The 72,089-nt window shown below is 37.6% G+C and overlaps 5 protein-coding genes, 2 long non-coding RNA genes and 1 pseudogene across 7 annotated transcripts; 3 read left to right on the forward strand and 5 right to left on the reverse strand.

Moving 5' to 3' along the window:
• Positions 1-16,937: 16,937 nt before the first annotated feature.
• Positions 16,938-17,798, reverse strand: LOC137711874 (late embryogenesis abundant protein At1g64065). The gene has a single exon (XM_068451031.2). It carries the CDS (start codon positions 17,697-17,699, stop codon positions 17,055-17,057), a length of 645 nt encoding a protein of 214 aa, XP_068307132.1. The 5' UTR covers positions 17,700-17,798; the 3' UTR covers positions 16,938-17,054.
• A 3,813-nt stretch (positions 17,799-21,611) lies between these two features.
• LOC148691210 (uncharacterized) lies at positions 21,612-22,376 on the forward strand. The gene is made up of 2 exons (XR_015955997.1): positions 21,612-21,718; positions 22,130-22,376. It is a non-coding gene; the product is annotated as an uncharacterized LOC148691210 (long non-coding RNA).
• Positions 22,377-24,268: 1,892 nt separating this feature from the next.
• Positions 24,269-25,089, reverse strand: LOC137713822 (late embryogenesis abundant protein At1g64065-like). The gene has a single exon (XM_068453178.2). The coding sequence runs from the start codon at positions 24,969-24,971 to the stop codon at positions 24,339-24,341; it is 633 nt and encodes a 210-aa protein (XP_068309279.2). The 5' UTR covers positions 24,972-25,089; the 3' UTR covers positions 24,269-24,338.
• Positions 25,090-34,627: 9,538 nt separating this feature from the next.
• On the reverse strand, positions 34,628-39,844 carry LOC137713951 (late embryogenesis abundant protein At1g64065-like). The gene has a single exon (XM_088683784.1). The coding sequence runs from the start codon at positions 35,376-35,378 to the stop codon at positions 34,731-34,733; it is 648 nt and encodes a 215-aa protein (XP_088539910.1). The 5' UTR covers positions 35,379-39,844; the 3' UTR covers positions 34,628-34,730.
• On the forward strand, positions 38,737-39,634 carry LOC148691211 (uncharacterized; annotated as a pseudogene).
• Positions 39,845-40,940: 1,096 nt separating the features above from the next.
• LOC148691212 (uncharacterized) lies at positions 40,941-41,282 on the reverse strand. Its single transcript, XM_088683947.1, has one exon. It carries the CDS (start codon positions 41,280-41,282, stop codon positions 40,941-40,943), a length of 342 nt encoding a protein of 113 aa, XP_088540073.1.
• Positions 41,283-46,940: 5,658 nt separating this feature from the next.
• Positions 46,941-48,669, reverse strand: LOC148691213 (uncharacterized). Its single transcript, XR_015955414.1, has 4 exons — positions 48,256-48,669; positions 48,054-48,155; positions 47,702-47,768; positions 46,941-47,232 (listed from the first exon to the last, which is right to left on the reverse strand). It is a non-coding gene; the product is annotated as an uncharacterized LOC148691213 (long non-coding RNA).
• A 16,262-nt stretch (positions 48,670-64,931) lies between these two features.
• On the forward strand, positions 64,932-65,809 carry LOC137713943 (late embryogenesis abundant protein At1g64065-like). The gene has a single exon (XM_068453305.2). The coding sequence runs from the start codon at positions 65,044-65,046 to the stop codon at positions 65,632-65,634; it is 591 nt and encodes a 196-aa protein (XP_068309406.2). The 5' UTR covers positions 64,932-65,043; the 3' UTR covers positions 65,635-65,809.
• The last annotated feature ends 6,280 nt before the right edge of the window (positions 65,810-72,089 follow it).

Consider the following 72,089-nt stretch of genomic DNA (forward strand, 5'->3'; position numbering starts at 1 on the left):
TAGTTGAGATACAAGAATTATATCACATTATAATGATATAAGTAATAAGAAAAAAGTTTCTTATATGGTTATCACTTAAACCACAATAATCAAGGTCACTCTTGATTCAATTAGTAGTTTTGAACAACTAATTGGGCATTCTTAAAATTGTTTTAAAATGTTAAGTGTGTTAGTGATTAAAACCAAGAAAGAAGTGTCTAAATCTATAAAAAGTTTAAAGATTTTAATCACTTAATAACAAGGCATCAACTTAATGAAGGTTGAAACAAATAAGCTTGAAAGGTTTTAAAGCTACTACACAATGTCCTCTACCCGTATATTCCACGTTTATACATTTTTGAATGTATGAAATTATTTCTCATTAAAGTCATGAGAAATAGTGGGAGGTGTAAAAATGGATATAAACTTGAATATGATTGGTTTATAGTTGTCTAAATAATAATAGTATTTGACTATTATTAAGAGTTTGTAATTTTAATTGTTAAAAGACTCAAGCTCTTCAAAACGTTAAATTCTATGTTGTGTAACATTCTAAAGAATAGTCTTTGAATGTTGGTTTCGTCAACCTAGCATAAAATGGTTATATGTTGGAAGTTGTCCATCATTCTCTTTTATGAGAACAAGCTAATAACAAAGCATATGGACAAGTTGATGAAACAAAAGGGAATAGTTTCAAAATGAGTCACAACATATAGTTTAACAACAAGACAATCCAAATTCGTCACCTCATGGTTCAAATCATAAAATGAAGATTTAAGAAAGCATTTTCCTATATGATAGAAAATCATTTTCATATCCCTTATAATGAATGTGTCATAAAATCACAAAAGGGACACATGTATGGACTTGTGAGTAGATATCCAAAAGTGAAAAAACCATGGGTTATCACTTTAAAATATTACTATATCCCAGGATCAGAACCAAAGCAACTGATAGCGTGCATTCACTTAGGTTACGAACCAAAGTGAAAATAACCCATTTTAACAAATGGAACTTCATAATGGATGAAGTACTGATCATATGAATGTATTGTTAGTATCGTACTACAATGGTCTCAAGGTTGGAGCAAAGTTTGTATAAAGTATACAAACGAAATATATAATGATATATTGTTTTAGAAACTGCTTCAAAAGGTGTTTTGAATGGAAAGGGTTCTTTTAGAACTAATGATTGAATCCAAACCATAAGGTCGTTAGTAGGACACTACGACGTAATGGGGCAATAGCTCAAGCCATGGAATCAAGGTCTCATCAAAGTATTCGAACACAAGAAAGAGACATCATCAAAATGTTTTAGAAACATTTGATAAGTAAATCCCTTTTAAATTAAAAGGTGATTAATACATAACCAAGTTAACCTACGAGCATAAGCTCACTCAACTAGCATGTATAAGATACACTAGAGATTGACTTTAGTGCAAGTGGGAGATTGTTGGAAATATGCCCTGAAAGTCAATCTTTGGAAGAAACCTTTCAGGACAATGAATTGATGTATATATGACTCTTATACATCGGAAGGCAAAAATACTAATTAGGACTATCCCAATGAACAATATATGTCCTAAATAATGAATCCATGGACAATGGATCGATGGAAGAAGTAACCTAATGATGTTAGATTACAGAGACCTTCTTCTCATAACCATCATGTCCAAAAAGGTTCCTGGTCATAGGATTGTCGGAGGGATACTGACAATCCATAGACCGGTACATACTATGTCCGCTTCAATTGGAAGGATGGAAAGTCTCATCCCATTCGTGTAGCGACACTAAGACAAGCATGTAGGTGCTCATTAAGGGAATGAGTTCACTGAACACAATCGAACGAGAGTACTTGCATGGAGGTCTACTCACATGTCAAGCAAGTAACTCTAATGGTTGGAATAATGTAAGTAATCCTTTGACCTGAGGCATCGTCGTTGTCTTGTGGTTAAGTACTTAATCTTTGATTATGTTAAAGTCATTCCGTTCGCAAGTGTCCAAGGCATCGTTGGGGTTAAGCCACTTAGCCATGAAGGCAAGTGAATGCGCAACAAGGAATCTCTAATCCTCGATAAGAGAGGATGAATACTCTAAGATATGATTTGGGAATCTTCGGCCGAAGTATCGAGCGTAATAAAGGAAAGCGTTCCTATACGTCTCAAATGAATCATATAAGAAGGAATAAGGGGTTTGACATTATAAATCCATACCCTAGTAATGTGATTGAGAGTATTGTTTTAGAGAAGGATCGAATTACATTGTAATTCCAACTGAATAGGTTCTCCGAATAACTTCTACATTAGCTTGGGTAGCCATGATATATGGTTAGATGTCACTCATGGCTTGTGAGTTCTTCTAGATGATTAAATGTAGTCATCAAAAGGAAGGAGAATTAAAAGTAAGTTTTAATTCACTAAGTGATTGGATAATCAATTGGATTGGTGCCAATCACCTCACTGCCTTGCTAATTAGAACCTAAAAGATTGTTCACCAATACACTCTTGTAGTGAGTAACTAATGGATGAAGGAAATAATTAATTGGATTAATTAAGTGTTTTGATTAATTTAGAAAGTCTAAAGAAATCATAAAAGCGATAAAGATCGTTTTGGGCTTAAAGAAACGTTCGGGTTTAATTAGGCCCATTGGGCCAAAACCCATTGGGCTTTTATTCAAGCATTGGATGACTTGAAATAATTAAAAGCCCAAAGCCCAAACCAAACACATATGGCCGGCCACCAAGGGAGAGATGGGTTAAAATGTTGACTTGTTTCTTTTGTCTATAAAAGGAACTTAATAACACAAAGTTCATTAGGGTTTTGATGTGTTCTAAAACAACAAAAGAGAAAAAGAAAAGCTCTCTCTCTTGAACACAAAGGGCCGGCCACCAAGGGGGTGATTTAACTAATCATCTATACACCATTTTGGTTATTCCTTCATCTTTCTCATTACAAAGTGGGTGAGGATCTTTAGAGGTTTTCATATCTTTGGAAACTTGAAGAGAACCTAGGAGCACTTACTATACAAAGTGGAGGAAGCAAGGAGGGAGGCTAGGCTCAAGGAGTTTGAGGAGCAAAGATCTTGGAGGTGGTCCATCCTTGGTCTAAGATCTAGATCAAGAGGTATAAAACTAAACCTCTAGTTTGTTCTTCTTATAAATTTTGTTTTGATGCATCTTATATAAACCTATGCATCTTGAAGGGGATTTGCATGACTATAGCTTTGATAAAATGTATGACATGCTTCCGTTGCTTTCGTATATAAATTTTGAATTGTATATGCATGCTAGTCACTAGAAATCCCACATGAATCTCATAGATTTCCCTTCACTGGCATACTCTGAGCTATACTCTGGAGATCTAATATGTGCTGCACTTCAGTTTCAAATTGAGCAGCGTGGGGATCTAAATGAGACAAAGTGGGAGTCGTCCACGATAATTCACGTAGTTCTTTAAGAACATTGATGTTCTTATCTCCCTTTAACGACGGGAAAATTGTCTCATAGAAGTGACAATTTGTGAAATGAGGGGTAAACAAATCGCTTGTCAAGGGTTCTAAGTAATGAATAATCGAAGGAGAATCATATCCGACATAGATTCCCATCCTTCGCTGAGGCCCTATGTTTGTACGTAAAGGTGGTGAAATCGGCACATAAACCGCATAACAAAAAACGTGCAGGTGTGATATGTCGGGTTTGTATCCAGTAACGAACTGAAATGCGCTATATGGTTGTGTCGCAACAGGCCTCAGGCGGATCAACATGGTTGTGTGCAATATTGCATAGCCCCAAGCAGCGATTGGGAGCTTGGTACGTATTACCAACGATCGAGCAATCATTTGTAAACACTTAATGAAGGCCAGGCCGTTTTGGGTGTGAACATGAGGTACTGGATGTTCAACTTCAACCCCAATAGACTTGCAATAGTCATCAAAAGTTTTAGATGTGAATTCTTCAACATTATCTAATCAAATAGATTTGATTGGATAATCAGGGTGGTGATTAACTTGTCTCCTTAATAAATGAGGAGTTCATCTCCAACTGACTATGTAAATGATTCAATTTACTATTAAGGTTCTAAAAGACGCTAGGTGCTAGTTGGGCGGCATACTGGGGTCTAACGCCTAGGCGGGGGCCTAGGTGAGCTAGGCGAAGTTAAGTAAATTTATTATATGTCATATAAATAAGTGTCTATTTATACTTAAAAAAAGATGCATAATTGTATGGGGATACATACATTGCAAAAAGAAAATGAAATATAAATTATAGAGTATTAAAACATATTGTGCACATGGGAAACAAGCATATAATGAGCATTCGTTTGAGTATTTAACAACTCTCTTACATTTTATTGAAAAAAAGTAAAATGTAAGATGAAAGTTATTAATTTTTTGTATAAGTGAGAGTTGCGACCTATGTGGGTACATATGCAGGTCTAGGCGGGTGCCTAATAAGGTCTAGGGGTCATTTCTTAATCTTCAAAGGCCTAGGTATTAATCGAGATGGTGGCTAGCCGCCTATCACCGTCGAGATGGTGGCCAGCCGCCTATCACTGTCCCTAGGAGGGGATTTTTAAAATAGTTTTCACTATGTAGCTAAACGAATATAGTGTTGTTGTCCAATGAAATATGTAATCTTGCCTGATAAAAGTACTAAACACTAGAAATTCAATTTGTTCAGTTTTTTTATATTTATTTTCAAACGGTTAAAAGGTCATCCTTGTAAACAATCACTAAAATCAAAGGTGGTATATCCATTAAATCATGATGAGACATTTGTAACCGTCCAAACTTTCATCCAATAGCCTAATCCCTAAAAGATTGTTGTTGGTGATTTTTGGCGTATGACATCTCATACTATATTCAAACAAGTTTCATGGTTGGATCGTCAAAATTACTTTCATAGATTGCATATTCCATCAAAACAATAGATTCAACAAACATTTGTATTAAATAGAAAGTAAGATTTGTGGTAAGCATATTGTAAACATTTAAAATTGATGATCAGGTTCATTCATTGTCTTGTTCTAGGATCGAGAAGTGTAGTTATAAACAATCATCAAAATGGGAGCTAAATATTCATTAAATCGTGATGATTCATTTCTAACCATCAAAAGATTTCGTCTCGTTACTAATCCCAGAAGTTTCACTTGGATGATTTTTGGCATATGCCATCTTGGAGTATACACTAGCTACATTGACAGTTGGAAAGTTGAAATTAATTTCACAAACTGTATCAAAGGAATTGAACATGCCAAAATATCACTTTTGCCCGACAAACTATTGCATTTTGAGTGATGAACCCCAAACCTTAATCATAAAATACACCTTTGCCCGATGAATGCTTCCACTTTAGCCAATGAACTTCTTATTAATTCGTCGGGTAATATTTTTAATGTTTTATTATTAATTCATCGAGCAAGAGTATGTCATATTACACTGTACTTTCACGTGTTTCAATTCATTAGGTTTCGTAAGCATACATTTAACAATTCCCATCACGTCGTAATTCTGATTGGTTATATTGCACTCTACTTTCATGTGTATCAACTCCACAATGGTTGTTAGCACCGAAAAATTTTGACAACCGGGGTACAATTATCACTAAGCTTCTTTCAACAATCTATTGAAACTCTTGGAGTCATTGGACGACTCATTGTCCGCATTGAGCGAAGCGTTAGGGAATGCATCATTCAATATGTCCATCATTAGATCATCTTTAATATGTCAATCATTTGACCATCATCATCCATACTAAGCTTCTTTCTATGTTTTGGTTTGCGATTACACAGTTATTTTCAATCATAAAAATTTAGCAGCATTTCCCTAGGGTTCTTCAAGTACACGACGTAAATATTATGAACAACTATCTAGTATGTGCTCGAAGAACACTAAAGGATACAATTGAGTTTTCCACGATCGAAACTTATCCATGTTTATAGCAAATCCTAAACACATACTAGTGCACTCGATCTCGAACTGGATAGTTCAAGAATTAGTTAGATAGCGGAGACGCATAATGTATCTACATGGACATCCAACGGACTCTCAAATGGGTGTTGAGCAAAAATTGTCACAAGAACAAGTAATTCACTCGACACAATTTCACCCTCGTTCGTTTTTACAAAGATGGTTTTATTATTTTGAGTTCGACTCATTCTAGACTACGCGTTTATTAACTACGACCCTTTGATTCTAACGTGAAAAATATGATATTTGGGGATTCCTGTTTTTGTTTCATTTTGTGACTGCACCTAGGTTGAGCCCTAGATTGCCTACGTATGGTCAAGTCACTCGTAGTTTATGATTTTGGTATTTGGATTTTTAGTGAGTGAATGACCCATTAAAAAGGATTTGGTGTTTGATTTATTTGGATGCACTTAGTTGAATGAACTAGGGATTATGTTTGGTGTTTGAGTTTTACGGTTGTGTCTAAGATGCGGTACTAGACTGCCTACGTATCCTTGACGGGATCAAACTGATGTATTTCGAAATGATTTTGTGGGAATTTGATGCCTTATGCAATTTTAGCTCGTGCAGACAAGGAGCATTTAATGTCTTATGCAGTTTCAGCTCGTGTGGGTGAGGACTTTGAGCCATTGGAGCTAAACGCGGCTTCGTGCTATTTGGGTTTTGTCGCGGCTTCGTGCCATTTGATAATCAATATGACATCGTGCCATTTGGGATTTGATATGGCTTCATGCCATTGGTATTTGATACAACTTCGTGCTATTTAATATTTGATAAGGCTTCGTGCCATTGACCACTTCGGAAATTTGATCCATTAAATTTGACGTATCGTAATTTCATTGAGCTTTGTGCTTTGAGATGGTTCACATCCATAGTATTTGAAGGTATTTACGTCCTCCACGGATTTGATGTCGGCATCGCCTTCACACATGAGCTTTGTGCTTTGGTTCACATCCATAGTATTTGAAGGTATTTACGTCCTCCACGGATTTGATGTCGGCATCGCCTTCACACATGATGTGCCTCCATCACACTATTGGCCCATTTATTATTTTGGCCCAATTTCCAATTTGTGAGGCCTAGTTAAAATTGCATCTTTGCCGTGCCTTGCCCAATAAAGTTTGAAAAGGGTTAGGATCCCATTTAAAATGGGGTTTGATCCCATGGCTCGCCCTCTCAATTTTCACGTGAGTGCCTTTCCCAAGGAAGTTTTCAGCAAGCTTTATTTTCTTTTTATTTTATTTTTTGAATTAAGCCTTCCAAGTTCAAATAGGACTTTTCTTCCCTTTCCTCTTATTGTCAGCAACTTCTCCTCTTCTTAACTCCAAGATGACGGTTGCGACATGATTGTTTTTCACAAATCCATCGCTCGCTGTGACCTTGTCCTGGATCATTGCTCATTAACTTCCTTTCTTGTCAGGTGGGAATTGTTGTTTCATGCTTTGAACCACTCCGAGAGATTGCCGGAAGAACCGAGTTATTTATCGGTGTGATTTTTTTAGTGTCACAACGAACATTGAACAGCTACCGTGAATGAGGCATGATTTTTGCGTCCCGTCAATGTGACTTTCTTTTTTTCTCAGCGGCTCTGATTATGCCATGCACGACTTCTGGAGTGGAGAAGGACTACTTGCATCATCAAAAGCCTTGTCCGACCAAAAGGTTGATCATTCTTCATGTCCATGGTGAGCTTTTGTATTAATGATGGAGGGGCGGAGAGGAGGAGCCCAATCTTCCCTGCAGTTGGCGATTAAACCGAGTCGTTTGAACTATTGCTATGATTACTGGGCTCGAAGTGTTAAGAATGAGTACATGGGAAGAGGATCTTCCAAGCTTAAAAGTAAGTTGATTACTCTTTATATTCTCAATTGGTTTTATTTTATGGTATTAGAGTAGGTTGTTCTATGCGTGTGGCTAACTATATGTTATCTTGTTGTGTTGTCTACGTAACGAGCTTGAAAATTCGTCACACATGAGGAGAAGATGTATTGACAATGAGTCTTACAATAATGAGAGGAGTCACCTTGCATAAGCTTATAAGTAAGTTAGACTACTCCTCGTATTGCCAATTGGTTTGAGAGTGGAACTCAACTTTTTTTATGAAGAACCAAGCGTCTGATGACGATGAAAACCTGCTGCCCATTTTTCTTTGCCATGATTGCTCTCCCGTTGCTCTTTCAGCACCATTGTTGGGGCGATGGTGTTGAAGTGATCGGCAGCTGCTGCTTGTGTGTCCGTCGCTGCTATTGCCTTGTACGAAACCATCCTTGCATCGTCGGCAAGCTTCAGGACGATTGCTGGGCACGATGGGTTCTTCTTCTCCACTTGTTCAAATGTGGAGGATGATTGTTTCTTCTCCGTTCCGAAGAGAAAATATTGAAACATTTTTAGACCCAAGAGGTTGCAGAAGGCTGTGGGAAACCAGTTTGCTGCTGTCTGTTTGGGCGTTGGCGATGGTGTTGCGAATATCTCTATCGGTGGAGAAGAAGAAGGCGTGGCAGATTTCTAGAGGCCTACGACTTTATTCTCTAGTTCGAAATCGTTGTGATAGATGCCGTGACTTGGGAGAGAAGAGTGATGGCTCGAGAGAAGTGGCGGTGCTGCTGATTCAGGGATTCCTTTTGTTGACGGAATTCCAGGAAATGACAAGCTTGCTGCTACGGTTGCAGTGACTGGGGATATGGGGAGGTTGCTGCCTCTCCTGTGGAGAGGCTTGGTTTTAACCTTTCTTCAGTTGCAGATCTCCAGAGGCATATGACTTTATACTTTGGTTTGAAATCGGAACGATGGTGGTGCTGCGATGTGAGAAGCGATGAAGCCATCCTTTGGTTTTGCTCCGTTTTGAAGAGAAAAACTTGGGAAATAGTCCCTGGAAGTTTGATGAGGAAAAATGAGGTTGATTTTCCTAATTTCGCTGGGAATCGGTGGAAGCCCCACCATTTTCTTTGCTTGGGGGAATGGGAAAGCAAAGCTCATCCTTTCTTCTCCGCAAAAGCTGAAGCACTATACCCTTGCCGTGGAGAGAGATTCTCTCCGGATCTCTTCCACCAAAACTAGCGAATCCAGTAATCTAGATTTTTGAAATTTGATTCAATGGCTAAAAACAGCGGTTCTTTTTAAAAACTATAATAATTTTAACCGTTTGATCAAATTTTAAGAAATCAGATCATTTAATCTGATAACCTTGATGGAAGAGATCTGAAAATGATGTATTTCCCCTTGCCTTGTATCCTTTATGCTTGCTTTTCTCTCTCTTTTTTTTTTTTTGTCTTATCTCCCTTGTTGTGTGATCTTCTCTCTTATCCTCTTTTTGTCGATTTTTATTGGAAAATTTAATAATAATATTATTATATTAAATTTATTAATTAAATAAAAATTAGAAGTGAAGCATTTTGGTAGAAAGATGTGTCAACTTAAATGAAGAGTTATAATTTTTTACTCTTTATGAATAGTCACATGTTTTCTAAAAAGGTATCTCAAAATCTATAAATAGGGAAGCCCCTGTAAACATAAAACAACTTTTTTCATTTACATAATTGTACATAGATTGCACTAAATATTAGAGAGTCTCATTAAGTCTATATGAGAGTGTTTTCAACACAATCGTGATTCATGGAGCCTTGTGATTTGAAGTGCTACTATTACAAAGATATGGTTGTTGTATCTTGGGAGATAGGCGCTGATCAATCATGAGCACCGTAGTGGGACTTGTCGTAAGGACAAAGTGTCTAACACTTACCTCAACCGTCTTTTCAGGTTTTTCTAATCCATTATGTCATGTTCATTTAACATTAGTTACTCATGTGCATGCATTACTTTGATATATAATTGCATGAATTATTTATTAATTTTCCATGTAATTTAATATAGCAATTAGACTCTAATTTTCTAACAATTTCCTTGTGTACTTTTTTTCTATCAATCTCTTCCTTTTCTTAACAGAGACAACCATTTTAGACTTGACATTCGTGTTTGTATCATTTTTCTGTCATACATGATAGCTTAACGGGTCATATCGTGTAACACCCGTTTGTAACAACCGGTAAAGTAAACAGGTAATATGACCCGACCTGAAATCAACCCGTTAATATTATCAGGTAATATGACCTGACCCGTTATCTGTTAAGAAAAATATATTTTAAATCAATAAATAATGAAAATGAAAAACATAATTTGACGCCAAAAAATGTAAAATATAATACTAAATTATTATGTACATACTAAATTTCGGAGTTGACCCTTTCACGAAAGCTGTAAAGCTTGTCATTATGAGTGATTATATATATATATATATATATATATTTTTTTTTTTTTTTACAATAATTATTCATTTTATTAATTTTACACTCAAATAAAAAATACTATTCATTAGATTTGGAGGGTTTTAAAAGTATAAACAATCATGTAACTATCGTCTAAGCGTAGATGATGCAATTATGAGTGTTTATATATGCTTTCACATTTTTCAAACTTATACATTAAGGATTATGAATTTTATTTTTTTTGAGCTCTCTTAAAAAAACTATTCATGAGGGTTTGTATGGTACTAAAAAATCAAACGATAATGTACCCATCTTCAAAGCGTAGAGGAAGCGATTATGAGCGTTTGTATATGTGTTTGGTATTTTTAAATTCCTTGATACTTTTATTTTTAATGTTTACTATAATTTTTTAATCTCACTCTTTGCCAATAGTATACTATAAAAATAAATAAATAAATAGAACGTAAATTTTTAAATTTATGTAGAATAATAATACAATAATAATTAATAAACAATATATACATATCCATTATATCTATCGTATTTTGTAGTAAGTTTTTTAGTAGTTTAAAAAATTAAAATCATTAAAATAACTTTTCTTGCCATGTCGTAACAGGTTACTCATGTGTCTCTGTCGTGTAAACTTGTTAATGACTCGTTATTAGCGGGTTCATATTGTGTGATCCGATAACGACCCGATTAGTTAACGTGTTGATGCAAAACTAGTTATTTTCATGTCGTTTGCATGTCGTGTTAATGGATCGTGTAAGAAATTATCAGGCCTAAACCATTTTATAGATTTTTTATTTTATTTTATTTTTTTTTACAGTTATTGGATGAGAGAATGGGTGTATGGAACCATCTCCTGCTTCTTTTTCTTTTCAGCAACATGGAGCTACTGCTCTCCCCTTTTTTTGTTTCGTTCATTTTTTTAGTTGTTTATAAATAAAAGATGAATGGTGTAGATTTCTTTTAATTTAAGGAAAACTAATGAAAATGGCTTAAAAATTTTGAATTTTAATGATAAGGACAAAATAAAGGGTAAAGTGAATAGTACTATGATTGAATTTTTAGTGTAAAAATGTGGTTTTTCGTTAAATTGAATAGTACCGTGAGCTTTTCGTTAAAACTCCTATTTTAATCCATCCCGTTAATCTTTATTGCCACTTTCATCTTCACTCCACTTTCCATGAATTAAGGAACCACCTTTTTTTTTTTTTTTTTTTTTTTTACCTCAACAAGGGGTCTACAGTTTTTTTTGTTTAATTACACAATTAAACAAAAAAAATTAACAAATAAAACACCTCAAATTAATTGGGGGAGGGAGAGGGAGAGGGAGAGATGAGTGATGAAGTGGATGTGAGACGTATGGGTGTGAGTGAGAGATAGCATAAATTTTACACAGAGAGAGAGAGAACTGTTGGGTGTTGGGGGCCAAAAATCTCACCTATAAGCCCAATCATGTCTCAAAGCCCAATCGTTGTTAAGGCGTCACAAGCCGAGCTTAAATCAATGCATAATATGCGAAACAAAGAGTATGCAAATTTACGATCATGCCATGCTAATAAAATAATAGTTTATTGGACATCAATCCCTTGCAATCATGCATATTTGTTGTGCCAAGCCGTATTATAATATTAATACATTAATATGACACTTCGAGTCACGCCAAGCATGCGACACATTTAAATGAGCCCAAGCCACGTAACGGTACTTGCCGAGCGATTGTGGTATGGATGGTTATGGAAGTTTATTGGGCTTACGTGGAATTAGAATTGTGGAAGACTTTGGGCTGCTTGGGAGCACCAAAAGTCCAAGCTCATGATTTCAGTTTCACACGGGAAGGTTTGAGAGATAATAGACCAAGTTACCCCTTTCCCTTACAAACCAACTAGGATACTTCTAAAACAACCAAAACCCAAAGCTGAGCTAATCAAATCAAAACCAAATCACATGTTTACCTGGAGCTGCGCGGCCTTTAATTGTGCAAAAAGGAGGTTTTCCCTTTTAAGCTCACACATGAAAAAGAGGAGAAAGCAGGGAGGAGCGTTGCCAAAAGGAGAGTATGGAAACTAGCGTTGGAAGAAGACACTATGGGCAATGTGCCCAACCCAGGCTTCACAAGGTTAGTAACACTCTTCAATGTTACACTGAAAGGTACTGTTTGGTATGTAGACGGGACAGAATGGGACGAGATGGAATGAGATTGAATGAAGGTTATGTCTTATGTTTGGTAGCCGCAAGTCGGAATGAGACAATTGTTCTATTCCGCTTTTGGTATGCGCAGGATGAAATGGAATGAAAAGATTAAATGACTGATAGAACATGAACATACTCATGTACTGTCTATCGTTTGGTACAATGTTTATGATGGCATAGGAGTGAAGGATTTTTAATTGTCATTTTTGAACAATTGGAGTGATGGTCCCTCAACTTTATTTCCATGACTATTGGTCCCTTAACTACTTAAAATGTGCAGCTATGATCATTTTTGTTCACTCCATCAATGTTTCCATTAAATTGAATCATGTGCCTCACACATGAGACTGATTATAAAGGCAAATAAAGAAACATAATTTCGCAAGTTTGAAGTCAATCGAACGCAGCAAAAGGGGCTGGAGGCTACGAAGGAAAACATCACCAATTGAAACATCCTCCATGCCCGTTTGAAACTTCTTCCATCCCCATTGGAAACTTCTTCCATGTCCAATCTCATATCCTTCAAATTTCCACCATGTATTGCAATAATCAGGCTTTAGTGAAGGAAAACAACAGCAGAAACATGAATGATCTTGAAGAGAAGGCGGTTTTACTGCACCATGAACGATCTGGAAGCCACTGCAGATGAAGAGAAGGCATGAAGGCGTTACTAGTAGTACCAAGAAGCCAATAAGGATGAATATGAGCAGGGAGAGTATGGGAGGAATATAATTCTATCGTTTGGCAATCTTTTACTCTGGGACAATTTTTATATCAACTTCCAGTGGCTGCTTTTGCTGTAACTTTGCTTGTTTCAACCTCAAGGGTTTGAAGAATATGTAGAATATGAGATTGGGCATGGAGGAAGTTTCAAATGGGGATGGAGGAAGTTTCAATTGGGCATGTTTTCCTTCGTAGCCTCCAGCCTTGCTGTGTTCGATCAACTTCAACCCTCACGAAACAAATTTTCCTTATTTGCCCTTACAATCAGTCTCACACGCCACGAACATGATTGAATTTAACGGAAATATTAACAGAGTGAACAAAAAGAACCATAGCTACACATTTTAACGAGTTGAGAGACTAATGGTCAAGAAAATAAAGTTGGACTATTGATCCAATTGAGTTAAAGTTGAGTAACCATTGCTATAATTTTTTTTTTATACTTTATTATTTATGATATATTTATCCCTTCCAGTCTTTCTTAGCCCTTGAAATATATTTCCACGGTCAAGATGTTTGTGCCACGTAAAAAAAGAAAGAAAAGAAATTAAGGCTTCTTCTTCCTCTCATGCACGACCTTATCATCATCTTTCAGCCACCTCTCCACTTCAATCTAAATTTTTGTTGTTAAATTAAAAAAAAAAAAACATTGAAACTAAAATTTCAGTTACTGCAATTGAATTGAAATTAAATATATTAAATTGCAAAATCAAAATCGAAGAGTGAATCGGTTAGATAGTGAGGATAATACGGTGGTGTTTGATTTCTGATGGCAACGAAATTGAGCGAGCCCAAAACGAAAACCATGCCATGACCCTGTTGTCGAACGGCAACAGAGAAGGAGGTGAAGGAGATGACGACGACGGAGGGGAAGTCCAGTGAAAGTTGGTATTTGGTTATGGTGGCGAGATGGGACCAGTGAGCGGATTTTGTAGCTGGTGCAATGCCCCTGCCATGGTTGCGACATAAAAGAAGAGAAGCGTTTAAGAGATGGGTCGACAGAGAGAGGTGGAGGAGGGGATGTAGGTGGGTTCAACATAGGAGGGATGAGGTCGGCTTCCTACCATGCCAATAATAAGCACTTGAATAATCCTTGAAGGGAACATGAAGCATGCCATGCGGATGTCTATGTCAAAAGCAAGCTAATAAAGCACACATGAAGGATTAATCATGCCAAGTTAACTATAATAAAGTAATCATGCCGAACTAGTCATTGTACCTAGACAAACCCTACTCGAAAAGCACTATCAAACAATCAAGCTAGACCTACAAATCCGCAATTGTAGAGAGCATGCATGGGAACAAAAAAAGACAACAATGTCATACAAAATTATCAAGAAAGACGGTCCTACTACAGAAACCATGAGCTTAATTTTCCTGGTGAATTCGTACCTCTACCTTCAAGCCTCAATACTCACCAAAACTTGACAAGCATGAAGACCCCAAAATCCCTAGTAAACGTGCAAGCAGAGGGAAAAATCGGAAAATCAAAAGAAAATTCTGCTTTCAACGAAGCAACATGAACAAAATTCCAAAAAGCAGACACGCCCAAATCCCAATGGAAATCAACAAGGAAAAGTGGGAAAGAATGAAGATTTGTCTTAAGAAAAGAAGAGCATCAAACTCCTATCCTTCAACCAACAAGAATACCTGGAGTTTCCTTAGGAAAGTGAATTATGCATTGGAAACTAGGAGAAGCATCATCACGCAGTCGTCAGGTGGCACGTGGGAAGTGAAAGAGTCCCACCAAGTAGAACGTGTTTTGCAGTTTTGGGTCGGAGTTTGATTCTTCAGCCTTATTCAATTCTTTCGTAGCCAAATAATCAAGGGGCTAATGTTAGGGCCCAAAAATCTTACCTACAAACACAATCACGTCTTAAAGCCCAATCGTTGTGGAAGCTTCGTAAGCCAAGTTTAAATCCATGAATAAAGTGTGAAATTAAGAGTGCAAATTTACGATTATACCAGGCTAATATATAATAGTTTACTGGATGCCACGTCCATGCAAATCACACATATTTATCATGCCAAGTGGTATTATAATAATAATACACTAGAGAATTGTTATTAGCACTCCAAAAATCTCATTTGGCACTTCAAGCTTTCCATATTTGGAAAGAAAAATACACTTGTAAGGAGTGTAGAATGAGATTTTTGGAGTGCTAATAACAATTCCCATACATTAATATTACAATTTGAGTCACTCCAAGCATGTGGCACGCGTACATGAGCCCAAGCCACGTAATGAGGCTTGCCGAGTGAATCATGGTGTGAATGGTTACGCAAGTTAACTGGGTCTATATAGAATTAGAATTGTAGAAGACTTTTGGTTGCCTGGGAGCACCAAAAGTCCAAGCCCATTTGACATGTGGTTCTTCGCATAACATTTTAGGACTCATAAACATTTTAATTTTTTTCTATAAAACGCAATAAGTGTTTTTGATTTTTAGAAAATACTTTTACCTATTCCAAAAACAATCCGAAACATGCCCTGAATGGTTAAAGTTGACCATTTCCACACAAACATGAAGCAACACGATGCAGACAGAACCCCTTATCCCGAATCGTCAACCTTAACTAATTAGAAGAGACCTCACATGAAGAAGACTAGTAACGCATCTGATCAAACAAAAAAGAACAAACTATGTGAAGGAGAAATAAGAGATTATCCAAATATGCTCAAATTAAATACGACAACGTCGTAGTCAAGAAAGAGAGTGAATGAGAAGAAATCAAACAGGAAGAAGAGAGTTAGTCTGATATATAGTATATAGACTTTACTCGTTTGCCAAAAAAAATTATAGACTTAGTCATTGACACAGGCCCAAATTAGCTCACTTCATCCCAATATCGGTCAATTTACGTGTGTTTTTTTGCATGGATAAAACATTGCCAGGATGTCGAGATCAAACAGGAAGGAAGAGGATTGAAAGTTGAAACAGACGTTACAGCCAGCAGCAAAAACCGACCAAGAAACATGCTCCACGTTGTGATAATAGATGCAGATCATATGGGAACGTTAAATCTGGGGAACAAACCAAATTGAAGAAAAAGTTATATGTTTAACAGCCAGGACCCACAGAGTCTATGACCTCAACAGACACCTCCAATTTCAATCTAACAAACCCTTAATCAGAATTATAGTAATGATAACCACCTCCTAATTAACCTTTAATTATGAACGATAGGGATTTAGACTTTTTGGGTGATGGTTTTAGTGCCAGTAAAAATATAATCAAGTACGAGATTTCCCATTTCTCTACACAGAAGCACGCCATTGGGCTGCCGACAGTTGAGGAATCGATTCACTTGGCGTCTGTTTTTTTTAAGCCAAGACGTATGCGTTCCGAATTCCTGGCCAAAAGAAAAGGACGTCTTTCTCCTTTCGTTTTCTAGCATGTATTCGAAGTATTGACTGAGCAAAGTTATGGATTCAAGTATTAATCTTACTAAAAAGCTTCCTTATGGCACTATATGCTAGCATTTATATATATCTCCCATTTTTTTGGTGAAACACAGCTGTCATCAAGTGGACAGAAGAGAAAAACCTGGTCATAAAGAAATCTCAAATCTTATAATTGAAATGGATAGGAATTTTGTCACTAATTTTTTAGCCATTTGCACGCAAATTGAGTATTTTTCGATGTTTTTGCACTCATATGACAAGTGCAAAAAAATGAAAGGTGAGTGTTACAATCACTAGCAATTTAAATATGCGAACAAAAAATGACACAAACTTTTTATGAAAGATGAAGCGTATTATATATATATATATATCTATTACAACATACAAATTTGGATCAAGTATTAAGCAAGCAAATTAACAAATTAATGATTGAATTTCTAGAAACTAGATCTGTAAAGTAAATCCCAAAATACAAACTATACCAATATCATTAACAAAAACACTACCTAAAATAATCATTATTTGCATACTAAATCCTTAACTGTCTTATTCTTCAAAACAAGAACCATGGTGCAATTCATATCAATAGTCTTCCTCTTCTTCATGATATTCATCAGATGCACTCTCCCACTAATCTTTGCATAGCTGCTAATGTTCAAATATCCAGAATTAATCTCACTCCCTAAACCACCATTTTGAACATCCTTAGGCAGCCTATTAGACCTCACTTCAATACTCACGTTCACCTTCCGAGTCCCTCTCGCTTTCACGCTTCCATTTGCAAATTTAGCTTCGCCGACTTTGAACTCTCCGTACCACAAGCTCGCGCTACTCCCCTCAAACTTGTACCGCCCAAAGTTTTTGTTCTTTATCGCCATCTCAGTAGATAACGTTGCGTTGAACGAAGCTGCTGGAGAAGATGTGGACTTCAGAGTTTTGATCTGGACAGAGCTGAGATTGAAACCGGGGGATTTGACACGAAGAACAACCAAAGCAAAGACAAGGATGACTATGCTTTGAAGGACGATGCCTGCGAAGACGTAGACGAAACATTTGTTGCTTCTTTCTCTTCGTATGGCTTTGAAAGTGGGGTTTTCTTCATCGCTTCTGCGGTGTAATCTGGATGGTGCTAATGGCCAGATTTGGCTTTCTTGATCTGCCATTGTTTTGGGGGCTTTAGAAAAATATTGTAGAAAATTGTAAAGGTGTGCTGGATTTAATTAGAGTTTTGGTTAATGACGGGGGTTTATATTGAGTGGGAGTGAATGGTTGGTCATGTTTAAAATTTGAAGCTTAGGGGATAAGAATTGGTCAGTCATGGCCTACATCCGTGTCAGCTCTTGATTGTGGGATTTTATTTTATAGCTTTAGTCCTTGTATTTTAGGTGAGGTTGCACTCTAGCCCATTTTTCTCGAGTATAAGTAGTCTACTAATTGTTCTAACAATATGGTACTTTTCTCGAGTATAACCCTAAGAGAGAAAATTTTAGAGTGATGTTTCCTAACAATATGGTACTTATGCCAACAAATTTAGCGCGATCTGTGGTACATGTGAAGTGTTTAATTTACACACATAAAGATGGAGGTAATGTGTATGAAGATGTGAAGAATGAAGGATATATGAAGCTAGGGAACGTGTGGAAAAAGATCGAATACGAATGTAAGAAAGAAAAACTAGAAAAGAAAACCTATTAAAAGGAGTTTTCAGTTTCATTTGTGCATACTTTCATGTACCTTTGGTCATCCCTCTTTTCTCCATCATATTTCAACTATATTTCTTATAAAAAAATAAAAATTAAAAACTAAAAATATATAAGATGGACATTAAACTCTCCAATTTCTTCTCCATGGCACACTACTTAGTGATTTGAAAGTCATCGTTTTAAATCTTGGACTTAAGGAACATAGCATTGTAGCTAGTTTAATCGAAGTAATTCACAAGCTCAAGTCATTGTCATTGAATTGGACAAATTAGAAAAGTACGTATCTAAAATTTTAGGGCTGTATTAATGAAATATATCCAAACAGGAAGGATCAAAAAAAAGTAATTTAACCTTAGCTATATAATAAACAGCATTCACAGTAGGTCCAGAAACCTCTAGATATCTTTATAATTTTCATTTTTGTGAAATAATAGTTCACAAGTGGAATTCTTAGGGCACCACGCAGTGCTTTCTTGACGAGGTCAGTAACGGTCATCGATAAATCTGGGAATTCACCTTTTTTGTTTTTGTTTCATCACTTATTTGATCTTCCAGAGTACAAAGTTTTAGTCAGAATGTCATTTATTTTAGAGTTGCGACTTCTTCTGGTCCAAATAGGTCCTTAAATATTCAATCATACTAAAATAAAAAATGACAAAGAGCATGCATGCCTCAGAAATTTGAATAAGCCGTACATACTGATGTAAGAATCCACAACTGCTCATGTCCTTCAAAAGTTCAAATCGCACGTTGTTGTTTACCAAATCGTCTCCAGGAGAAATTATCGTTGTTACAGGCAATAAACAATTAGTTTATTTTGAATTTTTTTTTATAAAGAACAGGTTTCCTCAGAAAAGAAGAATGATTCAAAGGAGGATAAACGGTGTGCTCATAACAATACCACTTCTACGTGAACCAAAAGAAAATTGGCAAAAGACACATTCCAGCTGAGAACCTTCCTGTCTCCCTTTCTTTCTAGTTAGCACTAAAAGCTAAAAAAACAAATGTTGCATACACTAACTATTCATGAGGCTCGTTTAGAAAATGTTTTTAAATTACTGAAAGCGTTTTTAGAAAGCACTTGCAGTTCTTTTTTATGATTAATTTGCATTTTTACTAAGGATTGGTTTCAAAAATATTTTTTTTATAAAAGTACTTTCAGTATTTAAAGGCACTTCCCAAACGACCTCATAGTTTCGTCTGGGGAAAAAAAAAACAAAAAAAACTACTCATATTCATCTTTACAATTACTATATTTATGGGGTTTATAAACTTTCATTTTTGAATAAGATTAAAATGTAATCAAAACTTGGTTTAAGATTGCATATTGATTATAGTCCTTTGACTAGATATCCCCATCAAATTTTATTTGAACCAATATAATCTTTTTCTACACCCAATTTATTATTTACCCCCATATTTTAGGATTTTTAACTAAAATGATATCTGAGATTGACATAACTCCTCAATTTAGTTCTTGAAATTTGAAATCGATAGAAGTCATTAAGTTTGTCCACCATCAAATCATTCTAATCCTTTAACATAATTTTCCACGGAAGAGCTAAAATGATTGATTGATGGTGGACAAACCCATAGACCACTTCTATTGATTTCAAATCTCAATAACCAAATTGAAAAGTTATGCCACTCAAAGACCATGTTGGCTAAAAAGTTATTTATTTATTTATTTATTTATTTATTTTTATTTATTTTTTATTTTAATTATACTATCAATGTCTTTTTAAACCCAAATTTACTATCTAAACTACCCTCACAAATTTAATTCGATAAGTAAATTTGAGCTCATTTGGATGTGCTTTTAAAATACTAAAAGCGCTTTTGATGAAAATGTTTTTAGAACCAATCTTTAATAAAAAAACAAATAAATCATGAAAAAGCACTTAAAGTGTTTCCTAGAAGAAGCACATTACTGGTACTTCTTGCAGAAAACACTTTAAGTGCTTTTGGAACCCAAAAATATTTTCTCTAAAAGTGCTTTCAGTCATTTTAAAAGCACATCCAAACGAGCCCTTTATCTTTACACTTACTTAGAAAATGAAAACCCATAACCATGTTTGCAATTCATTCAAGGCGTAAAGAGAGTAGTAAAATGAATGAGGTCTACAACAATATGTGAGTAATCATTCAAAAGGGCTAATCGATCGGCTCGTTGGCTTATTTGGCTAATTCATCACTAAATATTGCTGTCTCTCGAAAGACATTTCACTCCGTTAATGTTCTGCTGTTCATTCCATCTTAATACAAAGCAGGTTTGTGCAACTTGATACTCAATTTTCCTGTTAATGCTTGATTGGGCAGCCTCTCTCTACTGTCCAATCTATTCTCAACTGGTCTGGTTTTCGTAACATTGTGCATGCTTTCTGTGCTGATATGTGGTTCAGATGATTTGGACTTGTTTTCTGTGCAAATCTGTTGTAATACGTGTGCATGTTTACAAGTGTGCTGATAATCATAATTAGTATTTCACTCCATTCTTCTGCAGATCAATGCAAACTAGCTTCCTACTAAGAGGATGCTTGAATGAATGTTGCTTAAAAACTATTATAGTGACATAATTTCTCTGATTAAGTTTTGAACAATGCAATGATGGAAAACTTATTCAAGTTTTGCTCGTTATGTTTTTGTAAAGTGGTCTTGCTACTTATTACAAAATAAAAAGCTGATCCCTAAGAGCTCGCAGTAATGTCCCTTCAGTGGACGTTCTTTTAGACTCATTAGGGTGCGAACCGAGATAGTTACACTTAAGAGAAATTAACACAATGTTCACGAGATATAAGTCATTTAGATTGCTGCATGATACATGAGATTTGTCATTGTGTTTTTTCCACACTCCAAGAGACTAAAAAGTAGTTGTTCTTTGGGAGGGAATCACTCTAAAGAGAGGAGGATAATACTCTAAGAGGAGGGGGATTGGGCTGGATCACACAATGGGCCAACAACTTAGAAATGTATCATACTAAATACAATATAATACGTCATCACCATCTATATGAATCGAACTCATCATAACTTCTCATTAAGTGAAGAGGAATACCATTTTTTTACTGTAGTATTAATTATTTGGTTAACACATTTTTAGTTTAGGTACTAATTGAAAACTCAAACTATTCAATTAGTTAAAATGAAAAAATGTGTAACTTAAGGTCATCTCCAACCGAGCCGGTTAAAGATCCATAGGCCAAAACATAGTCCCAAAAAGACCCAAAACCGTCTCCAACAGCAGGCCTAAAATAAATCTGGCCGAAAAGATTCGGGCTAACTGGCCGAAGGGTGGCTACACTTAGCAAGCCCGGTAGCCCCAGGCCCAATATGGCGGGCTCTACCCACGTGCAGCCCCATCTCCTCCATTTCTCTCTTTTCATTCTCTCCTCCATTTCCGATTCCACAAATTCACCTTCTTCGGCCCCATCTCCTCTCAGCCTCTCACAGTCGCAGCACCGCTCGCTCGCTCACACCAGGTAAACCTGTTAAACCCGTCTCTCTGCATTTTTATCTTTCCTGATTGATAACTTAATTTGGGTATTATTAATAGTTTAATTTAGAGTTTGATTGAAGGTTTAACTCAGGTTTATAATTGGGGTTTTACTTATGTTTTTGGATTAGGTGGGTTTTGGTATTTTCAGCTCCCCAAGTATTTCACTTTCGTTGTGGATTGTTGTTTTTGGAATTAATTAGCTTTGGTTTTTTTCATTTTTCTCATATTCCCACCTGATTTGGCTTCCATATAAAAACCAACAAATAGCTCACCTATGACAAGTAGCTCCCATTTGTATTAACTTCAGGTGATTTGTTGGTTTTGTTTGTACATAGTTTCTGTCGACAGTCTTCTTACCTGTATGGATATGATCATCATTCTGTTCTTCTTGTAGGAGGGAGAGAGAATTTAAAGTGGTTATCAAATTTGCTGCAAGTAATTTCGAGTTTTCCTCTACTTGGTTGAGCTTTTGTTGCTCGTATAATTGCCCGTTAAGCATAGGATGACCGCCCAGTGTTAGACGAAATGTCTCAAAGAAATATGACATTTTGGTACTCGTTTGGAAACTGGGTTATTTGCTACTTTACTTGTAAATCCAAGTTTTGCTATGAAAATTGTATTCATCAGGAAATTCGATGAAACCGCTTGCTGATGATCTCTATGATTATCACAACAAAAACGTTTGATCGTGCTTTTTTTCGCCGAGACAACGGTGAATAAGGGTTCTATTTGCTTGTTTCTTTTTAAGACTTTTCAAAATCTTATTCATTTATCGATAAGTGACACTTAAAATACGTTTGAAAGTTTTATTTTAATATAGTAGTTTAATTTAATTAACCAATAAAGTTAAATAATAAATTATTGAGGGAGTTAAAAAATAGCTCATTCGGTTAGAGATTGTATATAAATATGATCTGGTACTTTTTATTAAAAAAATAATTTCTTGCAGAGTTATAATCTGGACAAAGACTAAACATAGCTCTTTCGGTTGAAGATGACTTAAAATCCCCCAATGACATTCTAAAATCTTAAATCTAAAATGATCAACCCCAAACCTTGATGGACCTACTAAAACTCTAAAACTCAAGTCAACTTCGACTCTATCGAACCTTATAAAGTTTTAAAAGTAATAAGCGTGGGACAAAATGGTAGTTTGCCATATCTTTTATTTAGTAATAGACCACCTTGCAATAAAGTTTGTGGCCTATCCTGAAATATGTAATTGAACTTATTTTCCTTAAACATGATACATTTTCTTAAATCCTATGTCCAACTTGGTATTTAATCTAAATTTACCTTACTTTTTGGTCTGAATTTAAGGTTCTTTTTAATTCTTATGCAACAACTAACCAAAACAAGCACAGACGCATGAATGCATCAGGTATGTTCTACATTGTATTTATCGCATGGAGTGGGTCTGCTTCAGGCCTCTTCATTATATATATATGCAATAGTAAACACACATGTTGCCCTTCCTATTCCTAACCCACCTAATCATGCACAACTATAGAATAATTAACTATATACCATCCAATCAAAACTTCGGAATAAAGCTATGTTGAGGATCGAATAAAAAATTAAATATGCTTTGGTCTTTAATTATTTTACTATATTTTAGTTTATTTTTCATGAACGAAAGACGATACAGATACTTGGCTTCTCCTATTCTCCACTTTATAAGCAAACTATTAAAATAGGAAACTCATTATTTCCAGCAGCCCACATGTTTCACATAAACTAATAAAATACCGTACATTGGCTGGGTGCGAATCGTTCAGGATCCCAGCAATTTAAGGCATCTCATCTTCTTGCTTCTTAGGTTTGAAAAATTTCATAGTAGAGTAGAATTTTATTGCCAAATAATTTAATATGTTATATTGTCGACTAATAAAAGAATTCTTGATCTTCGTGTCAAATTAAAATCAGATTATAATAGGAGTGGTGCTATTCACACACTTTTTTTTGTCTTTCACATATTTCTGTCAATTTCAACTGTCGAATCAAATGAATTGAAAACGGATCAAAGGATAAAAATTAAGAGGGATATATGAAAGGTGAAAAAGAATATGGATCGTGCCACCCTATTATATGCTAGATATTTTGATAAGAAGAGCATAACTATATCATCCAGAGACAAGAGCATATATGACATGGGAGGCGTTTTTAGTTGGACAAAATAAAGACCGCATGCATAATATGTACTCAACAGCTACATGAGCACAGCCTATGCCTTGTCCTCTCCTGAGATATATTTGACAAGTTCATTTTATGTGTTTAATTATAGTCAACTAAAGTTGGCCTGTAATACAAACATTGGCTTGAGGAAATTAGGGGGTCACTGTCATCTCTCGAATAAATATTTTGACAACTTCATCAACTTTTTTTTTATAGTCTTATTCACAGACTGCAAGTTGGAGTATCTGTTGGTTTTTACACACTATTAGATATTTGAATCTTATATCATCATGGCATCACGTTCACATAAAAAAGGGGAAAAAAAAGAGCAAGCAGTTCAACTTTGAAATAAAAACAATACCAACAAAAATAAAATAAATTTCCAGAAAATATTTAACATGAATACAAAGAAATAATCTTGGTTGTTTTCATTTGCATTTTAAACTTTTGAGCGTCTTCGATGACAGATCAAATGCCATGGTGCAGTCCATGGTGGAAGACTTCTTCTTCTTCATGATAAGCATCAATTCAACCTTTCCAGTCAACTTAGCTGCACTGTTGAGTGTCAATACCCCACTATTCAATTCACTGCCAAGATTGGTACCGCTCAATGCACTTGAACTCAAGCTCACCTCAACATCAATTTTTTTGGTAGAAAGCATTCCAGCCTTGCTTTTTGGAATAGAAACTTGCCCAACAGTCACACCTTGGTACAAAAACGTGACAATGGCAGCATCGTACTTGTATGGGCCAAAATTTGTATTCTTGACTTTGATTTGGGTTGTAAATGTAGTGTCGAATGAAGGTGTTGCAGGGGCAGAGTTGAAGTTTTGGACGTTGATGTTGCCTAGTCTGACCTTAGGGGTCTTAACTTTCATGACGGTGAGACTCAGCGCAGTTATGACCAAGATCTGAAACACAATGAAAATACCAATATAAATGGCCAACTTGGTTCTCTTCTTGCGTTTCAGCTCATCGGCTGATTGCAAAGACTCTGCATCACTTCTTGTGTAACCATTTGCTGGTGCCAAGGGATAGGCCTGGTTGGTTTTCTCAGCCATGTTAATATCCTCTTCTTTTCTGATATGAAAGTGGGAAGAAAGGTTTTCTGGTTTTTTGTAGGTTTGTTTTCTTGGATGAAACTGAAAAATGGGGGAAGTTGTTTGTGGAAATGGTGGAGGAGTTGCGTGTTATATATAGTTTTTGAGTATGGACCTATTTTTAATATGTTATATGGTGGAGTGAATTTCCAAGAACGTGTATGGTATGGGAAAGGAATTTAAAATTTTTAGTATTTTATTGCGGACACCAAACGCGTACTTCCAAAGACAAAGGTGGTAATTCTTGACTTCTAGATGATCGATGACTTTAGGTGAGGACCACCATTTAGGGTTTTGCTTTCAGAACAAATTAAATATCAAATGAATCTTCATTTTACCAAAAAAATATCAACAGAAGCTTCGATTATATCCGTTGGCATGACTAAATCCCCGTATCACAGGTGAGAACATGGTTTGGTTTGTGTGATATACTTTAGTGTTGGCAAATTTTTCTTTTTCAAAATTTAATACACTATTGTCCCAAGAGAAATTCTTTGGACATTTTTAGAAAGAAATGAATACGAATAGCATATATCTGAGCAATAAATAATATGTTATAAATAATATGTATGATAGAGCAAGGGTTGTAGTAAGAACTCATGAAAGACCAAGCCCGGTCCTGAGAGAGGCCTAGGGCAATGCCAAAAAATGTGGTCCAACTTCATATAAGAAAAATTATTTGTTTTCACACACAAGACTTTGATAAAATTATACTCAGAAAAACATTTCAAACTTAATAATTTAGAAATAAGGAAAAACTAATTTATTTTATATTAAGAGAAGGGACCCAAAAAACCCTAGGCTTAAAAGTAGATAGATGATGAGTTTTGTTTCCTTTCTATCTAAACTTTTAGAGAAATGCTAAGGAGACTCTCAAAAGTGGGACTTTCCATGTACTTTCCGCTACCTTATGGTTTTGGCGCAATTTCTGTGCCAACACTATAAAACATTGTGCCAAAAACATGAGGTAATGGAGAGTCCATGAAAGGTCCCACCTTGAAAGAGTCTCCTTAGCATTTCTCAAATCTTTAAAGTGTTTCTTTTTTTATATAAACCCTCAAGTGTTTTTTTTTTCTTATTTACTAACCTTGTCAATATGGAACTAAAAAAAATAATCATATTTCCGAGTCATTTATTGATATGTAAAAACAATGAATGAACACTAAATTAAACCTAGTATTGGTAAGGCATACATACATTAATTTCTTGAAGGCTAATAATGATAGAGATACCAAATTTTGTAAACCATTTGATGTCATTATTGATGATTGGATTATTGTTTAAGGACAGCTCGGTAGTAATTAAAAAGAAATTAACAACCAAACAAAAAGTGTAAAAAATAGAAAGAATAAAAATGTACATAACATTTCAAACGCAGGAGCACTCGTTAATTTTAAACAACAGAAATCACTACTTCTTATTAAATTTCTTGATCATTTAAACAAATTTTATAAATTTATTCTCTATAAAAAGAAATTTGTAAAAATTGAAAAGTAGAAAAATGCACATAGCATTTCAAACCCAAAACATCCTCATTAATTTTAAACATCATAAACAATCATTTCTAGTTAAACTTCTTGATTATTTAACCAAAATCTATAATTTATATTCTTATGAAATGATATTCGTAAAAATTGGAAAGTAAATAAACACACATAGAGTTTTGAACCCAGGACCTCCATGTTAATTTTAAACAATAAAACCCACTAATTATGGTTAAACTTCTTGGTCATTTAACCAAATTTTATAAATTTATACTTTTATGAAAATATATATGAAAATATCACTCTAATAATTTTGGTGTCCCAATTTTTTTGGGCCTTGGACGGTTGTCTAGCTCGCACTGGGCCAGGGTCGGCCCCGTGAAGGACAAATTGATAGGTTTCCCAAAACCATAGGGTTACACCAAGGCTCAACTTGAAGTCATTACCTTTTTTGCATTGGTAATGGATGAGATAACAAGATATGTTCAAGATGATATTCCTTGATAGATGAAACACAATAATAAGAGTAAGTGTGAAGCTTAACCTTTGGCAGGTAGTGTTGGAATCTAAATGTATACCTAAGTACGTCAAGATAGAGTATATGGAGTGAATGCTTTCATTATATATATTGCATCTATCTTGCAAAATAATAGAGAATTAGATGGAAATTACAACCATAAAATACAAGTTGGATGGATGAAGTGGAAGAGTGCACCGAGTGTGTTCTTTGACCGTTGTATGCCACTAAAGCTCACATAATTTTTTTTATAGAACTACAAGAGGACCATCAACGTTTTGTGGTACGGAATGTTAGGCGGCCAAGTATCAACACATGCAAAAAAATGAGTGTAGCCGAGAGGAGAATGCTTCATTAGATGTGTGGGTATAGGAGCAATGATAGGATTAAGAAAGAGGATATCTAAGGTAAAGTAGGGCTGGCTGAAATTGGAGCTAAGATTTGAGAAAATCGGTTAAGATGGCTTGGACATGTGAAATAAATACCTATAGATTCTCCGGGTAGAAAAGTTGATTGTGAGACTGAGGCTTAGAGCAAAAGGGTTAAAGAAAGACCGTGAAACACTTATGGGAGTGTAGTCAAATTAAGATTTGATAGCACTTGATAATATTTTAATAGACTTTAAAATCCGGGTGTAGTCAAATAGATTTTAAAAGATTTTGAAATCATGGTGTAGTCAAATTAGGATTTTAATGAATACATCCAAATCTCTGGGTAGTCGATTAGGATTTAAAAAAGTCCACAAGAGTCTGTGTAGTGAATTATCAAGGATTTGCTAGGATGAACAATCCCATTTCCTTGCAAGTAAGCTTGAAAGTAAAGCTTGTGAGTGTTTGCTATTGTTCCAATCCAATACAAACTATGGATGACATTGATTAAGGATGGACAAGTGAGTCACTCTTTGATTACTAACCATGTAAGGTGTGGTGAGTGGGTTTTTACACGGAAAGCGTTTGGTTAAATTATTGAGAGGGACTTGGTTTTGTAGAATTCCATGATTTATAGGTATTGAAAGATGGAGTGTGCTAGAGATACGGTGGGATTGTTTTGGGAAATGAGGGGTGATGGATTTGAGCTTGATGAAACAACTTTGGCGACAGTTCTTGGGAGTATGGGGACATGGGGAATTGAGTTTGGGTAAGTGGGTGGAGTGTTTTGTAATTGAGAAGAAATTTGAGATGAATTCATATGTGGACTCTACGTTGATTAACATTATAAAAGTCCTAAGAAATCCATGAAAAAAATCCATACAAATCCATAAAAATCTATAATTGAAATCCATATAAATCTATCAAAGTCCATATAAAATTGTAGAGTCTATTAAAATCCTTTAAAATGTGTCATTTATAGCGCGTTTACGTAACCGTAATGAAAAGAGGAGGAATTGAATTGATGAGGAGTTGGAATGAGGAGAAGTCAAAATCGGATTCCTGTTGAAACTGTTTACTTAAATGTTCTGGAATCGGAATAGAATTCCATAAAGCTATTTACTAATTCAGCAGAATCGGAATATAAACTAGTATGATTACTAAAATGCCCTTGTCCCAAATCAAATATGTATTAATGCTAGCCAAGATAGTGTAAGCCACCATGATTTGCGTATATTGTTTATAACCTGCTCTTTGTGCTTGATGTCACTTGAGCTATGCTTAGGCATGCTCATTTTGTTCTTAGGATTGTGTATGTCATGAACAGTTTGAAATTCCACATGGTGGCATGATACAATTTTATAAATGTGTTAGACAACATAACAGCTATTCAGCTTGTGTTTCAGAGAGTGAATTGATGAAAATTTTCCATATCTTTGGTGGTATCAGGGCAGTCTTAGCCACCATGCCACATTTCAGTGTTTCTTGAAGTTACTGATTCACGTAATACTTCCAATGACTGGAGTTGTTTTGTGAGCCATCGTTTATCGGTTGTTAACCAGATGATAGAGGAGAAGTCTGTCACTAATGAGTCTCAGAACAGGTACTCCAAAGCTGCGAAGGACTGGGGCTAGCGTGAATTTTGTATAATAGTAAATAAATGAAGGAAAAACATTAGGAACAAACAAAGAGTAGGAAATAACTTCATTTAAGTTAATATTTTACATCAAAGTACATCTATCTAACCATCATAACCAACCTAAACAAACTAGTCATACCCTGCCTAGGCATCATATTATAAACAAAATATTCATAACTTGCCTACACATCAGATTGTCAACAAAATATTCCTAACCTGCCCAAACATCATAACATCATATCACAGGTACTCAATAAGTTCCTAACAACCAAATAATTCAAGTAAATTACATAAATTTAGAACATGCAACAGAACAATAGATGTCCAAAAAGACCAATCATAGTGATTTGCATTAGAATGATTGCAACGAGATTATAATGATTGATGTAAGGCCAATATTGTCCACATGTATCATAAAAAGTCTCATAAACATCTTCAATCTGCAAAAGAGCTGAAGTTTATAACACATGCAGTTGATATCAAAGTGCACAAAATGCTCAGCTCTGGTGCAAAATAAATTTTAGCAATTAAGTCTTTAAAGACAGAGATAGTAATTAGTAATTTATAACATTTTATAATTGAACACAAGCGTCTAACCTCCAGGGTAGACCTCAACCAAAGGCACAAGACAAATTGCCTGTTTTGATGACCCATATTCCCCAGACCTCAATCAAAGGCGTCAGACAGACTCTAGGGGTGGGCGCGGTGCGGTTCGGTGCGGTTTCGAGTGAAAAGTTAAGTTTTCCATAATACAAGGATCTTCAAGGATTCATAATACTTTACTACAACCCAATTGAAAAGTTAAGTTTGCCATAATACAAGGATCTTCAAGGACCACCCAAGTTTGGGCAGTGATGGAGAAGAACAGCAGGTACTGATGTTGCATTAAATAATTTTGCCATCCTATTGTGATGCTGCATCTACTTATGCTGCACCAGTGATGCTGTACCTACTGATGATGCATTAGTGATGCTGCATCTACTGATGCTACACCAGTGATGCTGCACCTACATATTCCCTTTCTCGCCTCAGATTCCAGAGAATGTTTACTTTTTCCAGTTACATTCTTATGCAATCATTCACTTGTTGGACTGAAATCAGACCCAATTCACAAATCCAAAAACCAATAACAAAGTTTTCAACTTATTGAAATTAGTAAAAAACTTAGAAGAACTAGTGGGTAAGAATCAACTCAGCTTCTCTCTTTCTCTCTAACAAGTGAAGTGAAATGAAGGAAGCAATGAAAGATTCAGCAGGATGCGAAAAATCTTTCATTTATTTTCTATCACAGGTCAGAGTCTTCATCTAGAAACTCATTTAGTCGTGTAGTTCAAAGCAAAAAATTCAACATAGAGATAAAAACACAGAAGAAGTAGGGATTTACCTATCCGTAATTGTGACGAGAGCTGTGGCTGAGAGGAGAGAAAGAAGTTGCGTTTTAAGGAAAATGGCAGTCTAGGGTTAAAAGGTTAATCTTGGAAATAATGAAAGTAAGTGAGGGCATAAAGGGAACAAAATTAGCATTCTGATTGCCCGGAATCCAAATACCTTCCCTAACTTGGGAATCCAATTCAGCCAAATATTGGAATTGGACTCCAAAATTTGTGTGGGACCCACTAAATTTTGATTCCTTCAGATTTGGTAAACACCAGAGTATGCCGTAATCGGAATTCAATTCCGTTTCTTGATTCCGATTACCCTTACGTAAACGTACTATTAGTCTATTAAAATTCTTTAAATTCTAAGTTGACTACACCCTCCTTAGAAAGAGACTTTAAGAAAAGAGAGTATTTTGAGCTAAATGAAGACTTGGCGCAAAACTGAGCATAATAGCATTCTAGAATACATAAAACCGACCTCATTTATTAAGATAAGACTTTATTATTGTTGTTGCTGTTGTCCCTAAATACAAACAAGAAGTATTGGGTACTTGAAGAATGAATGTTGTTGAAGACTTGACTATGTGAATATGGCTGAGGGTTTCAGGTAGGGATGGACATAGGCTGGATCGGGCCCAAATTTAGATGAACCGGACCTTACCCATTGTAAATAGTAACGGGACGGGCCGAGTTGGGTAATAGGTTTTGAGAATTTGGAACTGGACCTAACCCGGCTTGTTTGAAATTGGTTGAAACGGGCCGGGTCCACGGGTCCAATATCTTTTTTTTTTTTTTTTGGTCAGCCACAGAAAGGACAACCTCATTGAGTTTGCAATTCGTACTTGAGCCCAGCCACACCAGTAGCTTCGGTTGAAGCTGCTGACCCTGACATACAAATCGAAACAGAGAGATGCCATCTTCCTCATGGATCCAAGACCTCCCTCATTGCCATTACAAATTACACCAGTTGATGAATCAAAACAAAATTTTACATACCCAGAAGCAAATTTTCCCAAAAGCACTTATTATGAAATCACAGCCCCAAAAACCCTAAATTCCCAAATAAGAAACCCACATAATTCCTAAATCAATTGAAAAGCTTATGTAAAAATCCTAAATTCCTAAATTAGAAACCCTAATTCATAAATTACCTTGGGATTTGCAGGATGATAGTGGTGTACTCGATGGTGGGGATGATGTGGTGGTGGTCGAAACTTGTGATTGGGAGGACCGGTGGAGAGTCAAGAGAGGATGCCACGATGGTGATGGTGGCTGGCTATTGTGATGTCAACACAGTTGAGGTCAACTTAGTTACTACGGGTGGGAGGGAGAACGAGAAAGTGTAGACAGTCGATGGATGGAGATGAGAGCCTGGGCTCAAGATTGAGGTCTGAGACGAAAGAGGAAAAGAGATTTAATAAGGAGAGATCGAGGGAGGAGAAAGTCACTGCCTTTTGCGAGTGCTCTAGTTAGGAATTCGAGGGAGATAGAGTCTGTAGGCATTGAGGAGAACAGATGGTGGTGGTTGTGTTGAGGAGAGCAGATGTTGTGTTGGAGTCGGGATAGAGACCTCGAGGTTGAGGCTTGAATTCTAGAGAGGGGAAAGTTGAGTGAATTATGCCTGAGAACATTGGGAGTCTTGGGACGAGACAATTCAGACAATAATAAGAGAGAGAAAGAGGGTGATAGATGGTAGAGATTTAATCAAGGTAGGAAATCAACGGTCTAGGTCGGGGGCCCGTTTTCTCCAATTTCTAGAACTGCCCTGCCCCATTATTTACTTGGACCCATCCCGCCCCGTTTTGTATTTATAATGTTTAGACCCACCCCATACCTGCCTCGAATCCCATGGATCCGCCTCGACCCGCGGGTCCAGGACCCATTTGCCCACCCCTAGTTTAAAGAGCTTAAATAATTACCAATCAAATTAAATGTTTCTAAAAAATCGAGGATAAAATCTGTATGGTGCAAATTTAACACTGGATAGAGTAAGTATATACCTGGTTTCAACTGCATCAGCATCCGATTGAAAGGTGCTTTGACTTGTGGCTTTATTTATAGGTTCTTTACTAAAGAAACAAATACATTTATAAAATTTCACCCATTGTTAGATATTTTGTGTATTTTCTCTCAATGCTAAGTTATTTTGTTGGATACTATTTCTTGTTAGTTGCTACTTATTTTGTTGGATACTATTTCCTATATTCAATTTGATAATTAAGTGAGTAAAAAATGAATTTCATTATAAAGCTGTATGCAATGCATAAAAGACGCTTGTTTTATTATTCTTTATGTCTTCGCCTTGTTGGTTGCTACTCTGGCCATGACATAAGGAGAGTTTTTATTTATTATTATTATTATTTTTTTTTTTTTGCGTATTCGGATTATAGTCACATGGTGCAATTTCATTAAAATTATAATATATATTTATTTTTATTTATATTTTAAAATTAAGACATATCAATCATGTTGCGCGTCCACCTATATTACTTGTAACACTTAAGTGCTATAACACTCGACAAGCATTTTATTTATTTACTATTATCAAGCGATACTTATATTAATTGAAATTAATAGGTATATAAATACACGAACATCCTCAACAAGAATAATAAAAAGCCAAACTGGCTCGAAACAAGATACAAATGCATAAGTGGCCAGTATTTCTGAAATAGATAAATATTACTCTGACAAAATTAATGCCAATTGTGAATTTTCTTTCTGGTGCCTCGCTATGTACACAATGTCATATTTTCTCGCTCACTTAGGCCATCTCTAATCGAGCAGGCCACAAGGATATAGGCCAAATGATAACACTTTTAGACACAAAATCCATCTCCAATGAAGGTTTGGGCAAAAAATGCTTAGGACACACCGGGCGAAAATCCAGCCATAAGGCCAGCGGGCTGGCCATCTTTAGCATGCCAGTCAACCCTTTCAGTTGGACCCAGCTAGATTTTTTTTTTTTATTTTTTATTTTTTATTTTTATTAAGATGAAATTAAAATTTCTAATTTTTTCCTATAAATACCTAAGACATTTCGACACAATTTCTCACATCATTTTAACTCTTCTATATTATTTTACCTCATTTTATTTTAATTCCTCACATTATATTCACCTCAAACACTCTTTTCATACACACCCGTCTCTTATCTCTTCCAATAATCTTTCTTTTAATGTTTTTCAACAAATGGCCACATCTTCAAGTGACATTCAAAATATGTCCAAAGGCTTATTCATTTAGTGACAAGTGTCACTCAAAATATGTTCGGAAATCTTATTTTAATATGATAGTTTAATTCAATTAACCAATAAAATTAAAGAACAAACTTAATTAAAATAATAAATTATTGAGGGGGCAAAAAAATAGCATCCTTCAGTTGGAGATGGTATATAAATATAGTCTAACATTGTTTATTAAAAAATAATTTCTTGTATGGCTATAATCTAGACAGGTGCTAAATATAACCCTTTCATTTGGAGATGACCTTAGCACTCATTATTTTTTAATTTGTTATAGTGATTCAGTAATAAATTGATTATAAAAAAAAAAAAAAATCCACAATGGCATTACTTAATACTTAGTAAAAAATTTGCAATTAATTTTTTTTTTCCCTCTGTTAGAGAACTTGCCCATTAATGATCCAAATTTCGTTAGACACCTGGTACAAGAGAACTTGTCCGTCTGCAACATTTGGCTGGGCTTCTATTCTTGCGAGAGTTTCAAGGTATGGCTTAAGGAGTGTCCCAAGTTATACTGTGTGTGATGTTTTATTTTCGACATTATCGATACCTAAATTCAATTTCCATGACTTTCATTTTTTGACATGCCATCACTTTCATCTCATATGGCATGCGTGCAATACGATGACAAAACTTGACCACTTCACTTTGACTTTTGAAGCAACACATCGAAAAAATCATATTCAAAGCTGAAAAATCAAACTCCAGTGCCAACAACTACAAGAAAGAAAGTCCAAGTCCCAATTGGTTGCCCAATGTTAAAGACTCAAATTCTAAGTTCAAACACTCCCCTTTGGCACTAACTGTAGCTATGCCATTTTACTTTCTTTTTATTTATTTTATATTTTTTAGTGTTATATGTGACATAACGTTCACATTTCAAATACATATACACTCTATTTATTTTTATCGAGCAATTGTTTTACTAAGTTTGAACTTAGAACTTCCTTGGTAATGCGGGCACAACTCAAAAAAATTCAGAACATCAAGAAAGTAATGACAGATTTTGTGAATATTATGCCAATAAAAACCAAAACAAATCTGAAAACAAAAAACATAAAGTTGGCTCATGGTACAGCCATATTCTATCAGTTACAGTCCAAATTTTGGACAGACTTTGCTGCCAAATTAAACACCATAGAGCAGCTCATTTCAGCAGACTTGTTTTTCTTCATGATCATCATCAACGTAACCTTTCCACTCAACTTGGCTTGACTGCTCAACATCAGCAGCCCATTGCTCAACTCACTTCCAAGAGCGGAGTTGCTCGGCAATGCCGCAGAATTCACGCTCACCACAACATCAATTTTTTTTGTGGATCGCATTCGGACTTTGCTATTCGGAATAGCAACTTGCCCAACAGGCACACCTTGGTACATAAACGTGGCCATGCCGGCATCAAACTTAAAGGTACCCCAGTTTAAGTTCCTGACTCTGATTTGGGTTACGAAGCTCATGTCGAATGAAGGTGCTGCTGGGACGGAGTTGAGACTGAGGACATAGATGTTGCCCAACCTGATTTTCGGAGACTTAACTTTCATCACAGTCATACCAAAAACGCTCATGACTACGATTTGAAAGACGATGAAAATGCCAATGTATTTGTACATCTTAATTCTCTTCTGGCGTTTGAGCTCCTCAGATTGCGTTGTGGCTGAAGCTTCATGATCACCTCCGGAGTGCCCAGTTGCTGGTTCCAACTGGTGGTACTTCTCAGCTACTACTTTCTCAGCCATTTTTATTTTCTTTTACTTGGAAATAAGAAATCAACAATATTCTTCCTTTTCCTTTAAGGGTTTCGCTTCAGAAATGGATTGGGAGGTAGATAATTGTGTTTGTGGAATGGTGGTAAAATGTTATGCATATTTATAGACTTGTATTCATAATGTGTGCGTAGATGTTTTGTCTATCAGTCTATGGGTGTGAGTCTGCTTCCTGGAAAATGTTACACAACATGTGAAGGGGATATTGTTTTTTAATGTTTGATTCAGACACGCCAAATGCGCCTATTGTAAAATATGATGACTTCTAGATGGTGGCGTGTGCAGTGCATTTGAAAGGATTTGGATCCCATCCGGATTCAAATTATGGAGATTGTAGGGATCCTTACCTTTTAGTCATTCATCGTATATCGTACGGTCAGAAATCATTTGACTTTTTTTATTTAAAATTAAACACAAATAGTGTGGATGCAAATTTCTATCGTCTTCTCATTTGACGAAAATGCACTTGCAAAATAGTAACACCTAAGATTAAGGCCAAAAGCCTTACACGCCCATAACGAATGGGGGATGGGCTTTGGTGGAAGAATCTCCGATGCTAAAGTTAGAATTCTAAAAAGAATGTGTTTAGGAGTTTGTGGGTAATAAATGACTTAGCTTTTTAGTGGGAGAACATGACTATTTATAGGGGAGTGGCCGGCCCTATTTGGAGAATAGGGACCGGCCATATATGGTGGAATTATGAGTATAATTGCAAGATATTAAGAGAAATAATATATTGCAATTAATTTGACAATTAATCCTAAATTGAATAGGAAAATTGAGAGTTACCTTTTGAGTGAAGATTTGATGAGGAGTGATGAGAGGGATTTAAATAAATACTAGTTTGATCACCTTTGACTCATCCTTAATTGAGCTGTTATTGTTCGTTGCGTGTGCGTGGGAATCCTAGTGTGTCTCGAGGGTAATTTTGTCCTTTTCACCCAAAAGTTCATGTGTCATCTTCCTAATTTTCTTGATTTTTTATGGCTCCATAAATGCTCACACCTTCAAGGTTGCTCACAGGAAAAGGCAGCAGGTGTAGAGATCTTCCCTTACTTTAGGAAACATAAGATTGTTTCCTATTTTGATGTAGATTCCCACATTAATTGGAAATTAGATCCTTCTAGGAAAGGGAAATAAATCACTTCCAAAGTCTATTTAAGTCTACCTTAAGTAGATGATTAAATCAACTTTAGAGAGCATTTTATTCTACCCTACAAGAGAGAGAAAGCTAGAGGATATCTGTTACCCCTCCCCTAGCAATCTTCTACACTTATCCATGCAAAGGACCATCTTTCATTGCTTTCTTCATCTTCACGCCGCACCAAGGTAAGAAAAAAAATTAATTTTTCCTTGTCTACGTAATTTTTTAAAGCCTCGGGGTTTGAAATTTGGCTCGACGGGGGTCAAGGATGTGTAAAAAAGTTGCTGGGAAGGGCCACGACATTGTTGTCATGGGTGGCTTGGTGTGGCGGTTGTGCAACGACATGGACCGCAGAGGCAAGTTGGGGCTAGGCTTGGGTCAGGAACTTCTTAGCTTGGGCCGAGGCTATAAGGCACTGGGGCATTGATCTTTGGGCCGCTGGGCTTGGGCCCATGCAGGAAAGGTAAGAGAAAGGGAGGTGCAAGGGCGTCAGCCTTTTCTTTTGGATTGGGCTGCAAGGACTTTGGGCCTAGATAATGACAGCGCCTGGCGCTCTAGGCCTCCTAGTGCACTAGGTCGCCTGACATGTTAGGCCGAGAGGGAGAGATGGGAACCAGCGTAGGCTGGGCTCCTTTGGCTTCTATTCTTGGGTTGTGGGCTCGATGTTTTTTACCCTTTTTTTTTTTTTTTTTTTTTTTTTGTGTGCAGCCGTCTAATGATTATTCCTTGTATCTTTGTAGAATTTCTTCGAGTATGCCTTCTTCAAGCCACAAGAGTAATGATAGTGTGCTACCAGTGCTGCCATTGTATCGCCAAGGTGGGTCTTTAGATAAAGTGGACAACTTCAAGGCTGCTCACTTCAAAACTAGCTCCAATCACTCATTCAAAGATTTTCTTGAAGCATATAGGCACGTTATTCCGTCTAGGGTGCGTGTGAAGCGTGTCAAAGAGGGTAGCAGTCGTGAGCGATGTGGTAGGGCTTAGAGAGCCATCAAGTTTCACCCCTACTACTTCGAGTTCAGGTTTAATTTTCCCATGCCACATTTCTTCCAAGAAGTGCTTTGCTCCATGAAGTGTGCCCTCACTTAGTGTTCTCTCAATGTGGTCCGTGTGATGGTGGAATTCCTTAATCTAAGCTAATTCTTTGACTTGGATCTGACCGTCAACGAATTTTGGTACTTCTTTGACATAGGCAACATTGACGGAGTTGGGTAGCTGCTATCCCACCATAGGCTCTTCGATCATTCGAGCAAGGGATATCATAACTGGGCCAACGAGACTTTGGAGATAAGTGAAGAGTGGGAGTCTGATTCTTCCCTGAGCTGCGCATTCCGACGATTTTCATCATCGGTAAGTTGACTACTTAGTCTATAGGCTGCTTTGTGCTTTTGCTGAGCTGATATCTGATTTGTTGATTGTCGTCCTCTGCTTATATAGATTCAGAATTCAGTTCAATTATCCTTTTTAGCTTATGTAGATTCAGAATTCGGCTCAACTTCCAAGACTTCCCCAGATATGAATAAGGTGTATGTTGCTTTAGGTATCTCTGCTGAGTATTGTGAATGGCGTTGGCTGCTTAGTCCTTTTTGCCAAGAAAAAGGTGGGCTGCCCCCCGAGATAGGAGATAAAGTGGATCAAAACTGAGGCATTAGCTCGTCCAATCGTTATCGTGGAGCTTGCTGCGAATGAAGGTGGAACGAAAAGATCTTCCCCACCTGCTCAAGAGATGGCATTTGAGAAGAAGCCGAAGACTTCGTTCCCTGCTCGTGAGGGTCCGTCTGCTACCGATAGGCTTGTGATTGACTTGACTTCTTCCAAGGGGAAGAAATATGAGGCCGCTAGATCTGAGCCGACTACGCCTATTATGCCGAATGTAGCTAGTATAATTGCTGGTAGAATTGCTCATCATAAAGGTTCTGCTGTGCCCCCAATGTAGAAATTTGTGCCAAGACATCTGTTGGGAGCTAAGTTTGGTTCATTTTCGGAGAGGCTTGCTATTATGAAGGGTGATAAAGTGGACTCTACTGCTAAAGTGGCAACAAGGCATGTTCCTCTTGCTACTTAGACTGGTTCACCTGTTGAGAAAGAAGAGACTGCTCGCGTGGGTAGTTGTGAGAAATCCACCAAGCCTATTTTTAGAAAGTTGCTGAGATTTGTACATTTTTTAAGCCAGATCTGCTTGAAGACATGGACGCGTGTGCCAAGCTTGTTGATAGTGTTAAAGGGGTTATTTGCCCAAGTACCTTTGTGAATCATATGACTCAATATAAAAGAACTGCTCTACTTGTTATGATGCAGAAAACGATGATTCTGGCAGTCGAGTCTATGCTCCTTGACCAAGAGGATACCAAAGTTGCCAAAGAAATAACAAAGCTGAAGCTTATTCTTTTGTCGAGAAGATCAAGAGGTTAGAGTTTGAGCTCATCGCTTTGAAGGGGTCTAATATCTCTGCCCACATTTCTTTGCAGCTTGAGACCGCTCGCCAGGAGATCGTTGACTTGAAGACTAGCCTTGACACTATCCAAGTTAAGTATGAAGGTGCAGGGAAGGAGATTTGATGTTACATACCTCAGATTCAAGATCTTGAATGTGAACTTTCTAAGCTTCACTCTGCTGCTTATGCAAAAGATAAAGAATTAATTGCTGCTTATAATCAAGTGATCCACTTCAAGAAGGTCGTCCATAGGCTTAAACCCTAAGTGTTGGAACTCCAAGGTGCACTGAAAATCAACGAAAATCTGAAGAAGGAAGTGGATGAGCTGCAATGTGTCCGTGTTAGTTTGCTCAAGGAGAATGACCAGCTAAAGGATGAAAAGTCTAGGCTTGAGACTTTGCTTGTTCAGAGTCAGGCCGATTTCTACAAGCTGGGTTATGTAGATTATCCCTTTGGTAAGTCATTTGACTTTAAGTTTGCGAGAAAGACTTTGAGACCTTTATTTCTCCAGAAGACTTGCTTGCCTTTACTTTTGAGGCTTTTATTGCTGAAGTAGTCGGAGAAGTTGGTGCCCAAGCTAGGGCATCTGGGGGTGAAATTCTAGATGTTGTCGTTGTTGTGAACGTTGTTGTTGAATGTTGGAAATTCTGATGTCCAAGCTACTGAAGAATAGTCTTTTAAGTAGCCTTTAAGATTTTCTTTGTTTTCCTAGTCCGCGTGACCACTTGGCTGTTATCCTTGGCTTTCTTCAATCATTTGAACTGTGTGGCCTGCATCACAACATACTAAAGATTTTTTGGTCATGAAATTCGCTAACTTTTCATATCAAAAATACGCGGTTGTATGGAATTTCGTAAGTAAAGGTCCAAGAGAAGTCCTTGCTTTTTATGTAACCAATTCCATGGGTTACATAACAAGTATCACAACACTTTAGGAATTAGTGTAGATCTAGACGATCATTCCGTGCTTGGCAAAGGTGAAGCTTATCGATTGCGTAGCATGTCAGCAATGGATAGAGCTTTGTATATGCTCGCTAACTGCTTAACCTTTCACAAAAAATGTGTGGCTGTTTAAGTTTAGCACGACTTACTACTCAAAGGGCAAGTCGTAGGCAACCTTCTTGAAACCGTAGGCCACCTTAGTGCACTTGATAGTAGCATTAGGGTTCTAGGGTAGCCATTCATAGGGTGTGCTGCGTAATGTCCTTCTCCGTCTTTGAGGTTCAGTTCCCCACAAATTAGGCCAAGAGACCCAAAATCCTTCAGTTAGCTAAGCCTTGAACAAAGACCATTGTGGCTACTTCTAGGAATCTTGGTGCAAGCCATCGTGCACATAGTTACACCAGGGCAGCCCGACTTACCCACGTCTGGATATTCGGAGTGTATAGTTTATCCTCCCACATTGTAGAGCAAACTCATATGGGTGTCAGGGAAGTGATTTACCTTCTCGCACTGAAGAGTATGGTTGGTCCCCAATGGGGCACAACTTATGTGATAAGTCCCTAATAAGAGTTTGGTCTTCTTTTGAAGTGCAGGAGTGATCAGTTATTGTAAGCATGCAGCCAAGCCAAGTTGTAAATACTTTTAAATTTTTTATTGAAAAACGAGTGAAACGAACGAAAACTTAGCTGTAAGGTAGGAACTGCATAACAACTGGATAATTTTCGACTTGCAGAGCTGCTTGAGTGTTCGGGCTTTGATGTAGTGGGAGGTCATGCATGGTACTTCCTCAGATTGTAGGCGTTCCAATGATTTTTGATCTCTTTGTCGTTCATGGTGACGAGGGTTTAACTACCCTTGCCGCATACTCTGCTGATCTTGTTCGGACTTTTCTATATAAGATCCATCTTTTTGGAGCCTTTGTTGTAGGCAGTGATTAATGCTTTTCTTAGGACTAGATCTCCAGGTTAGAACTGTTGAATCTTGGCCCTTTTGTTGTAGTTGGAGAGGAACTGCTGCTAGTAGGCTACGATGCGGGTGGTAACCTTCTTGCGTTTCTCCTCTGCCATATCTAAGTTTATGGCCATCTCCTTTTTGTTATGCTCGATGCTTAGCAGTAGAGTACTGATACTTGCCACGATGACATTGGGATAAATGATTACTTTTGAACCAAATGCCAAAGAGAAAGGAGTCTCGTCAGTTGCTCGTCGTTTGGATGCGCAATACGCCCATAGGCATCCGGGAAGTTCGTCTGGCCATTTTCCTTTCTTGTTGGAAAGGGATTTCTTAAGGCAGTCGAGAATTGTATTGTTGGATGCTTCAGCCTGCCCATTGCCTTGGGGATACCTCGGCGTGGACATGTGTTGCTTGATGCCATATTTCTGGAAGAACTTCACCAAATATTTGCTTACAAATTGCGAGTCATTGTCTGTGACGATGGATTGAGGGATACAAAATCAGCAAATGGTGTTCCTTTATATGGAGCGCTTTATGTCCGTCTGAGTTGTGGTTACCATGGGCTCTGTTTCCACCCACTTAGTGAAGTAGTCAGCTACCACGATCATCATGCCTCTGACCCCAGTAGTGGGCGACATTAGTTTTACCAAGTTGATTGCCCACTGCATGAACGGCCAAGGACTCATCTATGGTTGTAGTTCACTGGCAGACAATGCTGGTATCAGCTTGTAGCGTTGGTAGCGGTTGCACTTTTGACTAACTTCTTAGCGTCTTGATGCATAGTAGGCCAATATTAGTCTACTTTAAGAGCCTTATGTGCTAAGGATCGGCCTCTGGAGTGATTTCTACAAACGCCTTTGTGGCTTGAACTTAGAACCTTTATGTTGTCAGGAGGCATTAGGCATTGGAGATGTGATCCAGTGTAAGATATTCGAATGAGAATGCCCTTCCACATGTAGTAACGTGCTGCCATTGTTTGGAGCTTTCTAGACTCCAATCTTTCCATGGGGAGTGTGCCATTGACCAGGTAGTCTATAATGGAATCTTGCCAGTTTGGAATTATACTAACCTGTGACACCTCGGCTACTGGGTCAGCTTTTATGCTCGGCTTGTCTAGATATTCCACTGGAATAGAGCATTTGAGTTGGTGGTCAAGGGCAGAGCCTAGGCTAGCTAGCGCGTCCGTGTGTGTGTTGTCTGTTCGCGAAACTTAAGTGAGGGTACAAGTCTGAAACGCCTCAAGTTATTTTCGTACCTTCTTTAGGTATTGCCCCATCTTCTGATATTTTGTTATGTACTCCCCAATAATCTGGCTAGTGATTAGCTGGGAATCAAAATGAATTGTGAGCTTTTTCACCACCAAGTTTTTTGCCATTTGGAGGCCTGTTGGTAAAGCCTCGTATTCTGCTCCCTCATTAAATACTTTGAAGTCTAAAGAGCTGTTGACATAATCAGCAAGCCGAGAAACTGCAGAGCTTGAGTCGGTGTGGCAATGAGCCACGGAGTAAAACTCTTCTCGGTCAAAAGTCGTGATGCAAGATAAACGCAATAGGAAGACGTAGAGCTGTAGCCATGTTACACGCAGCAGGAGATGCTCAACTACTGGTATTAGGCCATTCTAAAACTGAATTACAAAGCAAAGGTCGGCTAGGGCTGTGTGATGCACATCAGGAGGTGGTGCTCAACTGTCGGTACATGTCCTATGTAGAATCTTCTAGGTGATGAAGATAAAAGTTACTTCCAAGTGTGTCTTTTTAGTGTTTGTTTACCCTTGGCGCGCCTTTTGGGTTGAGTTGTTGCGTTTGTTAGAAAACTTTGCATCTGCCAGTGTCTGCGCCTTTATAATCACACGTCTGGATTGGGCAAAATAATGTGTTATGAGGATGATTGTGTTCGTTTGATGGTATAACTTGAGCTTCCGGGTAGCAACAACAATCATCAAAGTTAGCTTTCAAATTTCTAGTAGCTAGTTTCCATATCGAGGAGAGCTTTTGAACTGTGGAATATAGGTAGTCAATCCCCTAACTCTTCTTGTATGAAGGTAGAGCTTATTGTTGCTTTAGATACCGTCAAACATGTGATTAGGTCATTCGCTGCTTCTAGTTTAAATAGCAAGGAGGTGATGTCAGGTACTTCTTCAAGTCATTGAATGCTTTCTCACGCTCGTCATCTTGTTGTTCTTTTTTTATTAAGTCGAAAAAATGGCTTACGTTGATCAGTGGACCACAAGGGTAAATAATTGAACGCAGCTGCTCGTTTGGTTAGGCCTTAAATCTCTTTCAGAGTAATGGGGGACTTCATATTCAAGATCACTCGGATTTGCCTTGAATGTGCATCGGCAAGCCTCGTCCCAAAGTGGATGCTTCTTTGCCAAAGTGAAAGAGTCTGCCAGAGTAAAATCTTCTTTCATGATCAATTATTCGAACAGCGGCTGGTCTGCTGTGAGTCATTTTTGGAAGGCTGCACTAACTATCGAGTCGTTGCATTAAACTATCTTTGCCTTCTCTATTTTGAACCTCTTCATATAGTTGCGAAGCGACTCCTTTGGGTTCTGCTTGATGTTGAACAAGTGGTTGGACTTTTTCTTGATCGAGCGATAGAGTGAATTTTCTTTGGTAAAAACCAAAGAAAGTTTATTGAAACTCTGGATAGATTGTGGTGGAAGGATGTGAAACCAATATTGTGCCTCGCCTTGTAGAATGGTGGCAAATATCTTGTACATAAGATCGTCATTGCTTCGATAAAGGATCATTATGCTTCAACAGTGCTTTAGGTGTCTCTCTAGGTTTCCATCCCCTTTGAAGGATGTGAAATATGGCTTGCTAAACTTGCATAGAGGCTCTGCTTGCTTGATCTTGTCTATGAAGGGTGACTTGTTTATGTTGGTTATGTCCCATCATAGTGCCTTGTCAATGACCTTGTTGCGTTGGAAATTACGCAATTGCTCAGTTTGGAACCTCTTTACTTCTTCATCTATTTGCATTTGTTGGGGGTAGCAGAGCTTCCGGCTGCCCATTGTCGTGACCTACTGGTCTATGCTGCTCTTCCATATGTTCGGCTCGTCTATGCCACAGCTACAATGCATGTGGTACGTTCCTAGCAAGCGAGTGAATTTCTCACAGGCTGCCGATTGAACTTGAGCTGGATTATGTGACTGCTTCTCTTCATCCTTTATGCTGCTCACTCCGATGTGAGGTGGGTGATGCTTCTTGTAGGCCTAGTTGTGAATGAACACTTTGCTTGGAAGGTTGCTCATGTTGATTATCGAAGTGCTTGGAAGGTGGGTGATGCTTCTTGTAGGCCTATTTGTGAGTGTATACTAATTATGGGCCTAACCGAAAGTGCATGCTAAGACGAGAGTATACGTTATCTCATGGGCCTAGTAGGGAGTGTACATTACCAGAACCCTCGGTCTGTGGCTGGTCAATGGGCTGTTTACCGGGACATTGCTAGAGAGCTTTGTTGTCTTCCCTTGTCCTACTTTGGGACACCTCATCTAGGGCATGCTGCATCTTGGTACACTGCAAGAGTTAATTCACCAAGGTCGTCAGTTGTGCAAGGGCGTTTGTCAACCCTATGACTTGTCAAGACAAGTGTTGTTCGCCATTTGGCTTGAAAAAGCTTGGACGGTATGCGTCTCATTGAGTAGTGGAAGTGTAATGGACTTTGGACGTGAGATTTGAGTTGGGATGTCAAATCTACGGATAAATGGGGTGAAAATACCCCCGGTTCAATCGTCGGTCCAGAAATTTAAAGCCTGGACGGGTGAATCGATCTTGGGCCGATTAGTATTACTTGGAAGTGGGCCAAACCTCAGGTTGGACCACGGGAGCAAGTCAGGTTGCAGGCACAAGCCGGACCGTAGGCGTGAGATAGGCCACTGGAGCGCATGGGCGCAAGGCTTCTTTCAGCGGGGCATACACCTATGGGTCTTGGGCTCGGCTTTGGAGCTCGCTAAGCTCTCGCTGGCATTGGGCCCACAGGTGCTGGGCTGCTCCAATTATTGCAGTTGCTTGGGCCTCAGCTGCCATTGCAGCGCCATGGGCTTACTGAATGTGGGCTGCTTTGCGTTGAGCTGGCTGTCTTGTGGCATGGGCCTGGTCCTGCTGCTGCGAGGTGGCCTGATCATCATGGGTAGTGAGCTCACAAAGGGTTGCTGCCATGGTTGCTACCATGGTGGCTGCCATGGTTGTGCCACTGCACTTGTCGTCGCATTGAGCCTTGTGAATCATCGTGGTAGGGGTGGTTTCGTTCCACTCATCGTTGCGTTGAGCCTCGTGGATAGGGCTATGTTTTTATCTCCATCACTTGATCCAAATCCTTGAACATAAGAAGTTTCGTTCATTGTGGTTTCCGAATTTATAGTCATTGTACTTTTCTTTTATGTTTATTCAAAGAACTTTATAAAAAGTTCTAGGAATAAGAATATACGAAAAATCTACAAATGAACAAGAAATGTGGAACTTTGAATGCGAGAGTCTTCTTTGAGCATGTGAATCAAAGCTCTTAATGAAAGCACTAATTTGTGAATGCAAATTTTCGCCATTTCCTCATTTGATGAAAATGCACCTGCAAAATAATAGCACTTAAGATTATGGCCAAAAGCCTTACGACCCACGATGAATGGGGGGGGGCCTTTAGCAGAAGAATCTTCGATGCCAAAGTTAGAATTTTGAAAAGAATGTGTTTAGGAGTTTGTGGGTAGCAAATGGGTTAGCTTTTTTAGTGGGAGAACATGGCTATTTATAGGGGAGTGGCCGACCCTATTTGGAGAATAAGGACCGGCCATATATGGTGGAATTATGAGTATAATTGCAAGATATTATGTGAAATAATATCTTGCAATTAACTTGGCAATTAATCCTAAATTGAATATGAAAATTGGGAGTTATCTTTTGAGTGAGGATTTGATGAGGAGTTGAACCACTGGTGGTGAATCGGTAAGGGTTGTGATCCCTATCTCTCTTGCTCATCTCTCCCAATCCCAAATCAAGATCTCTGTCTCTCGACTCCGATCGACGACGCTGGCGCGAGGTTCCAATCTAACTCAGATCAACGATAACACGAGGCTCCATCTAGATCAGTTCAGTAGAGATCTTGAAGCAATCAGCGCAATCAATTCGAGGGCGGGAGGGAGAAGAGAACGAGGAATATGTGGTGTCATCGAGGGAGCCAAGGTCAAAACATGGAATAGGTGATGCACAATGTGTCTAAACCAGAACAGCTCAGTGAGTGAGCCAAGGTCAAAACGTTTAAGAAGCGGAGAACAAAAGAAACTTTACTTGTCATCGCATTGGAGATTCAACGAAAATGAAATCACAAAATCAAGAAGATGGGGGGTGCGGGTGCCTGGGTTCTGGGATGTCGTTGAGGACTCGAGGAGGACAATTGAGGTTGCTGGGCTATCGTGGTGGTGAAGGAGATGACTAGAGTGGGAGTTTGGTTTAAGTTTAGGAAAGAAATCAGTCAAAGGATGATGAGATGGATAATGGATTAGGGGTTAGAGAATTAGGAAATTGTTGTTATAGTTAGAAACGGGCAGTCCGGAGCCCCGTTATTCCAAATCCTAGGACTCGGCTTGCCCCTTAAATACCATTAACCCGCCCCGCCCCATCCCATTCCTATTCTCAAACAATTGGAATCAGTCCATACCCGCCATGACACACCCTGACCAAAATCAAGGCATGTTGGCCGTCACGTGAGGGTGACGTAGCCATGTGCGTAGTGCGGAAATGATAATGATATAAAGAAATGTGAATAACTAAGAACCAAGCTAGCTACTTTACACTAAGCAGATATAAGTGCAAATCCTGATATTTAAGTGTGATACACCATAATCAGAGTATAGGTAGCCTAAGTGCAGTCTAACAAGATAACTACTAATTATACAATACCAGAGGTGTTCCTACATTAGTGATAATTTGTCACAACCGCCGTCAATTCCTTGTAAGCCACCAATAAGCACTTCTACTTAAAGCCTGGAGGGGCTCAAAACAGAAATTCTGAGTAGGCAAAAACAAAGCTTTTCAAAACCATTTCAATTATCAAAGATAGTAACCTCTCGCCGTAAAATCTGTATAATTTCCCAGAAATTAAAATACATATCTATACCACAACCATGCTCAGAATAGCAAAATCCACATATATGCCATGTCAAATATCTTAGCATATAATATGTAAGCCAGGTGATATAAATCAATGCAAATGATATGTCAGCTGGAGTCACTTAATATGACCTGTACGACTGAATCTGTAGCTCATCCATCTAGCCGGAGTCACCTAATATGACCTGTATGGCTCAACCAATAGCTCAACAAGTATGCCTGCACATGAGTCGGAACCACCCAAAGTGATCTGCACAACAGGATTAGGTGTAAATAAATACGCTCAAGTGCTACGATCACGTGAAGACTGTGCGAATAATCGCGGGTCACCTACGAGTCGGAACCACCTATAGTGGTCTATACGACAGGACCATGCACCTAACTTGGATCCAAGGTGAGCATATGGTGCATGAAGTGAACATCATGTGAAGGACTGTGCCCTGATCACAAGCAGGAGCAATAACACCGGGGTGCAGGTTATAAGCTATAAATACATCTCAGGATAATCATGCAACTCACATCCACAATCTATAAACTTACCTGGAACTTACTTGAGTGTCTGCAGCGTCAAACATAATTATGTGCAACTACTAAATGCATATTCTAAGTATAAAACATTTGGCATGGCATTTTAAAACACAAGTCCATTTAGACCCATTTTCTCGGAAAAATACCAAGCATATATATATATATATACTGAAAACCTAAAGCCCACTCACTGATATATGGAAGGCTCGTAGCCCCCGAGTCTCACTTGACTGCGCTCATCCTCTAGAAAAGTCTCACCTATATGCGAAACAACTATTTTAACGTTATTTTTAAGCACATACACAAAACTAGGTAATAACTTCTCATACGTTACTTAATTTAGGTATTTGAATATACCATCGTGACCTATACAACCCCATGAACAACCCCATATTTTTAGAAAAATTTTCCGATGTCCCACGCACCGGCCAAGGCACGGCCACACGTAGGCACGTGCCTGGCACGCTGGACGGAAACCCTAACGGCGTTAGGGAATATTCCGTTAAATAACAACATATTCCATCTAAAAACTAATGGTGTTACCTTACGCCGTTAGCATATTCCGTCAAAGTTGACAGAATATTCTCCTTTGTCTTCGTTGGTTCGTCGGATTTCGGCGCCGGTGACCTCTGCAACTGTCAGTTTCTGGAAGAACTTCTAATCGTCATATCTAACTCATTTAAGCACCAAAATCCATGAAATTTAAACCAAAATGAAGCTTAGGATGAAAGGAACACATCCTTACCACTTTTATGCCCTAAAACTCACGGAATCTCGCCGGAAAAATCTTGATAATCCGGCTACCTCTACAGCTCGCCAAAATTGAGCTTCCCGATGTCCAAAACCTTTAAAAATTCCTCCTTGAGCTTCAAGAAGCAATCCTAAGGCTCACTAGAACCTTAAAATTCAATGAAACCTCAACGATCACGACGGAGTCACTATGCACCACATCGGGGTTTCCTGGTTCCCGAGCTTTCAAAGTCTTCACGTCTAACCAAAGGTATAAATGAGTTCTTGGACTCGTAAAGAACACGAATATCACCTTCAAAGCCTCGATCCGTGCACAAAATGGTTGGTTCACCAGTTGACCGTACAATTGTATGGAAAATGAAGAAAAATCGAGAGGGAGGAGAGAGAGAGAGTCAATGGGAGTGGTGTGTGTGTGGTCCAGATGGGTCACCAACCAAAACAAAAGAAAAATAAAACCTAAGTTCAAATTGGTTCCAAAACTAAGGAAAACATGAATTGGACCACAACTAAAATGCATGTCACACAATACCATCTAATGTCCAAGGGTTAATTAGAAATTTCCATGCTCTCAAGGATAAAATAATATACACATTTGGGACAAGCTGTCACACGCCCCAACCCATGATTCCTACACCCCATTTACCCTCCCCTACTTCTAATAGATACGAGATTATCTATACTAAAATTTGAGGTTTAACTATTTAGTATTATAATTTAGTAATATTTTTTTTTATTTGTAAAATATATTTTTAACGAGTAGTTTTTAAGTATGTCATTGATATTTATTAGTGATATTGCTATGTTGTCGATTATTATTTTTTATTAGCTCAACAATTAAGATTTAATTTCTAATCTTGTTATCTATTTATCTTAAAAACTAACTATTAATCTAATGCTCCGAGTTTGAATCTCATCTACCCCATTGATCAAACAATTATATTAGGTGAATTCATTTTTTGTTTTTGTTTTTATGCTTTGGACAAAATTTGAGTCCACTGCAAATGTATATACAGCTTATAACAGAGAAGTTCCTCTAATAACTAAGTTTTATATTAGCCAAATTAAAATGGGCGAATAAGTAAGCCGTACTAGCCTACTAGAAGATAGATATATATATATATATATATATATATATATATATATATAATATAAAATTAAAATGGGCGAATAAGTAAGCCGTACTAGCCTACTAGAAGATATATATATATATATATATATATATATATATATATATAGGCTAGAAGATATATATATATATATATATATATATATATATATATATATATATATATATAGAACGACCCTATGGGGCCAGTAAGTGTTGCATAAGGGACATGGCTTGAATTAGTCAACTTTTGATGGCTTTAATCTTAAGACGGAATATAATCGCCCAATTGCAATACCTGTACATTTAATTTAGGATTTAAGACGTCTTACATCAAGAAATATCAACCGCACGTGGAAATGTGTCGGTGTCTAATGTATGCATCTGAAAAGGAGAGCAAACCTTTGGTCAATGGATAAGCTCATAAGCCAACCTAAAATTATGAGCAATAGCATCAAAAAATAACCTAACACTATCCACAATAAAAATGTTATTTGCTCCGAAAATACTTTCCATAGAGAAGTACGCATAACACACTAAAAAGCCAGTAATATTATCAACAAGATTTTGCAGAAAAAAAATCCTACCAAGATTTCAAAAACCTTGAGGCTTGAATGGATCAACAAGACAACACGAGCATCTCCTTTAAAAATGAGCAGGGTGAAATGTCCATGTCCAATCTAGGAGTTATCTGTTCAATATCCATGGCCAGTGGTGAAGCTAGGATTTGTTGGGGGAAGGGGCGAACTTAAAGAGTGCAAGAGTCAAAAAAATCACAACAATCAAATCCTTTTATAGTAATATCTTCCATGGTTTTATCAATACAAACACATCACAATAGTTACCGACGACATTTCATACCATAAAAACTTCGTATAATAGGCTCATTATAGTATCTTTATATTAATTAACTGTATAATGCAAAGAAAAAAAAATCTTAGATTCTTAATCTTAGAGTAGAATATATTATATGACTACTAACTAATAAACCAATCAATACCAATAATGACACACCCTGACCTAAATTAGGGCGTGTTGGCCATCATGTGAGAGTGACGTAACCATGCTTTTCAAAATCATTTCAATTACCAAAGATAGTAACCCCCCTCACCGTAAAACTTGTATAATTTCCCAGAAAATAGATTATATATATCTATACCACAACCATGCTCAGAATAACAGAATTCACAAATATGCCATGTCGAATGTCTCAGCATAAAATATGTAAGTCAGGTGATATCAATCAATGCAAATGATATGTTAGCCGGAGTTACCTAACGTGACCTGTATGGCTGAATCTAGAGCTCATCCATCTAGCCGGAGTCACCTAACATGACTTATACGGCTCAAATCCACATCTCAACAAATATACCTGCACACGAGTCAGAACCACCTAAAGTGGTCTATATGACAAAACTGGATGTAAATAAATACACTCAAGTGCTACGATCACGTGAAGACTGTGTGAATAATCTCAGGTCACCTACGAGTTGGAACCACCTATAGTGGTCGTACAACAAGACTGTACACCTAACTTAGATCCAAGATGAGCGTATGGTGCGGGAGGTGAACATCACGTGAAGGACTGCGCCCTAACTCTGGGTGGGAGCACTAACACCGGGGTGCAAGTTTATAAGCTCTCAACACATCTCACATAATCATCAATCTCACAACCATAATTTATAAACTTACTTGGCACTTACCTGTGCGTCCGCAACACCAATTATAAATATATGCAACTACTAATGCATGAGTAAAATAGGCAGATATTTTGCATGGCATTCAAGATGTATAATCATTCAAATTCATTTTCTGGGAAAAATACCAAGTATATAGGTATATACGGAAAACCAAAAGCCCACTCACTGGTATGTGGAAGGGTTGTAGTCCTCAAGCCTCGATTGACTACGTTTGTCCTGAGGATAGGTCTCACCTATATGCAAAACAACTATATAAACGTTAATTTAAAGCATATAAACAAAACTAACTAATAACTTCTCATACAATGTTCAAATGGTGTGTTTTAATATACCAACGTGATCTACTCAACCTCACGAACATCCCCATATTTTTAAAATAATTTTTTGACCACCCACGCGCCGCCACGCGCAGGCCAAGGCACGGCCATACGCGCCGCCCACACATAGGCACATGCCTGGCACACGGACTAAGACCCTAACAGCGTTAGGGAATATTCTGTCAAAAAATCGAATATATCGTTATATATACCTGATGTCGTTAGTAACGCCGTTAGTATATTCCGTCAAAGTTGACAGAATATTCTTTGTCTTCTCCAGTGAGTCTCCCTGGTCATCGCCGTCCGCTGCCGTCGACGCCACCGTCTGTAACTTGAATTTTTGCCGGTTTCTGGAAAAACTTCAAAACTTCATATCTTCTTCAATTCTTAACCAAAATCCATGAAATTTGTCTCAAATTAAAGCTTACAGTGAGAAGAACAAAACCTTACCAATTTCAAGCCCTGAAATCCATGGAATCTTGCCGGAGAACCCTCGATAATCCATCGAAAACTTGAAACTTGCTAAACTCGACTTCCTGACGTCCAAAACACCTCGTTTTTCTTCTCTGAGCATTGTGAGAGTGTTCTAAAGCTTCCTATAAACTTAGAATCTTCCAAAAACTTCATATTTACATGTGTATGAACAGTACCCAAATCGGAGCTCACGAGAAACTAGGGTTTTCGAAGGTTTTAAGTCTAAACAAAGGTATGAATCAACTCCTAAACTTGCAAGGAGTTCAAAACCAACCTTTAAATCCTTGATCCATGCCTGAAATGGTTGGTTGAAGGTTTGTCTATATGGTTTGTATGGAGATGGAAGAAAATTTGAGAGAGAGGAGAGAGAGAGGTCAACGAGAAAGGTATGGGTGCGTCTAAGTGTGTGATGTCCAGCTGAGTCACCAACAAAAAAAAAAAAACAAATCACCCATGACACCAACTAACGTTCAAGGGCAAAATCGTCATTTCACGCCATCGATGAAATAATTCGGGACATGCTGTCATAACCTACCCCCTTAAGAAAATTTTGTCCCGAAATGTACACAACAAATACAAACCACTAGTAATCATAAAACAACCTTGGATACATATCCCTCATCCGATCATCTGTCTCCTAAGTGGCCTCCTCAAATGAGTAATTTCTCCACAAAAGTTTCACTAATCTCACAATCTTGTTCCTCAGAACCTTTTCTTTCCAATCTAGAATAGTCACTGGCTCCTCGTCATAAGTCAAATCCTGATTAATTTCCAAAGGTTGAGGAGGTATCACATGCGACGAATCAGAAACATAGTGACGAAGCATGGACACATGAAAAACATTATGCACTTTAGACAACTCTGAAGGCAACTCAAGCCTATACGCAACTTCACCGACTCACTTGGTGATCGTATACAGTCCGATGTACCTAGGACTTAGCTTGCTTTTCTTCCCGAACCATACCACACCTCTCCACGGTGACAACTTCAGAAACACACAATCACCTACATTATACACCCAGTCAGTGACATGTTTATCTGCTAAGCTCTTCTATCAATCCTGGGCCGCTTTCAGGTTAGACTTAATCACCTGAATATTCTGAGCAATCTCCTCCACTATCTCAGGGCCTTCTAAAACTCTTTCACCAACCTCTGACCAACATAAAGGTGTACGACAAGATTTGCCATAAAGTGCCTCAAATGGTGCCATGCCAATACTTGAATGAAAGCTGTTGTTATAGGCAAATTCCATTAAATCCAAAAGCTTGTGCCAAACATCACCAAATTGCAATACCGAAGATCTTAACATATCCTCTAACGTCTGAATGGTCCTCTCTGATTGTCTATCTGTCTGGGGATGATATGATGTACTATAAAGTAACCTTGATCCCAAAGCCTCCTGAAATGCCACCCAGAACTTAGAAGTAAACCTGGGATCACGATCCGAGACAATACTAATAGGAACTCCATGATACTTCATAATCTTCGATATAAATAATTCAGCTAATTGACTTAAAGAATACTTCTCCCTCACTCGAATAAAATGTGCTGACTTAGTAAGCTGATCAACTATCACCCAAATGCCGTCATAACCATTATTTGTACGAGGAAGCTTGTACACATTTCCACTGTGGAACGGGAAGCGGCTGCATCAACCCAAACAACTTCTTCCTTTCAGCTTTAACTTGCTGACAAATGGCACACCTACTCACATACTCAGCAATTTCTCTTTTCATACCCGACCAATAATAAAATGGTCGAATGGTATGATACATTTTAGTACCTTCTGGATGCATCGCATAAGCCGAATAGTGCGCTTCATCAAGAATTGCTTACTTAAATTCTAAATTATTCGGCACATACATTTTACTCTCCTGGATAAGCATGCCATCAGCTTCTCAAACTCTAAGATCTTTCTTTTTCCCCTGACTTCTAGCTTCAATTAACTCCTGGACTTCCTAAGCATCCATCTAGGCTTCAAGTACACGATCAATTAAAATTGGCCTAACTTGAAAATTAGCAAGTAAGGCTTCCTCCCGATCTTGTACCCTTAACTTCACTCCAGTTGATCTCAAGTCTGCCAGAAGAGGAACATGACAAGCATACAAAGCGTTAATACGACCTTGAGATTTTCTGCTAAGTTCCTCCCGATCTTCATCACTAAGCAGTTCCAACCATCTCCGTTGTCGAAGATTAAGATCCCCCTGAGTGAAGAGATATTGAAGACTCTTATGATCCGTAAAAATCTTACATTTTTCTCCGTAAAGATAATGTCTCCAAATCTTCAGGGCAAAGATAATGGCTGCTAACTCCAAATCATGTATAGGGTAATTTCTCTCATAGGACTTTAATTGTCGTGAAGCATAGGCAATCACCCTACCATGTTGCATCAGCACACATCCCAGACCATTCAAGGAAGCATCACTGTAGACCTCAAAATTGCCACTATCATTTGGGAATGCTAAAACAGGTGCGTGAGTGAGATAATACTTCAACTGCTGGAAACTCTGCTCAGAATTATCATCTCACTCAAATTTAACCTCTTTTCTAGTCAATCTTGTCAGTGGCAAAGCAACTACTGAAAAATCTTTAACAAACCATCTGTAATATCCTGCTAAGCCAAGAAAACTTCGTACCTTAGTGACGGTTCGAGGTTGCTCCCAATTCTCCACCGTTGCTACCTTCTAAGGATTCACCTGAATATCTTGAGCAGATATGATGTGTCCTAAAAATGCCACTTTATCCAACCAAATTTGCATTTGCTAAACTTAGCATACAATTGGTGTTCCCTTAATCTCTTCAACACCAAAGTGAGAAGTCGCACATGCTCTGATTTAGACTTAGAGTATACCAGAATATCGTCAATAAAGACAATGACAAACCTATCTAAATATGGCTTGAATCCTCGATTCAACAAATCCATAAAGGTTGCTGGTGCATTCGTTAATCTGAATGGCATCACCAAAAACTCGTAATGACCATAATGAGTCTTAAAAGCTGTCTTAGGGACATCCTCACTACTGGTCTTTAATTGGTAATAACTAGACTCAAAACAGTCTTAGAAAATACACAGGCACCTCGAAGTTGATCAAACAAATCATCTATACGCAGCAATGGATAACAGTTTTTAATTGTTACCCGATTTAATTGCCTATAATCAATGCATAGCCTCAAGGTCCTGTCTTTCTTCCTCACAAATAACACTGGAGCTCCCCAGGATGAAGTACTAGACCGAATAAAACCTTTATCAACTAATTCCTGCGATTGAATTTTCAATTCCCTCAATTCAGCAGGAGCCATTCGATAAGGAGTCAATGATATAGGATATGTACCTGGAAGCAAATCAATAGTGAATTCCACATCTCGGTTTGGCAGAAATCCAGTTAAATTATCAGGGAATACGCCAGGAAAATGCCTGACTACTCGCACATCCTCCACACTACTAGAAGCAACATCATTCAACACCACATGAGCTAAATATCCCTGGCAACATTTTGATAATAATCTTTTTGCTCTCACAACAGAAATAACACCATGCCTCATCCCACTCTGTTCACCCACAAAAGTAACCACAGGTAATCCAGGATGATGGAAAGTAACTGATTCTAAGGACAACTTACAGCTCTATGTCCCAACTGTCCAATGTAAAGCATCCATTACTGCCCCGTCTACACTCTCCAAAATGCCTATTGTTACATTTGTGGCACAACAGAGCCCTTCCTCTACTAGCGTCCCCCTGTCTCTCGAATCTAGGACTCGTAGAAAATCTACCACCTCTTCCTTGACCAATGGCACTAAAACCCCCGCTAGAAGAAATGGAACTAGCTCCACTTCGCTTAAAGATCTGAGTCTTGCGAGGTCCTTGAGATACTTAACCTTTACTTTTATCATCTTTCTTCTGATTGCCGTCATTTTCTTCTTCCTCACTCTCACTAGGCATATTCTTTAAATCCTCAATCCTCAAAAAAATCTCATAGAACTCCTGGTAAGAAGCATAAAGAGTAGTGATCGCCAGAGAACGCCACTTCTTCTTAGTGCCCAATCTGAAACGACGAAGCATCTCAACCGGATGAGCAGCAACTTCCGAATCATAGCTAGACAAATCAGTGAATCTCCTGTAATACTCATTCGCCGTCAGCTTCCCCTGTCTCAATTGAATAAATTCTTGCTTCTTGCGATCAACATACTCAGGGGGAATAAACCTTCTTTGAAATAACTGCTTAAACACTTCCCAGCTAGCTGCTTCCTCTAGTGTCATCGGATAAGCCTCCTGTTTCCACCAGGATGCTGGTTCTTTACCTAAGAAACAAGTAGTTGTCTCGACCCACATTTCATAAGGAAGATTCCCTTAACTCTACAACATTCAAAAAGTCTTTTCAAGATGGTCGAGCCACCGCTCTACCCTTTCATGACCTTCATTACCCTCAAACTTATCCAACTTTAAATTCTACATAGTCTCCAAGGGTGTCCTTTGAGGAAGGCGAAGCGCAGACTGAATAGCAGTAGCAATAGCTTCCCTTAACTGAGCTATATCGGGGAAACTAGGCTCAGCTGAACAAAGTGGCTCTTTACGAGGCAACTTAGTTCTGACAGAAGACACCAAAATAATTAGAATACTCACAAAATATGCAGGATTGCCAAACCTAGGCTCTAATACTAACTGACACACCCCGACCTAAATCAAGGCGTGCTGGCTGTCACGTGAGAGTGATGTAACCATGTGCACAGTGCCGAAGCAAAATGATAATAAAAATGCGAATAAACAAAAACCAACTACTAGCAGTACTAGCTAAGAAAAGGTGCTAGTGCAAGATTAAGTGTGAAATACACAACCAGAGTATAAATAGCCTAAGTGCAGTCCAGCAAGACAAATACTAATTATACAACACCCAAAGGTGACCATACAATGGTGATAATCAGTTAGAGCTGTCGCGGATTCCTCACAAGCCACCAAAAAGCACTCCTAACTAGAACCTGGAGGGGTGCAAAATAGAAACTGTGAGTGGGCAAAAAAAAAGCTTTTCAAAATCATTTCAATTACCAATGATAGTAACCCCTCGCCGTAAAACCTGTATAATTTCCCAGAAAATGGATTATATGTATCTATACCACAACCATGCTTAGAATAACATAATTCACAAATATGCCATGTCGAATGTCTCAGCATAAAATATGTAAGCCAGTTGATATCAATCAATGCAAATGATATGTCAGTCAGAGTCACCTAACGTGACCTGTACAGCTGAATCTAGAGCTTATCTATCTAGCCGGTGTCACCTAACATGATCTGTACAACCCAAATCCACATCTCAACAAATGTACCTGCACACGAGTCGGAACCACCTAAAGTGGTTTGTACGATAGGACTAGGTGTAAATAAATACATTCAAGTGCTACAATCACGTGAAGACTGTGCGAATAATCGCAGGTCACCTATGAGTTGGAACCACCTATAGTGGTCTGTACAACAAGACTGTGCACCTAACTTGGGTCCAAGATGAGCGTACGGTGCGGGAGGTGAACATCACGTGAAAGACTGCGCCCTGACTCTGGGCGGGAGCACTAACATCGGAGTGCAGGTCTATGAGCTCTCAACACATCTCACATAATCATCAATCTCACAACTATAATCTATAAACTTACCTGGCACTTACCTGTGCGTCCGCAGCACCAATCATAAATATATGCAACTACTAATGCATGAGTAAAATAGGCAGATATTTTGCATGGCATTCAAGATGTATAATCATTCAAATTCATTTTCTGGGAAAAATACCAAGTATATAGGTATATACGGGAAACCAAAAGCCTACTCACTGGTATGTAGAAGGGTCGTAGCCCCCAAGCCTCGATTGACTATGCTCGTCCTGAGGATAGGTCTCACCTATATGCGAAACAACTATATAAACGTTAATTTAAAGCACATAAACAAAACTAGCTAATAACTTCTCATACAATGCTCAAATGGGGTGTTTGAATATACCAACGTGATCTACTCAACCTCACGAACATCCCTATATTTTTAAAATAATTTTTCGACCACCCATGCGCTACCACACACGGGCCAAGGCATGGCCAGACGCGTCGGCCACGCGCAGGCATGTGCCTGGCACACGGATTGAGACCCTAACGACGTTAGGGAATATTCAGTTCAAAAATGGAATATACCGTTATATATACCTGATGCCGTTAGTATATTCCGTCGAAGTTGACGAAATCTTCTTCGTCTTCTCTGGTGAGTCTCGCTGGTCGTCGCCGTCCAGCGCCGTCAACGCCGCCGTTTGCAACTTGAATTTTCGTCGGTTTCTAGAAAAACTTCAAAACTTCATATCTTCTTCAATTCTTAACCAAAATCCATGAAATTTGTCTCAAATTAAAGCTTACAACGAGAAGAACAAAACCTTACCAATTTTAAGCCCTGAAATCCACGGAATCTCGCCAGAGAACCCTCGATAATTCGGCCAAAACCTGAAACTCGCTAAACTCGACTGCCCGACTTCCAAAACACCTCGTTTTTCTTCTCTGAGCTTTGTGAGAATGTTCTAAAGCTTCCTATAAATTTTGAATCTTCCAGAAACTTTACATTTACGTGTGCATGAACAGTACCTAAATTGGAGCTCATGAGAAACTAGGGTTTTCGAAGGTTTTAAGTTCAAACAAAGGTATGGATCAACTCCTAGACTTGCAAGGAGTTCAAAACCAACCTTCAAATCCTCGATTCGTGCCTGAAATGGTTGGTTAAAGGTTTGTCCATACAGTTTCTATGGAGATGGAAGAAACGGGAAAGGTATGGGTGCATGTGAGTGTGTGATGTCCAGCTGAGTCACCAACAAAAAAAACAAATCACCCATGACATCAACTAACGTCCAAGGGTAAAATCGTCATTTCACGCCATCGATAAAATAATTCGGGACGGGCTATCACAAATAATCATATAAATTATTCAGTAAACAAAAATTCAATTAATCAATATCAATAATCAATTAATCTATAATAAAAATTTCAATTTTTACCCTAAATAACAATTTCAGTATTCAATAATTATAGAATTTCTTATCAATAACCCATAATTAATATTCATTAAGCATGTTGATCAACTACTCTATGATTCTATATAAATTAAACAACATTTTGTATTAAATAATGAATTAGGGTTAGGGATAATATAAATTTAGAAATTAAAGATTTCATCTAAAAATTTGGAGAGAAGTGGTCAACCAAACCAAAGGATGGCACCTAGAAGCTGGCAACAGGGTGCAAGGAGGTGACTTGAACTTTGGAAGCAGGGAAGGCTAATAGGATGTTGTCGCTGGTATTTGGGGAGCTACTACTCTCCGATTGTTTTGAAATCGGAAAGAATGGGGTCTGGGATAGTGAAGGAACCGGGGGACGAGTGGTCTCCTTTAATTATTTAATTTTTGTTTTAACTCAATAACCTAAACGATGTCGTCCCATTGAAGGGAGTTTTTAATTTTTTTTTAACTAGTACCAAAACGACGTCGTTTTGGCCTGGTTTTCACAAAAATAAAAAAGGAACTTGCATGCAGCATAGTTGCATAGCAGCAATGAACCCATAAAACACAGAACTTCATCACTTCCGACGGGACTAGAGGGGCGAAACCACCGCTCCTGGGCTTGATTTCCAGTGAGGGGAGGGGAGGACGCCACTCCTCGCCCCTATGTAGTTTCGTCACTGTCCACGGCCAAATATGACAAATAATTTCCTAAATTGCTTTTAGAACTTAAAAAATTTGTTTGGTGTGATGACAATTTTCACCAATGGTGGATTGACAAAAGTCACACCTTCAAAACAATGAACACTGATAGGCTCATTGGCGAACACCCAAGGAAAAAAGGGCACGGTGTTTGCCAAAGGACCTTTGATGCCTAAGTCAGAAATATAGTTTGAGAAAAAATGAACAGAGAGTGTTTTGAGTTGTAAGTGGTGATAACCGATTTCCACGTTGGACTTGGTTACTTATAGAAGATATCATTCCTGATATCCTGGCTTAATTTGAGGATATTAGCACATGGGCAAAATCAATCAACCCAAAAGGCATGAATATTCGAAAGTGAGTTGATTTTGTGGCCATCATATCCTAAGATTAAGGTGGCTGCGGAAGGAAGGGCTTTTCAATAAGGCAAGACTTACAGGCCAAACAAATGGCCGATTTCGGACGAATGGTTGTTCTATAAATACGAAGCTTTAAGACATGAAGTTGGATCCCTCGATCAACACACTAAATTTCATATTCTTCTCATCCTTTACTTGGTCTAGGTTTTAATTTACGGCCGCAGGTCGTTTACTTGTCAAATTCTTAGTTCATGTAAGTTTATAGTTTCAAGATTTATATCTTCAATAGAGATGTCAAAAGATAAATGTCAAATGTTAACTTGCTGGTTGATGTGAAAATGTCAAATTTTCTGTTTTTCTAACCGATATGGTTTTTTTTTTTTTTTTTAAATTTTTTTTAATTTTTAATTTATTATAAATGATATTTGTAGGACCCATTTTAAAAAGTAATCAATTAAAATAAATTTTCAAGATCTATAATTGGTACATTAATAGGACCCACACGATAAAATAATTAAAAATTATTTGACACCCCCTTTTCTCATATGTCAATCCACATAGGATTGACTTATCGGTTGAAGTTTGCTTCTACCTTTAATTTGATTACATGACATTCCACTTAGATGGTCTAAACACTTCATTTTATCTTGTTATTTCTATTTAATTTTAATTCAAGTTCGTTTATTTTTATCGCACTTTTCTTCAAGCCTATTTACTTTCTACTTTCACCTTTTTGTTTTTTACGTTATTGTTCTCTTATATTATCTCACTTTACATTCTTACACTTTAATTTCTTGCACCTTTACATTCCTTTGCATCTGTTAACCCAAAATCACAAAATATACAAATCTGCTCTAACCATCCTTGATCATAAAGGAGTGAGGGACCTATGCTAAGAAGAGGTTCCTTGCTTGGCCGTTCAGTCGTTTGGTTAGAAGTTAGATTTGTGACTTCAAACACAGACATTCAATCCAAGCCAAATATGTAGCTTGGTGGTGGCACACCTCGCACCGAAATAGAAAATGAACAAAAAATCGTTATCTCGGCCTAACCCGTTTGAAAAGAAGGAAACACCTTCACAAAGTCACAATAGTCACATAAGAAATATTACACAAAAGAACATTTGTTGTTGTTATAATTATAACTGAACGTTAGCTGATATTTAACACTCCTGAATGTGGAGAAAAACTTGTGTGAGGCTTGGCTTACCACTGAACTTTGCTAAGTGGCACTACAAGCCACTAAAAAATCGCCACATAACAAGTCTTAAATGTAATTTTTTTTCCCATTCTTTTATATTTAGGATTCTCATAATTATATTTCTCACTAATTAATATACATCAATCTAATGGATATTTTTTTTGTTTTCTTTCTTTTTTTTTTTTTTTTAAAAAAAAGGACAATTGATGGCAAGATACGATTATCCATCCCAAATATTCCCTCCAATTTATGTTGTGGGACTCTTTCACTTTCTTCTCTCTCCCACTTCTTTGTCTCTCTGACTGTTTTCTCTCACTGTTCTTCAGAAAAAAATTATGTACCCTGAACAAAATCACTTTCTCCAACTTTTGTCATGGAAATCAATCAATAATCTTTAAGTTTTTTCGTTATTTATACAATACTTGATTTGATCATGTGAACTTGACATGAATAACCCATTTATATAGGTGTATTAGGGTTAGCCTAATTTTTTATTTGTTTTCGTTAACATGTTAATCTAATATTTGGGCTCAAATGTTAATCAATGTTATGGTTAATATGTTGATACGAATTACCCACATATTTGTACAATAGTTTTTTCCGTTCTTTACTATGAGTATTTTATTAATGTGGTAGTCCCTTTTTTTTTTTTTTTTTTAATTGGTAGGTTGCTGCTGAGACAATGGAGTTTTAAGATGTAAAAATTAGAATGGTGGTGAATTTTGACATTGAAGCCTTTCAAGTACGCAATGCTTATGATATGAGGAAGGGGTTCAGTCTTCGTAAAGAGCATATTTGAAGAGATAAATCAAATAATATTACACAATGAGATTGTTTGGGAAGTTAAAGAAGGCAGGCATGCCCTACAACATAAACTGGAGGGAATATTTGGGAAAAGAAGGGGGGGGGGTGGGGGGGGGGGGACGAACAAAATATAAGCCATTAAATTGATGCGTATTCATTAGTGAAAAAAATAATTATGAGAATTTTAAATATAAAAGAATGAGAAAAAAAATTATATTTAAGACTTGTCACGTGGTGATTTTTGAGTGGATTGTAGTGCCACTTAGCAAAGTCCAGTGGCATGCCAAGCCCCACACAAGTTTTTCTCCTGAATGTGAAGTTGTTGAACTTTCTCGAGTGTTTTCAAGTATTGAAACTCGGTATTTGACAATGCTTTGGTGAATATATCAACAACTTGAGAAGTAATTCTTAAGTTTAATATGCCTAGTAGCTCCAATACCTTTAGGATCCGAATAGTTTTTAAGTCTTGCCAATGGTGTGAAAGTTTCATTAAAATCTACTCCAGGTTTTTGTGAGTAGCTCTTTTCAACTAGCCTTGCCCTCTTCTTTTGGAATGACCCATCCAAATTAAAATTTGTCTTGATAATCGACTTGACACCTATGACATCTTTGTCAATAGGCCTGTCCACCAATTCCCATTTGGAATTCTTCTCAATTACTAACGTTTCTTCCTTCATAGATTTTTGCCAACCTACATCTTGCATAGCCTCTTAAAAAAATTTATGGTTCAATGATATACTAGTTTATCATCGAAGCCTTATGCAATAAAACTCAACACCTAGTAATCGGTGGTTAAGTTGGGACAATATCAGTGATATTGGTGGTAGACCATGTTTGGGCCTATAAAGTTTCACATGGTATTAGAGCAAGCTATTCCTTCAACACATTCTGGGTACGATTTACTGGGCTCGAATGTACCTCCTTAATTGGGTTTTCGAAAACTTGCCCTAGCACCAACTTAAGGTACTAAATGACTGGGCCCTCGAAAGTTGCGTTGGCCCTAATACTTGAATGATGATCGGGCTCTGGAAAAGTTATGTTAGCCCCAGTGTAATGACTTGACTAGTTCCCGATGTGGGAATTGGTTTCCGTTATGACCCTGTGTGGGGTCACTTGTGAGAGGGCATATTGGAGAATAGGATTCCACATCGGTTATATGATAAAAGAATATACAATTAATATATGAGAGTTTCCACCCCTAATATTACTAAGGCTTTTTGTGATAAAACCCAACACCTAGCAATAGGTGGCTAAGTTGGGACAATATCGTTGATATTGGTGGTAGACCATGCTTGGGCCTATAAAATTTCACAGAACACACGTATCTTAACCTTTTTTCAGGAAACATTGTATTATTAGTCTTGAACGTTATATTGACATCCGTGAGTAGTACATGTATGTTGAAATATCCCACATGGGCATAATGAGGGAGAAAAAAAGAGTTTAAATACCGAAGTCTTTTGTGAAAACTCCACCACTGTCGAACTGTGCAGGTGGTAATTAACAAATTTGGGACAATACCAGTGTTATGGAAGTGTCATTTGGCCGTCTCTCTGATAATTTTATAAGTCAAGACAATGTACTAAGAGTGCGTTTACTTAAGGGTAATGGTAATCAAATAACATAATTGAATTCCGATTACGGATTACTCATGTGTTTAATAAATACTGGGGAATCAACAATGTGGTGGACCCCATCCAAAATAAGGAATGCAATTCCTGAAATTAAAGGAGTGAGATTCTCTGAATAGATGAGGTATTTGAATTTTGTGAGAGTAAGGGAATCAAGAATGCATTTTTTCTTCCTATTCTGCCCTCTCGCTTGCTGGCTCATCAGGCGATGGATATGCTTCTCGCTTGCTGGCTCATTCTAGAGAAAAAAGTCTATTCCCTGTTTGGATGCCGGGAAAATAATAGGAAGCTGTGAGAAACACTTAGGTGAAGAAAGTAACCTAAATAGGATTTTGAATATTTTAGAGCGTGTAACCGAAGACAAAAATTGGAGTGACCTTCACGATGAGAAATAGAGGATTTGAAGATTTTAAAAATGCAGAGGCTGATGTGAGTTATAATCTTGTTTAGTGGATTATAATCTTGTTTAGTGGCTTTCCTGGGTGTACTGGGGGATGAGTGGGTTATAAATTTTTAACTTGTTTGGTCTGCGGAGAAGATGATTTGGCTAGGGTTTTTTAACTCCACTTTAATCAAACAAATAAAAATAATTATTTAAAATGTTATGAAAAATAAATATAAAGATTAAATAAAAAAGATAAGGGTAATTTAATAATCATATTGATTTATACACTGATTCAAGTGAATTAGTAAACACCTCATATAAAATCAATTTTATTATTCCATAACATTTAAGTAAACAACTTTAACAAGAATTTGATTCAAATTCCTCGTCATTTCAACTCCTCCTCAATTCAATTTCTCCTCAATTTACTTATTCCTATTTTAATTACAGTTACATAAACGAGCCACAAGTGATTTGAGAGTTATTACCAGAAGCTAATTGTGGCTGTGACTTCTTTGATTGGTTCAAGCTTCTTTAGCATTCAGTTGTTTTCTTAAAGAATCCTGCTTGTTGTATGGGGCTAATTAGAACTAATCCAAGTTAAATAACAATAAATTTCTATTGATCTACCGTTCCCTAGGTGACAAGTGTCCTCTAATAGATCCTACATCACGTTCTCACCTGTCATTAATTGTCCTCTAATAATCATATTGATTTATTAACAGAAGCTTCTACGGATATTTAATATTAAAATTTTCTCTCTTGTCTGACCAAAGAAAAAACCTAAAAGGTCCTCACTCCACCAAATTCATCGATTATCTATAAGTCAATAATTCCCACACTTGGACGCGTTTGGTTTGGTGTGTGCGATAAAATTGTTCCCTGATGAACTCACATTTTCCAGGAAATTCATTCCACAACACAACTTATTGAAAATAGGCCAAACTCCAAACACTATATAAAGCACATTACTCTTTCATCATTTCCACAAACAACTCCCTCGCTTCCAATCTTTCATTCCACAAAAAGAAGCCAACAAAGCAGGCAACTTTTATTTTTTTCAGCTCTTTTATCAGAAAAGAAGGAGATTAACATGGCTTGGAAACAAAATGATGCGGAATCATTGCAGTCCGCTGACGAGCTGAAACGCCAGAAAAGAATCAAATTGGCCATATACATTGGTATTTTCATTGTGTTTCAGATTATAGTTATAACGGCAATGAGTCTTACTGTGATGAAAGTGAAGACCCCCAAGATCAGGCTAGGCAACATCAACGTCCAAGAGCTCAACTCCACCCCAACAACACCTTCATTTGACACTAAATTCACAACCCAAATCAGAGTCAAGAACACAAATTTTGGTCCATACAAGTTTGATGAAGGCACTGTCACGTTTTTGTACCAAGGCGCAACTGTCGGGCAAGTTTCTATTCCAAAGAGCAAGGCAGGAATGCTTTCCACCAAAAAAATTGACGTCGAGGTGAGCTTGAGTTCAAGTGCTTTGAGCAGTTCTAATATTGGGAATGAACTGAGCAGTGGGGTGTTGACTCTCAACGGTGCGGCTAGGTTGACTGGCAAGGTTGAATTGATGTTTATAATGAAAAAGAAGAAGGCTTCCACCATGAACTGCACCATTGCATTTGCTCTGTCATCGAAGACGCTCAAAAGTTTGCAATGCAAGTGATCAGACCTGCGAGATCAGTATTAGTTCTTGAATTTTATTGTTTCATTTTTTATCTTCTATGGGACTTCTTGCATTTTGCTGCAGAATTTTCATAGTATTGCTCTACTTTGTTTTTTGTTTTTCTTATTTTTAATTTTGTTTGATTGAATATAGAAACAGATGATTAACTTCTGTAGTACATATAGCAAGAATTCCTTCCTTCATCAAATTGAATCCAATCACAAAATTTAATAGAATCGGGTAGTGAAATGAAGAATAGATGTTGGTACAAGTATTGTTGGACTGCACAATCACATTTGCCATGTCGTCAAAGACGGCCCAAACTTACAATGCAAGTGAAATCAGACGTGATATTTATTTGGAAAGAATTTATGTGGACACTTCTGTCCTTCTGCACACCTTGCTTATTTCTATTGTTTGATTTTCTTGATTTCTTCAATTCAAAAGTAAAAAACAAATGCAGGTACGTGGGATGAGAAAACAAAAAACAAATGTACGGAAATCACTTTTTTATTGAATTCTTTTATCCTAAAGTGTGTTCCCGTAAGGTCGTTAATTTTTGGTTCCTGCTGCAATAAGGTCATTATGACGTTAAAAAATAACTCTAAAACGAAGAAAAAGGATGAACAAATTATACATGAAAGATATCCCTATTTCGAACTCCAAACTGAAGAATATGTTTCTCTTGGATCTGCTATACCGGCTGCCGGTTTGAGCATCTTTTTGGGGTATACTAGTAAAGAGAGAAGAAAAAGTATGATATCAATTTATGTTTGGGGGACTAAATCTACCCTGCTTTTTTCCTAGTTTAACAAGTACACAATTCAATGTAAAACAATGAGTATAAACAACATTGTAACCACCACACTGTAGCAGTTGAACCTCAGTACAAGTTTACATTAAGTTCAATTATCATTCAATTCTAATCTGAGTGGCTAACTTAAGTGGCAGTGAGTACCTCTGCAGCTTCATCTCTCCTCTATAGACTGCTTGATGAAGGCAACCACCATTCCAACTCAATCTTCATCCAAGCTCAGTCACCAGATCCATTGTGTATGTAAATGGTTCTGTGATCATAAAATCAGTGAATTGACATTGGAAATAAACGTTATTCTAAATGTACAAATACAGAGAATGATTATGATTATGATGCTCTGATATGAAGAACATGTTGTAAACTAAATCAAAATCCAATCAAGCAATAAACAAAATACAACGATTTAGAGTTCCTCCAATATAGGAGTACCTCTCTAGCAACAGAAGCTTTATTGATTACCAAGAAATACAAGAGAACTGACAAACACAAAGTGTTCTCAAGTATACAAACTTATGCCTCTCAAAAACTCTCACACACAAAACTCTATCCCACATTCATCTATTTATACTAATAGATGACATAGGTTTACACAAAGTTCCCAGAATATAGGTAACCAAACCCTATACTAAAACCAAATCCCAAACCAACTAGGAAACACAAATCCAAATATCTCGCGTCCAAGATATCCTAATCCTTTTTAGTTTAGGCATGTTGATTTAATGCCAAATCCAACAATCTCGACCTTGGCATGAAATCCATAAGAGGCATCAAACAACTTCCGTTGCTCCACCATATCGCAAGACCAAACTTGCTTCACCTGCACCAAATCCAAGCAGTGCTTGAACTTAGCTGTATTAACCACCTTTGTCAACATATCAACTAGATTATCTTCGGTAGCAACCTTTTTTAGACAAATCTCACCTTCAACTACCACTTCTCTTGCAAAATGATATCGTACATCGATGTGCTTAGTCCTAGCATGATGTACCTGATATTTGGCCAAATAAATGGCCCTTTGGCTATCACAATATACATCCAACTTGTGTTGTTCTACATCTAAATCTCATAACAACCCCAGAGTCCACTTTGCTTTTTCGATAGCTTCAGCGATCACCATGTATTCTGCTTCTGTGGTTGATAGTGCCACCGTTGGTTGTAATGTTGATCTCCAACATATAGGACCTTTTTTCATAGGAAACACATACCTAGTTGTTGATCTTTTCGTGTCTAAGTCTCCAGCAAAGTTTAAGTTCACATATCCAACTGAGAACTTATCAATTGCTTCATCACATCATTCAAAATTAGAAGGACTTTTAGCCTTAATTATTGACAATGCATATACCATGTAGGCCATGCAATCATTATATCTCGCAGGTAGGGATATGTCTCATTTTCCCTTCCTTTTGGCTATGCAATCATCTTGTATCTTTAATTCTTTTGATGGTGTTTCTTCTTCGCGATCACTTTCTTCATGTTCAAGTTGATCACCTTGCCTTTCTTCTTCCACAACTTTCTTACTCAGCTGTGAATTCACAACTACTTATTCTCCAAGCTCCACCATCTGAACATCTTCCTTCAATTTCATGTGACTTTCATCGAATGTCACATCTCTACTTACTATAATCTTGTTCAACTCGGGACACCAAAGTCTGAAGCCTTCCACACCACTATTGAATCCCATAAAGATAGATTTCTTAGCTCATGGATCTAGTTTTTTTTCCTTCACATGAAAGTAGACATTGCATCCAAACACTCGTAGCTTATTATAGTCCTGAGCTGGTTCTCTAAACCACACTTCAATGGGTGTTCTACCCTCCAATGTTGTTGATGGTAGTCAATTAAGCAAATAACATGCATAGCTCAAAGCTTATGCCCAAAATCTCTTTGGCAGCTTAGCTTGAGATAGCATGCAACAAACTTTCTCGAGCAAGGTCTTATTTAGTCTCTTAGCTATCTCATTCTGCTGTGGAGTATGTCTAACACTGAAATGTCGAGCAATCCCTTCTTTTTTACACACTTTGAAAAAAGGATCAACTGTATATTCCCCTCCATTGTTACTTCTCAGTATCTTAATCTTCTTTCCAATCTTGTTCTTCACCATGTTCTTCTATTCTAGGAAGATGTCAAGAACCTTGTCCTTCGTTTCATCATATATATCCATGATTTGCAAGAGTACTCATCAATAAAAGATACAAAAAATCTTCTTCCACTTAAAGAAGCATTCATTGCAGGCCCCCAAACATCAGAGTGAACATAGTCCAAAATCCCTTTCGTTTGATGAACAGCTGAGCCAAATTTCACCTTTGTTTGTTTGCCAAGAACACAGTGCTCACAGAACTCTATCTTTCCAGTTTTTGCTCCTTTTAAACACCTTTGCTTGATCAATCCTTGCAATGCTTTTTCTCCTACATGTCCCAACCTCATGTGTCATAATGCAGACAAGTCATTTTTATCACTTTGCACTTCATTAGCTACCATAACCACTCCATTTTCCAAAGTTTTTCCTTGTAGCATATAAAGTAAGCCATTCTGAGGCCCTTTCATTATGACAAGTGCTCCTTTAGCAACTTTGAGCACGTTGTTATCAGAGTAAAACTTGTAGCCTTGTGACTCGAGAGTGCCTAGTGAGATCAACTTTTTCTTTAGATTTGGGACGTACCTTACACCATGCAATTCTCAAATCACACCATCATGATGCTTGATCTTGATGCTTCCAATTCCTTGAGTTGTACATGGGTTATCATCTCTCATATACACAGTTCCATTCATAACTTTGAAGCTTGAAAACCAACGCCATTGAGAAGTCATGTGATGTTACAACCTACGTCAAGCACCCACCCTTTCATATAATCCACAGTGCTCAATGCAGTTAGGGCATAGAAAAATTTCTCATCCCCGACTTCAACCATATTTGCTTCGGAGTCGTCATTCTTCCTTTTAGTATTTTCTTTGATTTTAGGGCAGTCCTTCTTCCAATGTCCTTTTTCATGACAAAAAGCACATCATCTTTGTCCAAGAACTTCCTATTCTTTGAGACTCCTCTAGTACGAGACCTACTATTTTTCCTGTACGAACCTTTCTTTTCTTTTGATCTCCCTCTCACCATCAAAGCTTTAGAGTTATTCCTTTCTTACTTGTAAAGGTGTCTCACCTCATGATTCATAAGAGCACTAGAGATTTCATCATACTTAATTGTTTCCCTGCCATAAATCCAAGTATTCACGAAAGGCTTATAGGATTCAGACAATGAGTTCATCAAGATCAAGGCCTTGCCTTCATCTTTGATTATCTCTTCGAGATTTGCCAATTCAGCTAGAAGCTTATTAAACTCTTCTAGATGGCCAATCATCTTCGTGCCCTCTTTGTACTGGAACCTGTATAACTTGCTCTTGAGATGTAGTTGATTCTCTGCACTTTTCTTCATATATTTTGTCTTCAATGCAGCCTATAATTCCTTTGCAGAAGTTATATTCATTACACCATACTTTTGTTGCTTTCCCAAGCATAGCCGAATTGTAGAACATGCATAAGCATTCAATCTTTCCCATTCTTCTTTTTTCATTGCAAACGACATGTCTTCTAACACAACAACCAAACCTTGTTGTATTAGGACATCTTGAACCTCACACTGCCGCATAGCAAAGTTATTCATTCCATCAAATTTCTCAATTTCAAACCTAGCATCTGGGTTCCACTAGTGCCAGACTTTTCTTCAACGTCATCACCACTGGTAGAATCACCAGTCTTCGTCATTGCTTGATAGTCACAACCCACGTAAGAACCTAAGCTCTTAATACCACTTGTTGTAAATTAAACCAAAAACCAATCAAGCAATAAACAAAACACAATGATTTCAGAGTTCCTCCAATTTAGGAATACCTCTCTAGCAATGGAAGCTTTATTGATTACCAACAAATACAAGCGAACTCACAAACACAAAGTGTTCTCAAGTATACAAATTTATGCCTCTCAAAAACTCTCACACACAAAACTCTATCCCACATCCATCTGTTTATACTAATGGATGTCATAGGTTTACACAAAGTCCCTAGAATATAGGAAACCAAATCCCAAACCAACTAGGAAACACAAATCCTAATATCTTGCGTCCAATATATCCTAATCCTTTTTAGTTTAGGCATGTTGATTTAATGCCAATTCAATAGAACAATGCTCAAAAGCTTAGTTGATAATTAGTAGGATATATCATCAAAACATATGATTTCAAAATACGCAATGTTCATCAATTTGAGGATACAAGAAAGAAGAATTGATTAATACCTTCATGAGTTTTTAACAGAGATGAGACATTTTCTCTCACCATAATTAAGAGGATTTTCTCAATGTAGAATGCAAATTCGGAAAAATTCATTGAGTGTTATGGGGAGCTCACAAGAAGCATGTGATAGAATGATACTGCTCAAATCTCTCGGCAGCTTTATTTGGGGAAGAACCTATTGGATGTCATTATTAAAAGTAGGGTTAAATATTAGAAGAATAACAAGTGGTGTCTAGTGGTGATGGAGAAACAGCTCAGCTTGTGTCATTGCCTAGCTGTTATCTTCGGTCCTCCCTCTCACCTACTGTTTTCATCCATTGCTTTCGGCTCTTCTTGCTGTAAAAGCCAAAGCTGGATAATAGATTAAGTTTAGAGGGATTGCAGGTCATCATGATGTTGGCATTAGCTGCCATCTTCCCTCCTCTCTTCTTCTTGTTTTTTCTTCCATATATGATGCATCTTGTAACTGTTTTATTTATGAAATATACATCAAAACGTCAACATGGTATCAGAGCAGGAAAAATAACCTGCTTCTGCATTTCTTCCAGCTGATCGTATTCCATCTCCGACATGGCGGAAGAGAATTCTTATTCGTTTGGAGATGAAAATTCCCAGATACCTTCTTCCGTGTCTGAGGTGGATGTCAATCCAAATCAAAGATTAAGCTCGGTCTTGTTAAATGAGTTTAATTACTTACCTTGGTCGAGAGCAGTGAGTCTTGCCCTAGGTGGAAGGTCCAAGCTAGGGTTCATAAATGGAAGCATCGAAGTTCCTGATGTTTCTTCACCAACTTATGAAATCTGGCTTTGCAAGGATCAGCTAGTTATGTCATGGCTCCTAAATTCCATGGAACGTAAACTAGCTGAAATATTCAGTTATTCTGAATCATCATTCAAACTATGGGAAACAGTCAAGGAGATGTATGGCAGCCAGAACAATGCTGCACGTGTGTTTCAATTGAAGAAGAACATTTCCAACATACAACAAGAAGGAAAGCCCTTTGTTCAACTTCTAGGCAGCATGAAGAGCATGTGGAATGAGCTGGAAATGTATCGGCCTCACACAACTGAGGCGTCTTTACTACTGAAAAGGGCAGAAGAAGACAAGATATTCCAACTCTTGTCAAGTGTCGATTCAGGATACGAAGACCTACGAAGCCACATACTCATGAATCCCGAACTACCTTCCTTCACCAGCGTATGTGCAACAATCCAACGTGAAGAAGTACAAAGGAAAGTCATGAACACGGGCACAAAGACCAGTGTAACTGAAGCAAGGGCTTATCTAGCCAACGAAAGAAAATACAAAGTGAAGAATCCACACTTAAAGTGCCAACACTGCAACTATACTGGAGACATG

Source organism: Pyrus communis, chromosome 14, assembly GCF_041283825.1.
Source record: "Pyrus communis isolate YQ-2024b chromosome 14, ASM4128382v1, whole genome shotgun sequence".
In the NCBI taxonomy this organism is placed as follows: domain Eukaryota; kingdom Viridiplantae; phylum Streptophyta; class Magnoliopsida; order Rosales; family Rosaceae; genus Pyrus; species Pyrus communis.

What these genes read in the sequence shown, in the direction of transcription:
- LOC137711874 (XM_068451031.2), bottom strand. Translation starts at nt 17,699, where the DNA reads ATGGCAGATCAAGAAAGCCAAATCTGGCCATTAGCACCATCCAGATTA.
- LOC137713822 (XM_068453178.2), bottom strand. Translation starts at nt 24,971, where the DNA reads ATGGCTGAGAAAACCAACCAGGCCTATCCCTTGGCACCAGCAAATGGT.
- LOC137713951 (XM_088683784.1), bottom strand. Translation starts at nt 35,378, where the DNA reads ATGGCTGAGAAAGTAGTAGCTGAGAAGTACCACCAGTTGGAACCAGCA.
- LOC148691212 (XM_088683947.1), bottom strand. Translation starts at nt 41,282, where the DNA reads ATGTCCACGCCGAGGTATCCCCAAGGCAATGGGCAGGCTGAAGCATCC.
- LOC137713943 (XM_068453305.2), top strand. Translation starts at nt 65,044, where the DNA reads ATGGCTTGGAAACAAAATGATGCGGAATCATTGCAGTCCGCTGACGAG.